We start from the raw sequence: 53,347 nt of genomic DNA on the forward strand, positions 1-53,347 counted from the left end.
TCTCTCCTGTTTTCCCGACTTCTCTATCCTCATCCTCCGTAACTCAAACCAATTCACAACGCCAAGGCTCCAGGAGACGACACAAAGGCTCTGACTATGCCTCTACCTCAGATGAGGAGTACGACTCAAACCAGAGCACTCCTAAACACAAACGCTCCCAACCTTCTTCAGCTTCCCATAGCCCGCGGAATCTTCCGCGGCCTCAGCCGATGGTCGCCCTGCGGCCGAACCCTCGCAGCAGAGATTCTGAAGAGGAGAACAATGACGGAGACTCCTTACACGGTTGGTCCAACCACAGCTCTGAGATCGCACGGTAAGGAACAAGTAAAAAAAATCTGGGTGACGTGCTAATATTATGAATTGATGTGTTACTTTAGCCCAGTGGTTCTCAAACTGGGGCGCGGAGGTATTACAGGTGGGGGCGCGGTGGGATACGCAGCTTTTGTTTTTTTTTCTATAATTTTTTTTTTTCTTGCTCAAGGACACTTCGACATGCAAATTATGGGGAGAACAGGGATCGAACCGGCACCTTGTTGTTTCAGGACGACCACTCTCCACGAGCTCCATGAGAACTTTACATAGTACAAAAGTACACGGACATAACACGTCATTAATAAAAACACTTTCGTGGAAAAGCCGATCTCTGTGAGAACTTCGTGAGGTTGGCTTTTTTGTCTCTCAAAACAGAATACAGATCTAAGCTCAACATTGAGCATAAATTGAGACCGTATCAAGCCTTCAACCCCGTTTTAAAAAGATTTGTAGAGGAAAGCAGCTCATTGCAGCCACTAATAATGACACAACTTGATGGCTCACACATCTCTGCACTCGTTTTGTTTTGCACAGGTTGCACGTTATTGTTATCTTGAAAAGATATTAAGTGAAAAACAGGTTAATTGCAGCCACAATAAGCCATTTTTTGTGGTGGGGCATGAACATTTTTCTTCCAAAGTGGGCCGTGACAAAACAAGTTTGAGAACCACTGCTTTAGCCTAACACTAAATATGTTTTCACACATGCAGCCTGCAGCATTTTCTTTATTGCGTCTTTATTGCGCTTTCCATGAAAGGGCCTAAAGATATCAAGGATTTCACTTTGTGCAGAATAATGTTAATCGTGTAATAATGTAAGACGTGTTCTTTGCCTGCTAGGTTGAGTCAAGACCTGGCTAAAGACCTAGCTATCTTGGCCAGAGAGATCCATGACGTGGCAGGTGATGGGGATCCACACAACCCCGGAGTGGAGAGCAGTGCACCGGTCTCCACAGTGACCGCTCATGAACAGGTACATGAAACATGTTGCAGCTTTATCTAACACACTGAAACATTAAAATCGACTCCATCAGCTGACTAAAACTGAAGAGGACTATTCTCTTTTTTGGTCCTCTTTACCACAAACTGTGCTCTTTCGTTGAAAGAGGTAGTATGTGTTTTTGGTCCATATTCTTATATAGTACATTGTTCTACTTTGGCTATGCACATATGGTGCATTTATATAACATGACATTTAAAATTGTCCTTTTTTAAAAAAAAAAATCAATACATTGTTATACTGTACATTATAGTTTAATCTCCATGCCTTGTTCACCACATCAGTCAAAGGAGACCATCCGTCTCTCTGTCCGTCTTTTACTGTAAAACTTGAATCTGATTGTGTTGCAGCTGGTTCATCGTATTCCAGAGGCTGGATTAAACTACCAAAGGGTCCCACCAAGTTCTACATCTTCCAGGGGTCCCGACCAGAGTGACCACGAACAGAACACCAGGCAGCGAGCTCAGAGCAGAGACGAGGTCTCGCACAAATGCCGCTCCATCTCATTTGTTTTTACACATCTCTGTGACGCTTGCACTGGGGGGGGTCATTATAAATTACTTCTTTTGTTCCTCCAGGTCATTGTGGACAATCTGATGCTGAATCCAGTGTCACAGATCACCATGGCCATCAGAGAAAACACCGAGCAACTTGCTGAAAAGATTAAGTAAGATGTTACTGGGACATCCTTTGTTCCCATGCTTAGTCTGCGTTTGATGAAAAACTATTGATCCTGTCTGTCTGACAACAGGACGCCACTGAGCCAATAATCTTATTAAACTAGAGTAACTCAGTGAGTCAGCACTGACAATATGGGACTGAGATGTAATCTTCTGAACAGATTAGATGCAGATAAAACCGTTGGTGTTTAAATGTTTCCATTGTGAGATGAACCACAGTTTGTTGCTTACAACAATTATTTAACCCAAAGAAACCTACAAGATATTAAAGAAGAAACGTATTTTAGTATTGATTGGATTTAGTTTTGTAACTACAATCATAAGAGAGCCCAGCTCTCAGTTTTACAGAATAAATATATACTAAATACAAACATTGTAGATTGTCCCGTTTTTAAAGGAGAACATTAAGAAGCAAACGTTCTAACAAGTGCATTTGGCCATTATGCACGCAGGGTCCTGTTCCAGGACAGGATGGATATCTGTGAAGAAATCGAGGCCAAGGTTCACTCTGACAATGATGTTCCTGTTATCAAAACCTCCAACAAGGTTGGTGTCTTATGTTTGTCAATATTCAAGTTAAATTAACACTGGTTGACTGTTTTGAGATAAGTTTGACATCTGTATTTCAGGAAATAACAACTATCTTGAAAGAACTCAAGAGGGTTCAACGACAACTTGAGTGTGAGTCAACCTGACCCTGTATAAATGATATAACATAAATAATCTGTTTTGAAGCCAATTAATCAGCTAAAACCCTTTTTCATGTTATTTCCCCTCCAGTCTTTAACACGGTCATGGAGCCCAGTGGGCAGTTTGACAAGTCTAAGGCCTCTGTGGTCTCCTCCTCCTCATCCGAAGTTCGGCCCTCCAGACCTCCCGCCTCACGAGACTGGAGAACGGTCCACTCCGTCTCCAAACGGGGCGGCGGCCCGAGACCCAGTGAGAGCGTCAGGAGAGCCGCTGTGACACCAGACGATCTAAGAGCGGGATATTTGGTTTGAAGCGGGACAAAAAAACACGCCGGTGCTGAAATTCTGCTGTCACTCCACAAACGCAGGTGTCGGACCATTGTGCACACAATGAAAGCAAAAGGGGCGGAAGTGAGACTGTAAAGGGATGTGTACCCTCCCGTACACCCAAACATACACTAATGCACTATGATCAGCACACACACACACACACACACACACACACACACACTCACAGTGAAGCCTACACTAAACGCCTATCGAGTGCGCTCAGTGGGAGGCCTACACATGAGGTGAATTTTGTTTTAAGGAAGTACCAAAATACTTCAATAAACCTCACCTTACACAGGCCTCCAAACTATACTTGATTCTCCGTGTTAGAGGTTGATCTCTTTATTTGCCAATGATTTGACCAACATTGTTGATTTTAGGAGCTCATTGTATTTACTTGGTTTATTTGAAAACCGGCCTGAGAATAATCATCTCAGGAAAATCTACTAATATTATTTATATATATATATACACAGTTCTTTATACCCACAACTAATATTAACATATATATATATATATATATATATATATATATATATATATATATATATAATATATATATATATATATATATATATATATATATATATATATATATATATATATATTAACATATTATAATATATATTAACATATTATAATATGTTAATATATATATATATTAACATATTATAATATGTTAATATTAGTTGTGGGTATAAAGAACTGCAGTCACACCAGCAGATCTTAGTGTTCTTGTGTCAACCCATTGCTCTTCTTTGTGTTTCTATGTTTTTGTCTTTTGTTTGCCACTTTTATCTTTGTGGACAAGATTTATCGCAGAATGTAAAAAAATATTTATTAGGGGTCTTTTGTGAGACCCTGTTACCGAGGCAACATGACTTTGTAAGTAGACTCTAGTGCCAGACCAATTAATGCCATGTTACACAGTTGCTATCAACCAATTTCTTGAGTATTTATTCTGTTAACGTTTCCCATTGTATCGACTCTGTCCAAGCTTCTGTATTTTGTCCAGCTGGAGATGAAAATATTTTTGTGTGGTCTGACTGGTAGGAGGGACTGTTTAGTCACCCGGCAACCACAAACTCAAGTGGCTATGAAACGAGACTTTTTGAGCATTCCTGGTGTCTCTACCTTCTGAACAGTAGGTTTTTATTTGTGTCAACCACACTAAGGGGCTTGAAACTATTCTTTGTTGTGAGCACAGTTCTCTCCGAGATTTGGCCAAAAACGATCATAAAACGGCTGACGGGAATGAGTCTCCTTTATCCCCGTTTGTGTTTAGCTCATCACACCATCGGTAGCACCTCTACCGACATATGCTCAAGAGCACTGTGGTAAGATTATATATTTCCTCTCGAGTCACATGGTCACTTCTGATGGGTCCTCACATGACGGGAGAAGTAATGTCATGTTATCAGTGAAGTTGTAAATCTGACAATCAGTTTGTGACCTTCTGTTCACTATAAAGATATCTACTTCCTACAAATTACCTCTCAATCTTGTCTTTTGCACTAATGTAGTACAACGTTGTCCCCTCACCTTGATATGCTGCAAACTGAAAGTTGTTGCTCTCCTGCGATTGTAAACATTTGATGCTGTTGAGCTTGCAGCAGTAAGACCAGTAACCAGTTCACCAGCAGGCTGCTGTTTCCCCTTCCCCTCTCCAGTTTGTCCATGTGATTGTAACTGGGACGTCCCTATAAGTGCCACAGAGCTGTGTGGGACAGTGGTTGTTTACAAAGTCGAGCTCAATTGAATGTTTGTCCTATTGACATCACTTGCTCAAAGTGTCGCTGCTATTCTTCCTCTGTGGGATAGTATTCCCCCTTTGCTTTACTCCATCTAAGTCAAAGCTACAGCAGGTTTGAGAGCTGAAATGTAATTCTTGTTTGTCAAATTGGTGTCCCCTTTTTTTGATATTCAGTTTATGTTTCCCCTCCCTTTGCCTGTTTATGATTTCGTTGTAATTTTGCTGTCTTGTTAGCTGGTATTTATGTTTGTTTTTCTGTTTAATTTGATAGGCGGTGATTGCAGATTTTTCAAATAAATTGGATTAGTAAAGCTGTTTTTTGTGATTCCTTTTATTCACTTACTCCACTTTTGTTTAGTCCTGAGCAAATGCATGTTTCAAAACGTGAAATGAAAGTAAAAACAGGAACTGTGCTACAATAAACTCGGTAGCAGATGCATCAGTTCAGATCAGTTTGGGGTTGACAGCTAGAGGACGAAGCAAGTTGGGTTTTGAGCTCTTTGTAGTGGAAAAGTATCTGCTTTGTAAGTTGCTTTCGCTTTCAATACTTAGGAAACAGTTGAGATTTAGGGCATTTAAACTGCAACATTTTTAGTTTTTCCATTGTGTGGTCAAAATTGTTTTATGTTTGAGATAAGAATTTCCTGCTTTTAAAGATTAATCGGCGAGGACCATTTGAAAGGAAAAATGCCCTCTACGTACAGCAGGCTTCATGACGGTTATGATTCAGGCAAAGGGGTAAGACTCCATCAAATATTTCACAAGTTATTCCCTCTGGTTTGCCTCCCTGAACTTGTTTTTCTGTCCAACTTCATGTTGTTAGAGGTGGACTGGCTGGGTTAAACTGGCTGTGGTTTTGGTTTGCCTGACGGTCCTCGGGGTCCTGCTTGCCTTCGCGGTGCTGAAAAGACCACCGGCCCCCAAAGAGCACGAGACGCTTCCTCAGGAAGCTGGTGGGAGCAATTCCTCCACGGACCAGTGCAGGTAATTTTATTTTTTTTATTGTATTTATTTAACCAGGAAAAGCCTCATTGAGATTAAACATCTCCTTTACAAGAGTGTCCTGGCCAAGACAGCAGTAGCACGTTAAAACAAAGCTTCAGACATAAAACATAACATAAACATAACATAAAACAGTGACAGAACCTTTTTAGATCACGGCATAAGTCAAAAACAAAAACCAAGACTCAAGTCATCATATCATAGTTCACACAGGTGCACATCCTCAGTCAAAAGCATCTACTAATAATCCCTCTGAAGATGTGTTTTATATTATGTTAAATAGGAGAACATGTACTTATTATTCAGCCATAATTTGCTTCTGTTTAACATAATGTTAAACTGTGGATCAAAGTTTATTTGATACCTGTTAAAGTTTAACATAATTTTATAGCATTATCACCAGGACTTAACTGAACAATAACTTTATTAATAGTAATGATTATTTTTTTAAACCTATGTAATGATGCAACATAGATCTCTATCATACAACAGTAAAATAATGTAATAATCTTCACCCATTAACTTGATTCATAAATAGTTTCTCTGAATTATAACATTCACCTGTTCAGTTTCTAAAGAGTTCCCTCAGCAGATGTCTTTCTCTCTCAGCATGGCGCTGGTGGAGAGCATCCCTCAACAAGTGAAATACAAAGCCAATGTAACTTTTGGGATCCCTCTGGAAAATGTCTGGAAAGATCTCATGTCCATGGCAAAGGACAGCGTGGAAGTGGCCTCTTTCTACTGGTCTTTAACTGGGGAGGACATTGGCGTTAAGTCTCCCTCTGACATGCCTGTGAGTTAATAACTAAAATAGAAAGCGACATGAAAACACACAGACATCAATTATGTGTTTAATATGTTGTTGTTATTGGAAGAGTCCTATCCTACTGTGAGTCTGTCCTCTGCAGGGAAGGGAAATCCTGAAAGAACTTGAAGAACTGCCCTCCAGGAATGTGTCTGTCCGAGTGGTGACCAGTGTTCCCACCGTTCCAACCAACTCCACAGATCTGGAGATCTTAAAACGGAAAGGTTTGGAAGTGACTCCCCTGTTCTTGTTCTCTGCAGCATGTTTTGATGTGTGATGCATTACTTGCGACAACTTCCCTTAATTCACTGCAGTTCCCTCTCTGGCTGTCTGTAGGAGTTCAGGTGAGGAAGGTGGACTTTGGACGCTTGACAAGGGGCGTCCTCCACAGCAAGTTCTGGATAGTTGACAGAAAACATGTGTTTATTGGAAGCGCCAACATGGACTGGAGAGCTCTCACACAGGTAACACCTACAATCTATCATTACAGAGGCTTACAGGTGTGTGTTTTTTACTCCCTAAAGCACATCCAAATTGTTTCATAATTCACTTTTAGGTGAAGGAACTGGGAGTTGTTGTCTACAACTGCTCCAGTCTAGCAAAGGACCTCCATAAGATTTTCCAGTCCTACTGGGAAATGGGACAATCCCACAGCTCCCTCCCACATCCCTGGCCTTCAAAGTATGACACTGCCATCAACAAACAACACCCCCTGCTGGTGAAAACTGATAATGTCTCCAGCAGGCTGTACCTCACAGTGAGTTTCTTAGGTTTCATTTCCTTTTTACAGGCCAGTTATTCTGATGAATAAAGGGCTGTCTCTATTAGTATCTATGTCTCTAAACAGAAGTGGACGTACAGCGTGCGTATTACAGTTTCAGCCACCTCTAAACCTCAAACTGTTACCATGGAAGTCAGCTTGTGTGTATTGAATGTTTTTGTTGGTGTTATTATTGAATGTTTGCGTTTAACCCCAGGGTTCTCCACCATCATTCTGCCCTCTATCGAGGACTCAGGACCTGGAGGCTATTGTCTCCATCATCTCAGAGGCCCAACACTATGTCGATGTAGCCGTCATGGAGTACTTCCCCACCACGCGCTTTGAAAAGCCTCGGAGGTGGCCCTCAAAAGAAACCATTTGCTTCCCATTAACCTATTTTCCTCTTTCGACTTATTTCCTCACTTTACTTTTACTTGAACAGATACTGGCCTTTCATTGATGAAGCCATCAGGACTGCTGCATTCGAGAGAAAGGTGAAGATGCGGATGCTGATCAGCTGTGGACGGGACTCTGATCCAGCCATGCTGCCCTTCCTTAAGTCTCTGGCCTCAATTGACAACCCTCACCAGGATGTTGACATCCAAATAGTGAGACACAACATTAAATACATGGATCTGCTGGGGAAAAACTCTACCGATCTTTGCCTCTGAATTTTCTGTTTTTGTTTGGACATCGTTTGCTTTTCAGAAACTGTACATTGTGCCTGTGGGGAACCAGTCTGATATTCCATATACCAGAGTCAACCACAATAAATACATGGTGACTGATAAAGCAGCCTACATTGGTGAGTGATGGATTGTCTTCAGGATTATTATTCACACACATTTACTGTTGAGATCAAACATGCATGTGTTGGTTAATAATTGACCAGATAATGTTGTGCTGTCCCTTAGGTACCTCCAATTGGTCAGGGGACTACTTTCTGACAACAGCTGGAGTGGGTCTGGTGGTTTCCCAGCATGCTCCTCATCCTGTATGGAAAACCAAGGCCCTGCAGGGTCAGCTGAGGGCCGTCTTTGACAGAGACTGGTCCTCTGAGTTTGCTGTGGACCTTGCTGACCTGGGGCACCACCCAGATTGTGCATTATCAAGATGACAGAAACCTCTTTATAAAAGTGTAAGTGTAAGTAATATAAATCGTATTCTTTAAAGTGAGTGTGCGCTGAAAGTGAGGTTAAAGTTGTATTAATGAAGCTTTGATATCAATGATTTAAAGTACACCAGATGAAATGTAACATGTACTGCAACTGTACCTAGAAATAAGGTTTATTGAGTTATCATTTATGTGGTTGGTTTTTAGTGTTTAGCTGATTGTTGAATGTATGGTTAATGAATTTACTGCGTAATTATTAAATATATATACTTTAAATGTTTTTGATGAATAAATTGTCCTTATGCAGAATTTTTTTGGGAAAGCAATTCATACAAGATTCATAACTGATATTATAAATATTGTCTTCAACTTTAAGAATTGTTTTAGGCCTAGCTGATAGTTAAAATAGTTTGTCATATAAAATATCCTAATTCAAAAGTGAACTCAATCAAATTAGTGAATAAGCTCTTGGATTTGTTGTTTCTTTCAGCAATGCTCTCTGTGACTTATTGTTTACTTTTACAATTATTTGTTTAACTTTTTAAAGCAAAAATATCTGATCTGTGTATATGAACATATATTTTTCAACTGAACTCGAATTAAATAAAAACTGAAACTTCTTTCCATGTTTCTTTTCATTTCATGCTATAACAATCCTGTTGTGATGCAGTTTTGATTTAATATGTTATAAAACACTGATTGAATTTATTTTTGCTTCCACGATTTTAGGAATTATTTGTTTGGAGAGAAAATCAGGTTAATAGAATAGTGTTAAGAACTTTTAAAATATGCAACTTTTGGCACAATGGTATAGTAAACTTAATTCTAAAGCGTCTTCTTATGTCAAAGTTTTGAGCATTATCAACCATGTGGATGCAAGGACATCACCTTCAGTAAGTATGCTGAACTGCTTCAAGTGCGACATTTAGAGAAAGATTTTTGTTATTATATATTACTTTATGTCCATTTCATGTAATAATACAGATTAGATTAGATTGTTTTAGCACTGTTACAAAGTGCTTTTTTAAAACAAAAAATTGAATAAAATGCGAACAGTTTGTTCTCAATAGCTTGAGCGTTCCAATGTCTGGGTCTCTAACAAAAGCAAGGTAGTCAGATGCCCAAAAGTCTGAAGTGAAAGGATAAAATCATGGCTGTCCTATCTCGGACACCAATCTAAAGAACCTTAAGGAATAGCTCGCCTAGATAAGGTGCTGATTAAAGTGTTACTTGACAATCTGAGCAGAAAGGAGGGAACCACAGCTCTATTTCAGGAAGGTTCAAATCTGTTTCCACAAGAGGTATTTACAATATATGACTTTTTTATGACATTTTCAAACATATAACACAATGACCTTTTGTGACATACTACATTTTTCGACATTTTCAGCATTTTTCTTAGGACTTTTACTACTACACCATGATTTTCGTTCAACATAGTATACTATGACTTTTTCGACATACTGTACTACGACTGTGGAGTTTTAACTTTTTCCAACATATACCATGATTTTGTAATGACATTTTTAGACATACTATACTATTACTTCTTGTTTTTAAACACCATACTATAACTTTTTTGACATACTATACTTAGACATTTTGATGACATAATATTATTTTATGGCAAACTATGCTTTGATATTTTATGACTATTTTAAGACAACAATACTACCACATTTCAATTCCGTCCTCGGATTCTTCAGAAACAGGTATAGCTGCTTTCATTTGAATCAAATAGTCATGCCGTGAAAATAGCTAACTTTCAAGACTCAATGCTTCCAGTGGATATACAGTTTTATTTCTATATTTCATGTTTAATCAACCAACAAATTATTGGAAAATATCTATGTAAAAATGTTTCCTTCAACGATGCTCTGTGATTGAGTGATCTTGGCATGTAATCCCCCTCCCGGCCATGCGGGGCGCTGTCGGTGAGCCCGTGTTTCCGCAGTGTGGCGCTGGGCGGGGCTCCGTCTGTGAGACGTAGTACGTGTGCTTTACAGCCTCCACTGTGGTTAGCTAGCAACCAGTAAGCCAACGCTGAAGCTGGAGTTAATATCATGGTGCTGCTTGAGAATGATTCGGTAAGAGCGCATTGTTAAAGATTTGATGTGTCGACGCTGTTGATCGTAAACTATAAATGTCTGTCTTCATTAGTTCAGTTCTCTAGTTAAAAGGCAGCTGACGTCAGTCGCCAAACCGACTCATTAGCCATCGTGCTAACGTTTGGTTGAAGCTAACGTTTGGTTTCGCGTTAAGCTTTAAGCTGGCTAATGTAGTTATTCCACACTATCATTTTAAGACCCTAACGCAGACTTTGGTAACGTAACTATATGTAGAGCTGCTCATTATTTCGTACATGGACACCAAACCTGGACCTAAGTTAGCATTTAGTAACGCATCATCGCGCTAAGTTAGCGTTTCCTTAAGCAGACTAAAGTACCGTCAACCTTAAACAACTAAGCTACGCTAATACGTTTCCAGTCAAGTTAATCACAAATGCAACGTTGTATGTTGACGTTATTTGCCATGTCGTTTCCACAACCTATCACGTCACTCACCTGCCCGGTTATTAGGTGGCGTTACTCTTGGCGTGCTCAAACTAATGCAGTCTGCTAGAAAAGGCTGACATGTTTGAAATATTTACCACTAAGAATTGGAAATACTTTAAATGAAACACTACCACAGCCTTCCGAAATTACCCCGGAAGATACATAGATACATATTTAATTATAGCCTTCATGAAGATTGTTTCTTCTTCTAGAGGTGTTGTTTAAGACTGCACTAGTTTAGGCAAGGTGTCCCTAATACAACTGGGTGTATAATCAGTCAATGTCTGTGGAAAGCATTTCATACATGTTGAATAAGTATTGATCATTGCACAGATTCACCTTTTTGTTTTTGCTCCCGTGTCCAGTTTCTCACAGAGCTCACACGGCTGTTCCAGAAGTGCAGAACATCTGGCAGTGTGGTCATCACGTTAAAGAAGTGTAAGCACCTCTTGAGTTTCATTCACGTTTAACCTGTAAATAATGCTACACGTTTCCCCTTTCATCATGTAAGCCACTAGAATGGGATGTATTTCTCTTTTCCAGATGACGGGAGGACCAAGCCAGCACCCCGAAAGGGCCACACAGAGTCATTTGAACCGGCAGACAACAAATGTCTCATCAGAGCTTCTGAGGGCAAGAAGAAAATTAGCACAGTGGTGAGCTTACTGGGTTACCGATGTGTTAGTTTGATCAAATAGATTTCAGTATTAACAGCTTGTGAAAAACGGCAAAATATCTGACTTAATTTCTTGCTATTTCAGGTCAGCACCAAAGAAGTAATCAAGTTTCAAATGGTATGTTGAGCTAGTTTTTATTTTTATTTTTATTTTTTATTTCAGTGGTATTTCAAAGCTATTTCCCTTGGACACTGTATGCAGATTGTCTTGATTTGGTCTCCTTGATGTTATTAAAGTTATCTTATCTAGAACTGAATCATGAACTTAAACGTCTCTTTGCAGGCCTACTCCAATCTCCTTAGAGCGCACATGGATGGACTTAAGAAGAAAGATAAGAAAAGCAAAAGCAAGAAAACCAAAGCCACCCAATGAGAACCAGACTCTGTAACATAACCATGGGTACCTAAACTGGCCTGTACGATCCTAGGGAACGACAGAGGCCTCCACATGGTCTGTCGCCGCACCCCGCTTTCGACCCATTCACCCGAGGCCTCAGAATCGCTGTTCATCCACCCGGTGACGGCTTTGATATTGTGCCATTGTTTGTATGGTAATGTCTCATCCCTGGCAGTTCGGTGCCATTGGAATTCTGGAACAGAAAACCTGAGGATTTCTCGTACAGGACTAATCAAATCAACTTTACTGAATCTCCACCATTTCTGCTTTGGAACCAGGTCATCAACAGCTGTGTCACCTCTGGAGCCAAATCCACGGAGCCCAATGATTACCTGCCTTTCATAGTATTTAATTGTTAAAAGTCCATATTTATGTTATATTTACAGCTGACCTGTGAGCTGTGCTGCCATGTTTCAATTTGACCTAGTCTCAAGAAGAATTAATTGAAGATTGTATCTTTTTATTTTTGTTTTGTTTATTAATTGAATAAGCAATGCATTTACTGCAGACTTGCCTCAAACACGGAGCTAAATCAGAGCCGATTTCATGTATTTTTTTAAAAACAGTTTTACTTTATTCAACTTGATATTAAAGATGGAAAGTTACTTTATCCAATGATTATGTTTTACCCCCTGAAGCACAATGAATATGAATATTTTTGTTTCATACCAAGCATATAGCCGGCCATCTTAAATTGTTGAACCTGAACAAAAGGTGTAGTTTCAGTTAATGTTGTTAAATGTGAAATTGATTTCTGAATCATGACATGAAATGTTAAAAGTTGATTTTATTGAAAGGCATGTTTATGTTATGAATACAGAGACCACATTTTGTATGTAATTTCTGTTAGTCACAATGGCAAGGCAGGTTTAACTAGCTGGTATATATTGTCAGCCATTTCTATCACGCTCCTAATCTCATGGAAGAGGACTGCAGCAGAAGTTAAATTGAGAAATAAAGTGCTCTGTTGAAAGTCACTGCAAGTTTATTTCTTCCAGTTTGATTTGGTGGCAAACAATGACTGCGTTAAACATGAGTGTTGTAGAAAAGGAGACTGTAAATAAACTATATACATTAACACATTTCTGTGCTGTACTGGTAAAAACAGTCCGACTTGTGATTGAAAGAAGAAGCGCCTCATAGCGCTGTGTTCCTCTTGTCCGGCCTTTCCTTTGGGGAGAGTGCGAGGCGGCGCTGTGTGTCGCTCTCCTCCTGGTATCCCTGCTTCATTAGGCTGGTGACAAACTGGAACAGGGTCTGGATCACAAAAGATACATATTGAACTGGGTCAGGGTCTCCATGGGTGAAGGACATCCGTTCTTTCAACAAGGTATTACATTGTGTGGAGGGGAAGTATGCTTCTGTATGCTGACCGCATTGCTGCATTGTCACCATCGTATGTATGTGTCCTGTGCTAGATTATCCAACCGGGGCCTTAGAAATACTAGTTGGTAGTGAATAGTTTGTGTGAATTAGTGCAATGCAGTGCTATTAAATATTGTTTACACAAATATGCACCAAGGTTGAAGGATATCAAATAGAGAGGATTTGCAGAAGGATATGTGTATATCAATAATAATATTATTTTGTTCTTGATAAAAGCCATTGTGTTCACATATGAAACATTTGAATTACCACTTAAAGAAACGGGGAGAGGAAGGGAAATATTTTTATTGGATTACATTTAAGGCTTCTAGCGGTTATCAGTGTATAATTTACTATATCATTTTACATCAATATGTTATTTGAATAACCTGATGTACATATCATATTGTATATGTGCTATAATTCTTTATGTTTGATGAGTAATAGTGTCTTGTAATCCCAAGTAGGATGAGCCAAATAAAATCAAAACTGACTAAATTAAACCACTAGAGGGCTATAGAGGCCATTATTTGAAGCAGAAAGATGTGCAGAATTGTATACTGGAATTAAATGTAAATGTAATTATAAATATAAAGATATAACATGAAACTAAAAACACACTATTTTTAACAGAAAATTGGCCCATTACCAGAAAGCTCTACACTAAAACTAAGAGAGAGAGAGATGTCTCTATTGTGCACAAACACTGAGTAGCAATAACGCTTTTTGAGCGTCTCTGTATTAATAACACAAGTGATCTTGAAGTGACATAACATGATGTGACAGAGCCCTGTTACAGTTTCACCATGTGCTCATGTTTGGTTCAGTAAATTCCTCACCAGTCAAGCTTGTGTTGCACTGGTTCCTTTCTGACATGTTACATGGCTCACTGGTTGCACACATCAAGCCCATTTCACACAGCGCTTACCCAGAATGGGTCGCTGTGAGGGTCTCTCTCATTCAACACTCATAAAGAGACACACACAGGTCGCTCTTACCTTCCATGCCTCCTCAAGCTCAGCTGTCCACCTCTCCTTCAGGATGGGCTGCACGGCACAGATGAATTCTGCTCCCACGTACTGTAAAGAAGATGATGGGAGATACTTCACTGATATGCTTATGTTACGCCGTGGTAACGAGGGTGATATCCAGTTGGTGTGTCACTCCATTGTTATTATTGCTATTTTCAAGAGTAAGTGTGTCTCCATTTAGCTGTTTTGGGTCAATTCACTCAGCTGCTTCAGTTTAGATTTAGTCTCAGCATAATGGGGAGTCTGATAAAAAAGCTACTGTAGTAGCTAAAATTAGAATATGTGTAGTCCCCTATAATCAAAGCAGCATCACACAAACACACTTCTTAGCACCGTTGGGAACACGTTTCTTACACTGTAGTACTGAGGTGGGGCGCTGTAATGGTAATGGCTTTTCCCCAGCTCCAGAGCCAGAGCTTCCAGTCTCTCCAGCTGGTCCAGTCTAGCCACACTTTTCTCAATAAACGACATAACCCTGAAAGAGATGGAGAAAGAAAAATGACACCCAGCCTGACTGATGCACCGGTTAATGGTGAATTAGCAGTGGACGACTATCGGCTGATACAACACCATAAGTGTTGAAAGACTGCATGATGACATTTTCAGTTTCATAAACTCATATGCCAAGAAAGATAAACACAACTGATTGCATATCATTTAAATCAAGCTCACACTTGATGATGCCAAATTGCACGATACTTTATCCCCCAGACAAAACACCACAGGATCAATTTCCTTTGTTGCTTTTGTAAGTGTGTCTGCCATCACCGCAGAGTGTGTGCGTGACAGTTTTGAAGATGAATACAGAACAGTAGGTTGGAGTTGGTGTCTCTCTCTTCCCTCGGTCTCGCTACCACTATGGACATTTATGTCCCCGAGTGCGGATCAAGGGCCTTTTGGCCTTATCACTGAATTTGAGAGCAGCCGGTTCATGCTGGGATGCCTAACACATTTTGTCTGTGTGCCGCTGCTGCTATGCTTGCTTCTGTACTTTCAGGTCCTCAGGCAATAATTGGCTGCTTTGGCCTTGTGCACATAGAGCAACACTCAGAGGCCTGATGCTCCTTGGAACCAACAGACAAGTGGCTGTAATAGATACTACACGCTCTGTCTGCAGCAGAGTGGTAGCAACATTATATTGATACGTCTACCGGGCATTTTGCCCTGTCACGTATCTTGTGATTTGTGTCTTGCACTGCACTGTGTGCAACATGGTTGTATCATGTATTGTTAAAAAAGACGAGTCCGGTGATATTCTGAATTTTTCCCATGAAAAGACCAAAACCACTATGCATTCATTCCAGTATTGAGTATTGCCAAACCGGATATTTCTCAGTGCTGTGCAGCTAATAAAAAAAAAGGATGAGCCACAATGTTGCAATAGGTGGCATATTCCTGATTATGAACATGGTCATTGTAGTTTTATTTTGGGTCAGTCGCACGTACACCGTCCTGCTGCTGCAAATTCCCAACCAGGGTAATTGTACCCCAGTGGGCACTTCTCCTAAGTGTGTGGCTCTGATGATTTGAAAAAGCGGAAATTGTTTTGGTAAGAGTATACACGTACTAGGTTTACAAATTGGTGAAATGTAACAAGGTTGGCAATCACGGCACAAGAGCACCAAATGTGCTTTCATCTGTGGCTGAAAATATGCTGATATGCTGCTGTGTTCAGTTCTGTGCAGACTGACCGCAGGCCGTGTGCCCTGAGCTCCCGGCTGGTCCGCAACCTCTCCAGGTCCTCCACGTCTCGGAACAGGAAGAAGACATCCTTGCATTCTGGATGGGTCTCAAACAACCTGTAACCAAGACAACAGCAGTGCACATCTCTGTCATATTAACCAATAGAAAACCAACCTATGTTTAGGCCCTTTCCTCGAAAATTGCTTACCCAAACTAAAAAGGGTGCATCTCTGAATCCATTAGGGCTATTTGAATAATGTGGGTGTTATAATAAAAGGTACACATGTGAGATTTTGTTCAGATGTGTAAATATATGTTTATATGTTACTGGTTGAGAGTAAATGAAGATGACACACAGAAAAAATGAAAAGGTTTCAGGTCCGCCTAGAAAAAAAGCACTTTCAGGATCTAACCCAAATCATAGCACAATATGTGAACATTCTCTAACCCAAATCATAGCACAATATGTGAACATTCTCTCTGCAAAGGTTGACTTTGATAAAGTGAAGCAGAACAAAGTTAGAGAGGGTTTAGTACACAAAGAATTCAGGCAAGGGGCACAATTTGCATTGGGGCACATTTGCGCACATTTGTGGCATTGGAATTGTACCAAACCATATATTTCACTTGTATATTACTTATGGTGCTCAATACATCCAAATACAGCAGTTTGGGGCTTTTTTTCATAAAACAAGCTATGATTTACAGTTTTATACAACAATCGCTCAGTCTGCCCCCCCCTAGGTTTTTAAAGTTAATTCCCAGACATAAGCAAACCTCCCCCTGAGTGTCCTAACTAACATGACATAATGCCAAGAGTCACACAACTGTAACCGTCTATTCACAAAGCTGAGGATGAATTTGCAATTTTCAGCTCATCAACTTTCCTTTGGAGGTTTCTGACTCCTCCTCCTTCTCTCACTTTGAATCTAGATCCGATTGTGACTTTCTGATCTTATTGTGTTTCTTCTCGTCATCACTGCCCTCCGCTCATTTTTTTTTTTACACCCAACATCTGCAATCAATAACAGGCCACTGTGGATCAGTGAGTTTGTTAGCCAGGCCAATACTCTCATTTCTCATCTCATTCAATCTCATTACCCAGGAGCCACTGATTTTGAAAGAGTTTTTCTTTTCTTTTGAAACATCTGTCAATTCCCTTGACCAGAGAGTTTATGCTTCCTGCTATCCAATCAGAGAGCCCTCCATCTCCAGCTGAGGTACCTGTGAATAGTCATGCACCAGAACACACAGCTGGAATACACAGCTGGATGTGAATGGGAAGGAAAGGGAAAAAAATACCATTATGGCAGAAAACATGAGCACTTGTGGGTGTGGCAGGTCAAACCGAAGCTTATTCTATTTTCCATTTTTTTCATGGTCTCAACACATTTCTAAACCTAAAATACAGAACAGAGTCCTCATGAATAAATGCATTAGTAGACTGATGAATAGAGTTGGGAGAGGTGGGAGAAAATTGATGGTGCAAAATATGAGCTCTGCACCTTTTGATGAGCAGATAACACCATAGAAGGATAAAATATTGACAAAACAAAATGTCGGTGAGTGTCGACTATACAGGCCCCTGGGTGTGTTTGAATGACCTGACTAAGAAATGTGTGTTTACATATGTCTACTAGTACATCATTTTATATGTGTGCAACTCCATAGTTTGGCTTAATACTTTCAAAGTATAATCTAACTATGTTACAACTGGTAGTGTAGACAATTACACAATGTAAAGCCTGTGCTTGTAGTTGCATTAAATTAGAAATATTCCGGCTCTATTCATTTGAAAGTATTAAGAATGCAGGCTTGATTGAATGCCATAAACTAATTGTGTAATACTACAATGGTTGCACTCCAGTGGCTTGAAAATGTGCTTTCTCACAATGCATACCTCCTGCTCACAAGTTTATTTCCACTGCTTACACAGCATTGTATGCTCTCTTGTGGCGCACATGCAAGTGTACGTTCATCCACAGACAATGCAGCACTACATAGCATAGTGGAATTTTAATTGCTGCTGTTCAGAGGTTGTTACAACTATTTTGCCACTGATGAATAGGTCCCATCTACGTTTTAAGAGTATCTTATTTAGTTTAAATTGTGGTAGCATCCCCTTGCCAAAGAAAAAAGTTTGTTAAATTAAGAGCAAGAACACAATGAAAAATGGGTGATTCTGTTATTTGCTGTTTTGCTGTAACAGTTACTGTTCAGTCGCCCTCGGCTGGCCCTGACCCACAAGTGGCTCATGCATTTCCAGGCTAACACCCTAAGGTCAGTCTCATCAACTGTTAAGGTCACCCAGGGGACACAGGGCATGAATTGGGCTTCTGGCCATGCGCCCCGTAGTCTCTTTATTGTAAAGGCTGTCGCTCTTTATCACCATACACTTTCATTTATTTTACTTGCCTGTCATAGGTCAGAGAAGTTTCTCCGGACGCAGGTCGTCATAATTGATTAAATGCATTTTCCTGATGGCTCAAGCCTTTAATTCAGGGGTGCCCAATACGTCGATCGCGATCTACCAGTCGATCGCGGAGGTAGTGCGGGTAGATCGCATGCCATTTAAAAAATAATAATAATCAAAAAAAATTAAATCGAATGAAAATAATCGTTAGTTGCAGCCCTAGAGTCAGCCTTTTCCCACATGAAAAAGATTAAGTCCAAACACCGTTCCACCATGACTGATGACCATTTGGTCTGCCTGACGCTGACTACCAGCAGCTACTGTCCGGACTATGCAACCCTGCTGGTTCCATGCAGTGAAGTCATCAGAGCAAAATGTAATGACCAAAAATGTACAGAATTGTATTGTGTCATAAGGGTTCATGCAGTTATGCAAGGTACGCCAATATTGTAAATATAAAGTATACTCTGTATATTTATACATTAATAATGCTTTATATATATATATATATATATATATATATATATGCATTATTAATGTAGGTAGATCTTTTTGACTTGGTCATTTTAAAAGTAGCTCGTGAGCCAAAAAAGTGTGGGCACCCCTGCTTTAATTGTATAGCACTATGGCAGGCCTGTGACTGTGTATCATTGTGTAATGTTGTTAAGATGTGATTTGAAGTGATAAGAGGGGAGGAGGGGTATTCTGCTCTGAGCTCTAAATGAACAGCTGTGGGTCAGAAAAACAGAGGGATGTGATGGAGGTGGAGGGGAGCTTGATGTTCACTTTCCATCCTGAAAAGGTCAAGCATCATGTCATCATCAAAGTGGGACAGGACACCTTCTGAGTACCTTTCACTCACAGAGCACACAAAGCGGTCTGAAAAGGTTAAACTGATAAGTTGCTCCTCTGCTTTGCGTTATGATGACCAGGAGTAAGAGCCTTTTAGACACACATGATATGGAAAATGCCATTTGTTGCTGGACCTGTTGCATGTCTTTTGAATGCAAAATCCCCAATAATTAGGCTATATTTATAAAATTCAAATGATCAAAAAGAGAATCAGCGTTTATAAAAGCTATAGTTTGACTTGATGGCAACACTATAATATTCCTGATCCTTTGGCTTTACATTATCTATAGCCTACCCTTCTAATCAGCCAAATAGACTAATTATCTCTTTAATTTTTACTTATTCACATGCAAACATCAGTGCAAAAGTACAGAAGAGGCTTAAGCGTTTTACCTGACGAACATAATAATCCCAACTTTAGCAATATCGTCCCGGATAACTTTCCATGAATCCTTGATCATCTGAATCTGATCCTCGCTGGGACACGCAGCAGCAGCAGCTTCAGCAGCAGCTTCAGCAGCAGCTTCCTCCTCTGTCCTCTCACCAAACTCTGCTTTCGCTGCCAGACCTGATAATGCGCAGCCCATTCTTCATAGACAAAACAAATATGTATTTAAACAATTATATATTTGTGCCAGTCCAGGAAGAAAAAAAACAAGGGTTGATATATTTTGTTCCAGAGTAAATCTGATGTCGCTGGCCTCTGCGTCTCTAAGTGCGTCTTGGACTACACGCCTCTGGTCGCTATATCGGACTGGTGTCAAGTTAGTAATCAGACAGACCAGCTACAAGTTCTGGTCAGTGTTTCAAAATAAAACCCCTCGTTGATGAGAATGGATTACAGGGAGTACTGAGGAGTATTTGCGCTTTTATGTTGAAGGATTGCCCTGTTGATTTCCGGTGTACGTCTCTCTATTCATGGCTGACTTTACGCAGCGTTTGATTTGGGAAGGGAAACAGCGCGCTGGCTCCGCAGGGCGCTCACTAATGAGGCACACAGGATGGACCGTGCAGTCATTTAAAAACAAAAGACGGATGATAACTTCATCAATTAATAAAGACTCATGCAAAAGTGTCCACTTTATACTTAATGAAATACTTCTACCAGCTGTTCCAGACTGATTCTGGTAGCATATTAAGGTTAAGTACAGTGATTACATCTCTCACCTGTCAATGATTAGTAATCAAACATATCAACCCTTGTATTTGGTTGACACTGGCTTTACTTCCTCACGGTTTGTTTGGAGTCATAGAGCTCAATTCTGTATGTGTAAAAATAAGAAGTTGAGTCACAGCCCCTCCTTTTGCCATAAGCTGTGGCATATATGATAAAGAAGAAGAAATACAGAAGGAAATATTTCATACTAAGTCTACTTGTACTAATGTGACTCTTGAAACATGCGATTCTCATGAAATTAGGAAAATAAACAATTAAAGCTGATAAGACAAGATGTATATGTTTTTGAGGACCCAGGGTCTCCAGCCGTTGATTAGATCAATCCTATTTTTAGTCATATGCATCATTCACTTCATGTCTTTTTATCTCACAGATGCAGTTTAGTGGGGCTGCTTGATCTCATTTTAAAAGAATAATGTCAATAATAGACATTCAGACAATAGTCTTAACTCTCATTTTCTAAAAACAGAACGACTGTCTCAGTCTTATATAACATGGAAGCATTCTTCAATCCATTTAACCAGTGGATAGTGGAAGTTGTAGATTCAACTATGCGATGAATGTAATGTATTTGAGATGCATGACAGCGTAAAGAGGGGACCTATTAGAACATCTACCATTTCTGTTTTTATTGAAAATATGGGAAAACTTCAAGTATGAAATAATATATGTTCTGGAATGGAAAAGTAAAAAGGGCTGCTGCGGGTCAGTATTTACACGAGGCCAAACTCTCCCAAAATATACAGTTTCATAAATAATATTAAAGACAATATACAGCTTATTGAGAAAAATAAAGCTCCAGTGATAGTTTGTGAAACATTTTTAGAAGCAGCTACAGTAAACGTGGAAGCAAATTACTGTTGTGAACACATGCATTAAAGTCAACAAATGTATAAAAACTAACTCTTTGGTGTACGGTTAGAGACTTTACCAACAACAGAGATCTCTCGCCAACGACATGCACTTGAGCTCCTTTTTGCTTTCCCCTGAAACTCTAGCTGACAGTTTACATGGTGAAATGAAAATAGTGCTAGTTATAGCAAGAACCCCCAAGAGTGGGTGGGAACCAAATTGATGCAAATAATTATAAAGTACAACGTAATCCTCAATTACATACAGGTCTTTACAAAAACTTGTATTGTACAGTGCAGACAAATACTAATGTACAAATATTGCAATGCGCATTTTTAAAAGACAATATGCTTTCTTATCATGGCAATGACCAATAATATCCCTTTATGTTTCACTGCTGCAGAAATCATCACCTTGTACCTCCTACTAAAAACAATTTGCAGACAACAAGTTGCATTCTTTTGAGGGGGAAAGGGAAACATTGAGAAGCATCATGTAACTGGTTTCCACATGATAGTCCCTGATAAAAGAAATGACATAATTCACAGGTTCATGAGCTCGTGGTTAAGCTCTGGAACTTCTCTCGTAAGCTTTTCACTAGATTATTTTCCGTCATTTTCCCTGAATCCAGGGCAACAGACTTTGTGGTACAGTCTAAGTCCTCCTGGAGAACATTGTCCCTTTCTTTGCCAATTTCTCTTGATTTCAGAGACAGCTGCCTTGTTGGGAAGCAGGTCCGCACAGGTTCCTGAAGGTTCTGTACTTCATGGAGGGGCAGAGACCCAAGCATGTGGTCCAGGGAGCTCCACCTGCACAGCAGGGGCTGGGCCCAGTCCTCTACCACATGGCACCTCTCTGTGTATCCTGTTTCTGTCCTCGGACTGTCTGTCAGAGCTTTGTGAAGGTCAGAGGAGCTATTGTACTTGTGTGAGCACCCATTACACTCGTTGGTACAGCACTCCAGCGTCCCGTTTTGGACGGTGCAGTCACGGGTTACTTTTGAAAAGTGGGGATTGTCTGTGTATTTGGTGCGCAGCTCCTGTACGTCAGGCCAGTGGAAGGTCACCGTCTCCGACGGCGGGCTTTGTGGGCTGGTAACTGTGCTCTGGGAGCTGGGTCCAGAGCTGGGGGTCTGGACCGGGCTTGGAGAAACCTCTTCATGGATGACTGACTGATCGCAAGTGTTCAAGGGCAACCTCAGGTTGGGTTTACCTGCACACATAAAACAAATAAAACAGACATAAAATGCTTTTCTGTTTTCTCCATACATGAGCTCAAGAGGAACATTACTGCAAAAAAAAGCAGTAAGCATCCTATTTACCCTTTTTCCTCAATTGCATCTCCTCACGGACAGCAGGCAAACTCTTGAAGCCCTGTTGAGTTGCTTGTTCTCGGTTCCTCGGCCAGACCATTGGCCTGTTACTTTTGATGCGCTGACTGTACTGACGTGCCAGCTGGAACACCTTGTTCTTCATCTTCCCCATGTCTTGTAGGATCTGGTCCTCATCCAAGCTTGTTCGGAAGTTAATTAGCTTGGGTAGTTGTCCGTGGCTGACGCGGCTCTTGTCTTGAGACGTAGAGTCCTGACAGGATCCCCCCTCTACTGCTGGAGAAGTTGTGGTGGGAGATGAGATGGAGGAGTCATCTGAGGCAGTGCCTTTTTCAGACTCTTCTAAAGTAGGAAGTGGTTGCTTACTGGTTATAACATCTGAAGTGTCTGAGCTGACATCCCATGCTGTTTCTAATCTTGAGTGGTTAACGTTCTCCTCTGTAATTTGCAGGACTTCCTGGCGGTCCTCTTCCATTTCCATGTCTTTCCAAACCTTGAGCATGTCCGATGAGCTTCTGAACTCTTCCTCTGTGGGAGAGGCATCTGTGATGCTCTGAGATCTAGCCTTAGCTTCCACTGGTCTCTGTGGTTCAGTCTTTTGATGAGAGTCAGTGTTTCGACTCTTTTCCAAGCCAGGAAGGTCAAATACTGACCAGGAAGTGGGGCGGTTCCGAGAGAGGCCTTTCCTATGAACTGGGACGGCCTGCTCCTGAGGAATACTGTTTAGCTGTCGGCTCAGGTGCCGGACCAGACCTGCTGGGATATAGGAGAGACTCTCACGGCGCTTGATGCTAAAGTTAGCATCTTGGTTCTCAGCATGCTCGTAGTATCTCCTGATCTTGCGGATGAGGAGGAGATCTTGTTTAGAAAGAATGGACCTGTGTTCCTCTTCAACGAGGGCGTTCAGTGCGGGATCGGGTGCAGACGTTGACAGATCAGCCTCGGAGATCACCTGTGGCTCTGGGGAAGAGCTGGCCAGCATTTGAGTCTGTTGCTCTAAATCCATGCACGCTGAGGGGCTTTTGAAGACGTCATAATCTATTGATGGCGAGGGGCACGCGAGGGACCCCAAGTCCTCTGAAACCAGACTGCTCCGTCTCGAAAGGCTGCTGATGAAGCGCTCAGCTATCACACTTGCTTGGTCCAACACGGAGGACGGTAGGATGCTTTTATTGTCTGAAAGCACCTCTTCGTCTTCTTCTGAGAGCTCCCCATTCGTCAGGCCACTCGTCTCCCCCACTTGGAGAACAGAGGAATCGCTCTCCCCCTCTTCTTCCTCCTCCGCAGTTTCTCTTGAGTTATCCTGAGGTTCTGGTGTGTCTGCTCCTTGTTGCAAAGGTGACGCAGAGGGATGCACATTCGGCTGATGGCTGTTTCTTGCTTGAGGGACACAGTCTAGAGGACACAGCTCCTCCACACTGACCTGCAATATGATAGGAGTGTTTACAAAGTGGGATGTAATGAGTAAAACCGACATTACGATGGCAAGCACTCTCCATTATCCATTAACGTAATGGACCTGGGCAGTTAAATATAAAGCATCCACAATTTATGATGCATGTCTTATTCCTTATGGAGGCCCACTTGAGCTTTATTACAGTGACCAATTTCATGTATGTATGTATGTATGTATGTATGAAACTGGTACAAAATGAAAGAGACATTGTGATTGCATTTGCTGCTTAATTGCGATTTACTCCTTGTTGTCCCATTTCTGTTTCCCTTAGTGAGTTAAACTGTGAGCATTGTGATGTCTGTGACTCGGTTCATAGCGCTGATGTCCCCCTAGTCGGACATTAATCTAAATTGGTTTTCAGGTGTTGCCTGCCTCTTTTGGAGTGCTGGCAATTGCAAAAAAAGTGTAGCTTGGAGCTGTGTGGTGGAGATAAGGTTACGAAGACAAACAACCTGCATTGGGCTCAGATGTTTACAGCTCTTACAGCAGGTAAAAACTGCTCAAAAATACAACGTTGCCTTTCTCAGTGGGAATGCTGACCATAGACCACAGCATTGTCTGTGTGTGGCATTTTAATTTCCAGGACTACATATAAACATCGGGCACTAATATAGCTCCAGGCATGTTTTCAAATACACCGAGAGAAATGCTGTGCTCATAGCAAAGGGCACTTAAAACGGAAATGTCTATTGCAGTATTGAATAAGCCTGCTCTCATTCATCAATAGACTATAACAACAGCAAATAGACAGAGAGCGTGTCATTCAAAATATACAATGGCTAGAAAATATGCTTAACAACAAACTAAGTGCATGAGGATAGATGGGTATTCTTTAGCACAGTGAATAAATGTCAGAATGAGCCTAAGAGACATGTGTGAAAATGAATGGATGGGTGTATGAATCTATACAATGCTTTATTAATAAGTACCTGTGTGGCAAGAGTTTCTTTCACAGCCACGTGTTTTTCCTCCTGCCTGTGAGTTTTTACCTCCTCGGTTGGTGTAGTTTTCAATTCAGCTGTGTCTCCGATCTGATCATCCTGAAAGAGCAAAGCATTAAAGTGAGTATGTATTCTAATTCATCCTGGAGATCACACTGTGAGGCAGCATGCAGCAGAAGACTCCGTCACAGTGGGCAAACATTTCCAAGAGACTTAATGTGTCGTAAGGTCAGCTTTGAAAAATCCACTACAATGGTTATGATAAAAGTCTTTATTGTCGTTATTTGATTATTAATTCATATTCAGAAACAATACTGTCATAACAATTAACGTGAACAAAGACTTGAATATTCAGAGGGGAAATGTGGTGAGGAAATATGATTATCAAAGTGCAAGCCTTTTGCAATTATAATGATCAGTTAATTAGACGGCTACATTAACCTTTGAAGTCAACCCACATTTAACAGGGCGCAGTGGTTCTAATGCAAATTCAGGCATCGTTTCAACAGAAGAATCGTCAGCATCAATCACGTCCCGAAAAAAAACACAATCATGAAACATAGCACGCTGTAACTACACAAATGAGGAAAACATCCATGAGAGGAGAACGGTGCATGCACGGGATGATGGCGTCCAACTCCGAAGCAAAACAATAAAAGCAAAGACATGCACCCGGTTTGACTTTCGCCCATACGTTTTAGAATTCACCGTTAGCAGTTTTGGGAGAACTTCAGTCCATGCACTTCAAAAGAAGGAATTCAACCTGAGGCATTCGATGTGCACAGTGCAAATGGTAGCAGGTGTTAGTTTGTTCTATTTATGAAGAATAAAACAGGGAGAGGTGCGAGAGCCAGCGTGGGATAAAGAGTGGTGGAGAGTATTGGTAAGCCAGTGGAATGGAGCGGGAAATAGGAAACCCGTGGGTGGCAGAAACCCTCACCGTTGTGAAGTGAGTAGAAAGTAAAGCCCTGGCTCTATAGTGCCAGCAGGAGATGGCTGCCAGCATTGAGCTGGCAAAGTCGGCTACCTGGTCGTCTCCCATCAGTATATCTTCCTTGTAACTCTCCCCTTCTTCCTCTTCCTCTTCCTTTGCCTCCTCGGCCTTCTCCAGCTCCAGCACCCCCTCACTGGGTGGAGAGTCCAGTTTCGGGTCACTGTCAGTAGGACTTAGCTGCTCCAGAGAGTCCCTTCTGGGCATTAGATCCTCCACACATGGCCTCTCAGCCTGGGACTCACTTAGACAGGAGGCCAGCGTACTGACACTAGTGGCCGGCTGAAGGGAGCACCTCTCCCCCAGCAGTGCACCCTCACTGTCTGCGTGCTGTAGCGTGAAGTCATAGACATGTGGTTTGTTATTGCAAGGCCAGTGCAGAGGCATGTGATTGCAAGGCTGGAAATGTGACGGAATCATCAATAAAGCCGCTTCAGCTTTAGGTGAGATGTGATTTTTGCAATACGGGGTTTTTGCAAGTCAAAGTATGTTCTGGGAAGATACGGTTTCTACTTTCTCATTTTTGGCTTAAGTTCTTTTGCAATTAGAATAGAAAGTTTGAACTGCTGAGTCCAAACTGGATAAACCATATCTCACCACAACACACTGACCTAAAAACTGCTTTCATACAACAGAGTGAAAAAGCTTATCAAGGTTTAATAAGAAAGACCACATTTGAATTTCAGCACTTACCTTCAAAACAGCTGCACGGGAAACAAAGACAAAGAAGAGGAGGAGACATAAACAAAAGAGAATGTCAACCAACATCTATGAAAAAAAGCATGCACAAGTCAAATATAAAATGACAAAATAACCTAAATACGACATGCATCATGTACAATAATGGTCAGGACACAAGCTCTGCCTACACGAGCATAGATTGGGCGAGGCAGCAGTTAGTCTGGCCCAGACTAAAGGGAGGCCTTGTGATTAGATAAATACCAATCAGAAACATATTCCTCCCAGAGGCTGAAACAGGATATGATGCAATTAGCCAGGATGTGATGACCTACTCCCTCACTGAGATGGAATGGTTGACATGAAAATTGCTTCTTCATTACATTGCTTCGGGAAAATGTATCTGGACTGGGAGCAAAGGAGAACCGGGGACACAAATACAGAGGTTTCTCTTTCATAATGGACAATTAGAATAGATGAGAGAAGGGAGATGGGATCCGAAGGCAAGGCTAAATTTGACTATTGAAAAAAAGCTTGCGTATGACAAAGCCTTACACCAATGTGGCATATAATTAACTTCATTATGAGTGAGGCCAGTGGAGTGGGAGTGGGTCTTTTGATCTGTTTTTGCGGATGTCTTTGAGGGAGAACAAAGCAGCAGTGCAACAGAGATGTAGGCTGCTTGAATTCGTCAGACACTAAACAACCTTGGTTTAGGTTTTGACCAAACTGACCCCCTGCTTATGGCTGCCAAAACCTTATTGAACATCCAGTGACCATCCACAAATAACCCATCAAGGTGAACCAACCTCTTGTGCTCCTTATGATTTGTTTTGCAGGCTCTAAAAAGACAAAAAGGGACAATTCATCTTCAGCAATAATATTCTTTAATACTATTTAAATAAACATGATAAAAAGACACAAATAGATAGACTGAGACGTCTTTTTACCTGATCTCCGTCTCCCATTCCACCCTCCAAGATGGAAGTAATCTACTTGGCAGGACTCTGCTTTCTTCAGCCTCTCAGGACTGTAGTGGTACTTCCCTGGGTCTGAGCAACAGGACACGTCATTACACTCAGCCGCAATGTCAAAAGCAATGTTCTGCTATGGGCTACACCTTCCTAGTTAATGCAACAGCATTTCACATTTTCCACTTAAAATGAACCACCCTCCTCTTTTGTTAGCAGCATCAAAGTAATTGCATTTGTGACACTTACAGATGGAATTGTCCAGGATGGCTTCTTTTGCCTTGGAAGAAAAAATATGACTGTGATTAAATATGAGGCAATTCTTCAATAGCAGAGAAGAATACAACATTTAAAAAAAAGTCCTCTCTGAGGTGCGGCGGCATTTACTTTCTGTGGGACGATGGTGTTGTGGTTCTCAAGAATGAGCCTCTTGATGTGATGGGCCCAGAGACGCTTCTCCTCCACCGACTTGGCCTGAAACAACAAGCACTTGGAGTCATCCAGAAAAGAGTATTTGAGGTTAATAAAGATGCACCAGATAGATACACAGATGCATTCACAATAAAGACAGACTACTGGCAATTAAAAGGTTTTGTTAACACAAAAAGGATCATTATTGTTAAATCAAGGCTAGAGAAACAACAAACAAACACATCAGCATTCTGGGATGTGGCTGCACAATTGATGCAGTAGTATGTGTTCTGTAATTGTGCAGCAGAAGGACAAAAGGTTAACATTTCTGCAGCATAACTGGTGTTCCCAGTTACCATTTACCTGCACTGTATGGGGTTGCTTGGGATGCTTAAAATGGATAACACTGAAGAGCAGGGGATCCTTGGCACTGTCAAGTAGCATTAGGGTGGAGCACTGCAACAACAATGAATGTAGTGATGTATCTGAGGCGTAATCCAATGTAATATCTTCATAAAAATAGCTTTTTAATGATGTAAATCTTATGTCCTTTAACTGGAAATCTGGTCTTCCTGTTGTACACCAGCATCATTCAGATCATCTACATGTTCTTTAGCTATTAAATCACTAATCAATGAAACATACTGAGATGTGGATCTTGTAGACGTAGTGGTCCCCTCTTTTCTTGGTAATGAGGAGCATGTTTTCGAAGAGGAAGAGTGTACGGGTGTTCTTCGCCCGTAGGACATGAAAGGTGCCCTCCAGCACCAGCTCTCCATAGGTGGTCAGGTCAGGACCCTTCCAGTTGATGAGAAGAGACTGGATCTCCTGCAGACACACACACACACACACACACACACACACACACACACACACACACACACAGTCAGGGTCCTCTAGCATGAAATAAAATAAAGGTCAGCCATATGTCAGAGCTCATTTGTAATCCTCATAAACACCAGGAATAGAAACTGGCCAATCAGTCAAGGATTCAAAGTAAGGAAATCCTTTAAAAGCTGTAGCTCTCACTTTAGCACTCAACTAGACTATAGGTCAATTATGACTCATGGACTTGCTTTGGAAAATATCTGCTTGGAAATACTTGGGAGGTAGAAAAAATATGCACGAGATGGAAGCAAATATCTGGAATAAATCAATTAAATCAATTAATTTGGGCCCTCTGGCCATCACAAGAGTTTTTGGACAGGAGAGGTACATGAGAAAAGCAGAAAGTCAGGGTGTAACAGAACTGCTGATCTTGCAAATTGACCTTGACTGAGTAAATGTTTTACTTTCTGTAAGCACTGCTTAGCAATGACATAAATATACCTTTTCAAGGGGATTTTGACATGCATGGTATTTCATTCTGACCTGCACTCTGACAGCATGTTCGTGTTTCCTCTTCATATCGTTGATGTACCAGGCCACGCCGGTCATGGTGTCTATGGCCTCCTGAATGACCTCATAGCCCTCCTCGTCCGAGTCAAAGTGCTTCGCAATTTCCTTTACAAGAGATTAGGGACAGTTACAATTTCTGACAAGGTCAGCCTAGGCCCCTCCCCTAAACAAAGAAAAATGCATGTTCAAATCAATCAGTTTGAGATTTAACTGTTGCTTTTATCTTATAAAATACCAAACATATTAATCACTCTTCGGTTGAACGGTTTACCAGTCACAGTCAACATGTAATAAAAGTGAGTTATAAAATGACACAGGGTTGAGAACTATTCGTGAATATAGTTAATTAAAACAGAACCACAAACATCTACCAAAGCCTGCAGGATGCAATTTGAAGAAAAGTTGTGTTGAAACAAAATGACTACGGAGGACATTCAGTACCTGAAGCAGCAGGTGATACTTCAGGATCCTCTGGACCGGCTTGAGCAGATAGGAGCCCAAAGGGAGGGAGCGCTTCAGGGCGGCCTGCCGATCCCTAAAGAACGCGGCCAAAGTCGTACTCCTCATGCAGTCGGTCAGTGCTGCCACGGAGCTGGAGGACAGAAGAGAACCATATCCATCATGTCAAATGTGTCTCTCAGAGAAAATACTACAGCAAAGATGTAATTAAAACTCATATTTTCTCGCTACTTACTTGGGATAGTTGGTGCAATACTGAGTGTATATTTCAAAGTATTCACTCTGAGGAAACAAAAGTCAGACAAACACATCACTAGTGTTTATTTTTGTGAGAAACTGACGTCGCTGTAAATCAGCATGAGCAAGATGGTTCCTCTCACCTTATCGACAAAGCATCGAGCAATGGCCACAGGGTCATTCTCACACATGTCTAAGGACTGCAGCAGCTCACTGGAATGCAGAACACAACAGAGAGAGAACGCTGAGTGTTGGTGGACTTGCTCAGCGAGGGAATACAAAATAAAAAAAAACAGAATAACCCCAAAGGAAAGAGTGATAATGAGTGGCAAAGTAAATCCATAGAAATACTTGTATTCTTTTTATTTGACCACAGTTATGAAAGATCTCCACTAGATGGCGCCATACACTGTTAAACATGAACTTTGTTGCACGCTCAGATTGAGCATGATATTCTTGATGTGGAATTCTCCATGCCCACAGTCCCCTCAAAAACAAGCTTCATTTAGAGCTCGGGAAACCAAAACATGGGAGTTGTAAGGTATGTTGATGCCTCACAGTGTGCCATCCGCATCACTAAAGGAGCAAACATGAAGGAACTGCACAAACAACCTAAACATCACAAGTGCTCTGCACGAAAGCTGCATAACACAAAATTATGACATTCAAACACAATCCATCACACAGCATTCCATAACTTAGATCAAAGACAATGTGGCTTTACCGAAACTGGCGACAAGCAAATATGTCAACATGTTCATGGTACAATGACAACATCTTGATGTTGAGCTTTCTTTTGAACATATCATTAATATTTGTTCATACCACGTGATTACTTTGTCAATATTTAAGGATGGAAGAGGGTTCAGTGCTACAAAGAATAAAAATCCCTTCATAAAAAAAAGGCCGTTCATCAATTAATGTTCTCGTCAATTGTAAATTATTGACACACCGAGATTACAACAGAAACGTAAGTAACCATTATCAAGACATGCACTATACATACATACGTATAGTACATGGTTTGTCCTTGTTGGTATGTGATCTCTGGATCATGGTGAATAAAACATCAACTTTATATTCTTTTCATTTCCTCAAAGAGAGACTGTAGAAGAATACATATCTTTCTAGCAACAACATCTGGTTTCCCAGGGGCAAGCGCCTGCGAATTGTTACGACTCTGTTTCAAAATTAAGTAAACATGCAGCACCTGCTTGTCGGCGGCTGATAGAAGAATTCCTCCACAATGCTGTGATAAAAGACATCACTAAAACCACTAGAAGGAATCCGCTGATACAAACCATGTCATGCTAACTTGTCAGACTGAAAAACCGCTCCAAAGTTAGACAACATTTTAGCGAGGGTAAATCTGGCGTGGCCATATTCACAGGGGTCCCTTGACCTCTCACCTGAAGACATGTGAATGTGAACGAGTTCTACGAGTCTTCCCTTTACAGACTGCCCGCTTTATACTGATCCCATGCAGTTTGGGCCAAAAAACATGCCCTTTATTTGGGAGGGGGGGGGGGGTATCTAAACATGGTTTCTGCAAACTAGGGTCCCTCTTGGAATTGCATACATTGGATAAGTCTAGAAAGCTGAGACTCTTGTGGATCTAATGAGCCCAATTGTATTCATGTGTGATGAGGTTAGTCCCCCTAGTAGACATTTCACATTGTGAGACCTACTTTTGAAACTTGACCTCACTTTATAAAATGACGTGCTGTGACCTCAAGGATAATCACAGCCTCATGAAACTTTACAACCACAAACTAGAGACAGAGGGTGCTCAGATGATGTATGGCTTTCCTGTGTATATTGACAATAAGGGGGTTTCTGAGCAGGTTTCACAAATAAAGTACTCACCAAAAGTTGACAACAAATCGCAGCATAGATTTTTCTATTGTGTTCCTCAATGTCTTGTGGTCTTAATGTGGTATTTTGGATTGTTCTCGAAATGGTAAAACATTTTTAATTTAGCACCAAAACTGTGTAACAAATGGTATTAATCCTAATCAAGATGGCTGCGACAATTTATGAGACACGGGAATGTCCATCATATACTTCCATCATACTGTTTGATGCCCTTATACACTCAATACTTTCAATACTTGAACGCCACCTAACCAAAACCCAATGTTTACATTAAAAATTACGTATACGTCTTCTATGTGGCATATACAGTTGGCCTGGTATCTCCCCTGTAGATACAATGCCAGATAAAATGAGTCTACGTGAAAGAGGGGCGGCGTAGAAGAGGTTAAAGAAAACAAGGCCTCCCAGTGCAATGTGACAAGAAGAAAAGCCTTATCCCAAGAAAAAGGGCAACACATCTTTGGATCTAAAGTCAGAATCTGTCTTGTACAGCCGGTTAGAATTTCATTAGAGAGCAATAAGAATCAAATCATCTCCATTTGTGGCCCTGAGCTGTACAATAGCCTTGGCCTTACCGGGGGAGGCTCCTCGATGTGAGAAGAGAGAGGAATGTTAATGTGTGTTTTGGCAAGCAGTGTGGTCAGCAATGAGCACTCGCTGACATTAATGTGAAGCACCACTAATTCCCTGGCGTTCTGATATTTGCAAAAGTGTGATTAGTGTAGAGTCAGTGTCCCTCCTTTGTTTCTCTTGCATCCGTTTTGTTTCGGGGAAAGAAATGTGAACAGAGAGTGAAACAAAAACATGCATTCTTAACGTTCTTCCTCAATCTTACAGTAGAATATACTTTTACATACATCTGAAGGTATATGAAAACGGAAGTGAACACAAATGTAGTGATTTAGTGTAGTGATTACCAGGCTTTTGTGCCATTAATGCAAATAAAGTGTCTTTTCAAAGATGTTCCTGTGCTTTTGATTGTTGTGACCATTTTCCATAAGATATACCTAAGCATCAAACAATTGGATCGGGATTATACTTTTGGTTTGTGACTTACCTGTTGAACTCATAGATGTCCTCTATGTTTCCAAACAGAGCGCACACTTGCTCTGGCTGTATGGGAAGGTTGCTCATATCAATAATGTGAGCCAAGTAGTCCTGGAAAAACAATGAAGATAGTTATACATAAAAGATGGAATGTTATGGAAAAGGTCAGTATTTGGTGACACTCAAGTCAAGCGTCATACAGGCATTTTCAAATTCTTCCCAATAGAGGGAGCAGTTATGTCGGAAAAACTATTTTCTCCTTTTGTTCTTGTTATATCCTCTATGAAGTTTTTACATTACATTTGGTTTGACCAACAGATTGCTGCATATGTTGTTGGACTACAGTGTTTGACATACTATCAAAAATATTTTAAGGCGTTTCTGTTTTTAAAAAGCAGGACCACAGTAATTCACAAACAACTGATCTTTAAAGAATCCTTTTAAGGGTTTGTTCCAGTGAGTAGAAGTCAGTGTGACTTGGTGTGAAGAGGTTCTGTGAAACCATGAACATCCGACTCCTCCCGGACCCCAGGAATACTAAAAATATCTAAAAACACAGTAGCCAAATGTGCCAACATCTGGATGATTTACTCTCCCCCTTGATCAATTACACACTCAAGTGGCAAACAAACGACTCTAAACAAGTGGAGGAGTAAGATGGCGGGAGACAAACTCACACATATGCAGCGATTATATAAAGAGCATACCGGTAAACAGCTTGTACACACACCCAGCCTCCCAGACAATGTCACACACACACACACTTAGCAGGCCTGCCGGGCAGCCCAGATTAAGAGTAGAGTCATCACATCGCAGTACTGAATGAACTGCAGCCGGTCATGGATGGAGAATTCCAGTGCAGTGAGAGCAATGCTGCGTTGCAGTCAGCGGGCGTCTCATAGTCTCCTATAGAAAACTCTCCCCCCGTGTTAATACCTCAGACACGTGACCGTTCGTATGGTGTGAGAGATTTAGTGCTATGCATGTAGTCGCTAGTGCTACAGGGCTACTAGCTGTGTTTTATCAAAGAATAAGAAGAGTTACTTTTAATAAATGCACCAATTGTGCACTTTTATGCTCAATCAAAAAACAATAAATAAAGATTTAATACTGTTATGGGTCAAATAAAAAAATCCTATTAAGTGAAGAGTCATGTGCTGAACTAGGTCTTTTCTGAATGCCGTAATCAATGACCACATTCTTGTTTCAACAATGTTGAGTATGACTATTCTGTGTGTGTCCAGCCCAGGTGTTGGGGGTGTATCTAGACATGTGACCAGCTGGGTCAAACAGCTGTTCTCCTGGACAGTTGATCGTGACATTCGAGAGTGAGTGATAGACAAGATCTAAAAGGCAGAGGGGACATAGCTTCAACAGCTGCTCGGGAGTTCAGTGTCAATATCAAGAGGATTCTTTTGAATGAGTTTGCTGAAGAAACAACGGCAACGAGGCAAGAGTTTCACACGTCCGTCAGATTCAAGGCCTGGCGTGAAATGAAAATGAGCTGCATGCAATCAATTTAATGGAAGCCATTCTATAATCTTAAAAAGGACAGAGTGTTCCCACATTGTAGACTATAGAAAAGCCTATCATCATTTCATCTGTGTTATTTCTCCAGTTGGTGCCACGATGGAGGTGTTTGTGTTGGCTGGGAGGCCCTCAGAGCTCCGGCTAGTCTGGAGCTCTGTGACCGGCTGCTGCTCCCGTCAAGTGAAATAGTTAGAAGTCCAAGAAGTGTTTGTCGGGAGCAAGTCCTTACTCGAGCAGCACTCCCTCCAAACAGCAATTGCCAGACACCAGCACAGTCTGAGACAAGGTGAGGAGACGTGCTTGCTGGTTCACGTGTTAAAGACATTACCATAAATTCTGAGGAGACTGTTTGACAGCAGAGCGCTCCTGTTTCTATGCAGGACCCGAGAAAGATTGAGGGCCAGAGAGAGTTGTTTCCAGACTACAAAAGGTAGAAAATGGGATACGACGTAAGTGGTCTGCTGAGTGGTAAAATCCTCCCTGGCTCATTTTTTCATCCTTTCACATCTTTGAGATGAGGTTTCTGCTATCTTTGTCTAAGATCATGAAGCCCATGATTTCTGTCATGAAAGACCTGCACTGTGTCACCAGCTCTGACCGTGTGTTTGAACTCCAGATATGAACGGAGTCCATCAGGATACAGGCTGTAAACTTTCACTGCACTGTAAATATACAGAATGGTTTATATACACAACGCTATGACCAGATCATAAACTGCTACGAAAGGCTTCAATGAACAAAAAAATCTGTAAACAAAGCACACAATTGCCAGATGTGAGGCATGTCAACTAACCGATATTGTTTAGAAAGCAGGAATTCACAATGAATCCTTGTAATGAAGGAAAGAAGCATCGACTGGATGTTTTACTCATGTGTGGCCACAAACAGCTGCTTAAGTTGGAACACAGCTGATAGTCTTTGTTCTCCACAGCAGTTGAGTCCAATTCCCCTATTTTGGCTCCAGGCTGGCCAAACTCAGTAAATCACCTCCAAAGAGGGCTGCAGACATGAAGTCATAGCTGCACATTAATCCAAGTCAAACATGTGCTTTAATTACACAGAATAGTGATGATTTACTCTCAAACTGTCTCACAGTAAACACCAACTGTAGCAGAATATTCAATCTCAGTAAAGTCAGCATAACCGTGACATCCGCTCACCTCCACGATGCTGCGCAGGTCCATGACGTACATGCGCTCCGTCTCAATGATCTCCATGACAACACGGTCCAAATAGGTCAGCTTCGGGTTGGGCGCCATGGCGTGCGTGACGACAGGCGAGGCGGGGATGTACGGTGTCTCTCCTCTTGCCTTCCTGTTGGCGGTGGCGTTGTTGTTCCACTGGTTGCTGATCACCCTGCGCTCCAGCCGTTGCTGCCAGCGGCCCCTGGAACATGTGAGGGTGGGACTCTGGTCCGCTGGCCGCTCTCCAGTGCTTTCAGCTGGGCTCAGCTCAAGGTCGATGTCCTCCTCGCTCTGTATGGGTGGAGTGGTGGAGGAAGGAAGGGCTACGGTGCTTCCGAAGAGGCTGCGACTATCACGGGATGAACCGGACGACAGGGTGGACACCAGGCTCACTGGACGCTCGCCGTCTCCGTCAAATAGCTCCACACATAGCCGGCTGTAGTCTGGGCCCAAGTCATTGTTTGCCCGGTGATGTTCACTGGTGGAGAGGGGCGAGGACAGCTGAGGAGATTCTGGGACAGGTAAGAGACAGAGGGTAGGTGTCAGGATTTGAGATAACATTTAAAAGGCAGTATGGTCAGCCCACTGGGATATACACGTCACTTTGGTATCCTTAAAGAAAACTACAAAACCTTTTTGAGTGTTTTCATAATTAAAAAAAAACACATTTTGGGTTTGATTTCAGTTGAAGGAAACTCAATGCTCTTTTCCAACGATCCAATTAATCATATTTCCTTTTATGCACCTCGCACCTGCCCTGTACACATGGCATCTAAAAATGCCAATGGTAAAAGGTGCAACCACAACTTTACAGTGGTCAAATAATTATAAAATGATATGTTCTGTTGTGTCTATCAGTGTTTCACTAAGACATTAAGTAGTATAATGCGGTTATAAACCAGATGAACTAACTAATGCACTTAGCGATCACTTAAATAACAGCAAGGCTGCGGCTGCATTAAAAACACTGTCTGAGGACAACTTCAGATGCATAGAACTCCTGCGACATTGAACAGACTCCATCTACAAATCAATAAAAGACAGCTCAGAGCTTTGTGTTTTAACTCCCAGACCGAGACACAGAGGAGTGGTTTACAGTAAAAGGCCTCGCTCAAATTGTTACTGACATGGCCTAATTTAAACACTGCATGTTCTATGGAAAACCCAGCCATTTCCTCTTGTTCTCCTGACTGCTGAAGGCTGAGCTGAACCTTGGAAAAACAGAAACGGGGGAAACTGATGGGAAGAGAAGAAAAAAAATACGGAGGAAGGGAACCAGCCGGTTTGTTTGTATGTCTTTAGTGAACTACGTTTGAATATGAGAGACATGGAATCCATATTCAGTTTCACATCCTTTCTGGGCATATGGGGAATTTTCCTCACAACTGTTTGCTAAATATATGAAGTCATGGTGGTGTGAGAATGGAGCACTGTAAAGCCACTGTGCAGAGAGCTCCATTTCCTTAAATATGTGCAGAGCAATGGGGTCAAAACCATTTTGCCTCGCTGAAGAAATGAAGCTTTGTCACGTAATTTGACTTCAGCCTAATAAAAGGAAATCTACGAGGCACAAACCATCATTAAGCAAAACATTAAAAAGGTACTGCCTGGTGGGGATGGAGAGCGTCATTTGGTTTTGATAGCCTACAGATGTAGCCTGAAATACACTCTCTTTCACCAGTGTGGACTAGTTGTAACATTAATATGTTCATCATTAGCGCATCACTGGTCAGCAGCCCATAGCGGATAATACAAACCTGATGTTGAAGGTATTTCATCAATCTGTAAGAGGCTGCAACCAAAATATTTCACGATTAACAAGCATGCTAAATTGATTTATTTTACATATCATGTTCAGTTTTATAGAGAACATACAACCTTTTACATCTCTCCCTGGAATGAAGTATATCAAACAAGAGAAGTATTTCACACGAGAAGGTGGGAAGTGCCCAAAGTTAGTGATTTAGTAAGTCTTGAAAAAAAACTCAACATGCATCTGGATGATGGGCTTCACATGAGGAATCAAAAAGCCTTTCAGTTCATTCAGACGCACGCACCTTTTGGCACCCTCAAGCTTTCCATGAATCAGTACTGAGCTCATGAGAGTCTCCTCCCCCTTGCACAACTTGCTCCACAATCCAGAGTCGTCCCAACAACACAATTCCCATGCAAAACCTCACTGGGAGAAACAGATGAGCTGGCAAGCAGGAACTGACCACGAAATAAACTCTGTTTACAGACTGTGACAAATCACAGGGTTGATGGTGCAAAGGGGGTGAAGCGGTGAGCCATTACACTTACTAGGCCACTACAAATTGCATCGTGGCATCTACTTCCTTTCCCGCTTTCGGTCTTTACATTTGGTTTGGAGCTTTGCCGTGTCTGGCTCGTGAAACCCCCTTCCTCTTCCCTGCTCTTCCTCACAGCAAATAGAGCGTCATGAAGCTGCTGACTGCCATCAATGCCAAGTTAAAGGGAGGGGGATGAACAGCACAAATCAACAACATGTGTCTGCCGCTTCTAGCTATTATATAACTGCTCAGACTCAACTTTATCTCCAACAGTGGTAGTGTAAACTAGCTGACTTATCTTACGACTTGAACACCCACTTGACTCCAGCACCAGCTCAGCTTCAGATACTGACTCTCCAGGCAGGCATTATCTGTGGCTGATACCACAGGTTTCTGGGGAAACAGCAGCACCACTTACTGATTTTACTGAAACAGGCCGTGCAAAGGAATGCAAACGCTCAGTTCAACGTGCTGATCGTAGGTAGGCCGATGCGATGCAGTGCAAAGTGTTTCCATTCTGCCTGTCGCTCGGGACAGATAAAACTCAGAGAAGAATATGCATCCATGTTGCAGTTCTTCATATACTTATCAAAAAGCAATCATTAATGAAAAGCAGAGCCTCTTCAGCATCTGCAAACATTGATCACTAATCTCTGAAAGATCTGTAGCCACAGTGTGCCGCCTTGTTGTCAGCTAGGAGGACTGATAAGTGTCCGATATTTCACAATATATATAGACACATTTTCACTTCAACAAGGCGTGAGTAGGCTGTTTTTACATGTTATTTGTTACCATCATCTTGTATTTTATGATCTATGTATATGTGTATACAGTATGCATGTGTGTGTGTGTGTGTGTGTGTGTCAGCTGTGTCATGGTTTGTTTGTATTCTTTGGCTGCACATGTGTTGATGCATTTGCAGTGTTGACGCCATCGTCTTGATGCTTAACATCAGGAGAATGAATACACGTTACATGATAAATTAAATATTTTGTCACATTCAGGCAATTTTCCCAGCAGCAACTGAGACGGAGCAAAGATAAGCACAGGTATCTGGCTGCTTTGAGACCACATTTGTTAGCATTCAGTTTATTGGAAGGAAAAATGGTTCTTGGAAATAATCCCTTAAAGCCCAAATGCCAACGATGTTTTGGCAATAAGTGCAGGGAAAGGTCTATAAAAAGAAACCACCGTACAAGGGGCAGTGAGCAGCACAAACTAGTTCAAACCATCTGTTTTCTACAAAACTGGCAAGTCAAATATACCATCTGCACACAAACACGTTTGAACATGTTTAAACAATTTGTCTGTCAGCGTTAAATTCATCTCGATAAACAGTGCATTCAGACTATGTAGACAACGGGACAATATTTTGCTATTGGAAGAGTTCTTGTTTCCGTTTGAAGTCGGTGGAGTATTAACTAATCAAGTTTGAGCAGGCTTTGGTTAACTGCAGCTCAATGGTCCGTGTGGAGAGCAAAATCCACCGGCTATCGTCTGGCGAGGATTTTGCTTTACATTGATTTAAAAAGGAGCCTGTGAACTGGCTACTCGTCCCGTCTCCTTTAACTCCAAGTCTAGTCTTGCATCTCAAGGAAACAAAGTCTTGGCCCAATATCAACTGGCAAAAAGGGAACCTCAGAGATATAACCGCTTGTTTATCTGTCGACGGACTGACACCCAATGGGTTAAGAGATCGGTGCTAAATTAGTCTTAACTGTTTCTGTTCTGAACACACAAGTGAAAAATATTGTCTAAAAATAGGAACATGCATAATTTAGCACACTGATCAGAGCAACAACAGCAGCTAAAACATGCACGTAAAAGTGAGCTGTGAAGGTCAGTGCTTCAGGTTTTTAATTAATTGACTGAATAAAAACTTCATGCGAGGGAATGATTGCTTCGTATCTACATAGTTTAAACCATTTTGAAGGATAATTTGAAAGCAGCGTATTTCTATCCATTTACAAAACAAATTCCTACCACTTCTTTCTCAACAGCTCAGTGGACCGACATGTTGAATCCTAACTCACACATAATGGTTGCACAATATTTCCATTACAGTCAAGCCATAGAATTTCACATATACACACGGCAATTTCACAAAGTACACCACCTCAACAAAACACAACACTCTCCTTTGTTTCAGCACCGCATCAGCACAGTTGTTAACTCACAGACATAAACATTAACCAAGTCAAGGCTACAGAGGTAGTATAGTATTTTGACTACATTTCAGGCGGCATCTATGCCTCAATAACTCTCAGCAGTTTTTCAAAGTCCATTTAGCCTCAACAAAGTCACCAGCAAGACTGCAAACTAATAGATTACATTATTTCAGCTGCGTGTGAGTGTGTATGTGTGTGTGTGCGTGAACAGATTACTAATGTTGTTGCTGAGAAAAATGTCGGGAATTCCAGATAAAAACAAACTCCCAACCCCCTCATAGTAACTCTTTGAATTCTAGTTTTCTGTCCGTTAAGCCAAGGTTAACAGACAAAGGTGCGTTGATGCTACAAGCATGACCTTTCCTTCTCTTTTGATCCGAATCCCCATGACAGCAGCTCTGGCGTGTGCTCATGCAACATGCAACCAAATAACCATGTTATGTTAGTGTGGTCGTTTATGTTCAGAAAAAAGTCAAACAAAAGAGCTTACCAGTCCGGCACCCTTGACTTGATAATAAAACCAGTGAGTTTGAGGGGCATGACTGATAAAGAGATGGGCGTCAGTGATGACGGGTGATTTAGGGCGAATGCTTTTGTTTCATCGCTGACAAGCAGACAGCACATTCACTCACCGAGGGGCTCGATGACTAATCAGTCTAGAACTAATAATGCAAAGTCTACACATGCTTCCATTTCAGACTGATCTTATCGTGCCGCTAACAAAGCAGACAGTTCATAAACTTGTCCGCCTCTGACATTATGGTTGTATGAATGACATGCAGTGCCTAATAAGGTGCTGCAGAAGGTGAATAAAAGCATTGAAAAGAATACCTCGGCACCTGGTTATGCGCATGTAGTCTTTTAGAAAAAGTTAATGTGCGACAGAAATTATCTGTATCTGTCTGAAGTTGTTGGTGTGTGGGACACAACGCATTCCTTTATGAAGAAAACTCTCCGGCTTGCGTATGAACTGTCTCAGCATGCTTGAGTAATGGCAGACTTGTCTAAAAAAAAGCAGTCACATACAGTATGTCCTGACCATAGCGTCCACTGACATGATCACATCAGAGCAACACATTTTCCAGCTGAGCATTTTCACCTTCTCTGAGAACACCAAGGCATAAGCTATGCGTCAGAGTTTTGTTGCATAACTCTGTGATGATGATGATGATGACTCAAACGTCATCAGTTCATGCAAACCAGCCTCTATGTAAATTCTACCCAGGACAAGCTATAACTTTCTTTCCTCCAAAGTCTGAAACTGCCCTGCCACTGTACCTAGATAACTTGTGTGTTGCGCAACAGGATGACAGTAAACACATCTTTGTGTAGACAATATCTACTTGACTTACGTTATTAGGAAACAAACTAGAGACAACAAGGTTAATGACATGTCGGCGACGTGTCGGTCTAAAAATCATGGTGCAACAGTATAATAATTATGTCAAGTTGAACTACATGTTTTACATATTTCCACGGAGCAAAACTATATATATATATATATATATATATATATATATATATATATATATATATATATATACACATACTCAGAATATCGTAAATTCCAACACAGCATCCATCCTCGCATACCTAGTGCTAAGATTCATCCACTAAAGCAACTAACCTGAAAGACCAAGGTGTCCTTTTCCAAGTCACCTTCTCCAATCCCGGCCACTCCTGTGACCACACATTCATCGAATGATGAGTGTGTGCACTACACGGTCAAAGAAAAGGTGTCTCAGAGAAATACACACCCATATGATATGACTATTTCAGATGGAATAACTGGAGCTCCAAGTCAAACTAAATTTGCCTACAAGAAAAAAACAAAATAATAACCCAGAGTTTGTGCCAAAGGTCCCTTCTGTGCTGCCATGTCTGACTTGAGGCCTTTTGTTTTCTAACCAAATCAGGAGCAAAGAAACAGGAACAACACAGACTATATATATGTGTTTAGCATGCAAATGCTTATCCTAAAAGAAGCAGGAACAGACTTTATCTCGCCACGGGAAAACTTTTAACCAGATAGCCAAAGCCAGTCAGAGTTGCATCAGTGTTAAGACATTGAAAGCTGCCAGAAAGCCCTGTGGACAGAACATCCCATGGATCAAACAAGCCCTCGCCTGTTCTGTTCGCAATACTTAGCACAGCCGCTCCTGCTTGAGTCATACTGACTCATGTATCAAAAGGGGATGAATCTGAATCCAGCGGACAATGATTCACATCTTGAATCATCTTGAGGTATTTCTCCAAGCTTGATTGTACCTGCAACTTCATGATCAATGATGTGAAATGTTGGTCATTTCAGTGTTCAGTTCCATCTGGGAAGAGCATTCCTTGTTTCCTGTCTTGGCAGCTTCATACATTACTCCACGCCTCTCCCTTTTTGACAAATGCTGGTAACCTACACCAATATATGTCTCAATAGTTAGTTTACAACTTTTCTTGCAACATACATTCATCTTGCTCAACAAAAATACAAAACATAGTCACGTCTGCTAGTAACAACAGAGTAATAACCGTTTTGGGCAGATTTATACTGGCCATGAAGAAAACGTGAAACAAGGAGAACAATCCTTGTTGCTAATTGGCTGATTTGTATGTCCAACAACTTCTTCAAACTGGCTCTTGAGGCGACTGCTAATCTGCTCACTCTGTCAGAGCCAAGTGCACAGTGTGCGACCCTGTTTCCCCTCGGCGGATAAAGAGGGCATCGTGGTTTGGAATACATCTATAGAGCCCTTCCGCCCCTCAAGATCCACTCTGTACTTCCATCTTCAACACCCCTCCACAACTCCTCCCCCGGTGGCTGTTGGGAGACAGGGAGGTCGTCTTACACTGATCCCCTTGGGAAAAACTCCTCCCCACCTGGAAACAGTGAATGGCTGCCCCTCGGGAGGGCAGGAGGACCAAGCACACAGGGTGCCTCCGAGGATTAGTCCCCGAGTCTTCACAGACCATTATCAAACAGCATGAGTCCGAGCCCTGCCGATTAGACAGTGAGGCCGATGGCCTGGGTTAATTTCTTTTCCCGAGGAGGAAAGACTTTTCCTTATTTAAACAGTCATTTATATGTACAAGATGGTTTGATTCAAAGAGCTTTTAATGCCGTGTTAATAATTAGCTTGAAGGTCGGTAAATAAACCGCAGTGAAGTACACACACGGAAACTGAACCTGCATTCCACACAGACTGTCAAGGTCAAAACGTTATGTTGGGAAGTTTTAGGGGAATTCTGGTGTTTAAAAGTGAAACTAACTGCGCTTGGTGTAGTCTAATAAATTCACTCATTGACAGAGCAAAGTTCTGTACGTAAAACATGTACTTTTACGTCAGACAACCAAAAGGTATAGCGAAATACTAAGAAAAGCGAGGAAAAAAAAGTAAGATAAACGTTGATATGCTTGTGGATTCGACCTTTTAACATACACCAATATAAAACAGGATGGAACGAAATCCCTTCACCAGCACTAAAGAGTGACATGTTTCAGCAAGACGTCCCAAAAAGGACACAAGTCCTCAAAAAGCTCAGATTTAATCCTGTAAAACTCGCCTGCGCTGGACCCCGGATCTTGAAGGATCCAGCTGTGCCAGCTGACCTCAGTGCATAGGCATGTGATGATCCACTTAGGAAGCTCCTCCATCAACAAGCCCCCCTCCCCTTCCCCTTTAAGAGCCCTTCAGGCACTCGCACACAGCCAGCCTTGGATCCATTCAAAACTTACATTTCCTCTGGACAACACTCACCATCTGGGCCCTGAGGTGTGAGTCCATTGTAAACTTTACCACCAATTTGACAGCCTACAACCAAACTGCTGTCGCGCTAGCGCCTTTCTGCAGAGTCAACGCAGGCTGGTGGCCGGACAGCTGTGTGAAGTGTGGTGAGGGTCGGGGAGGAACACCTCATTGAATTGACATCAAGCTGTTTATTACATGCATCATAATTAAGGGTGTGATGCTGTCTCTCCGGTGGTTACACCTCAACACTTACTGCACACAGCAGCTAAAATCCAGTTTGCTCTGGCACTTACTTCTTTGTCTGCTGTGTGCTTTATAAAACGGATATGGCTTTGTTGTGCAATAATAAATGACATGAAACCGCATTAATTACGTGTAACCCGTTTGCAAGAACATGCAATTAACATTGCTAAACCATTAATGTGTTTAGCGTCACATCTGCGGTATCACTTGTCAACTGAATTAAGTTTAAGTTAGTTTAATAGAGAATTATTGTATCGATTCAAATGCCTTTCTACGAGGCCATCGAACAGGAACACCCAAAGCAGAGAGCTTGCAACTAAGGTGGGTAATCCACCGGAAGACCTCTATAGGAGGAATGCCATTGTAGGAGGCTGTATAACAATTTACATTGAAATACATTCTTTTGTCAGGATTGCGAGGAATCTGGGAGGAACAATTCAATTAAATGCATTGAATATAGAATCTTCTAACAATAGCAGCTATGTTACGTAATGACTTGCTACACTAGAAAGTTGTTGCACACACACACACACACACACACACACACACACACACACACACACACACACACACACACACACACACACACACACACACACACACACACACACACACACACACACACGATAAGGGGTTTCAGTGAGTGCCAGAGCATGACTTCAAACACTAGAACCGGATTTAGCTGCTGGCTAACCTGAGGCTGTGATTAACAGGCAATTAAGCAGGGAACGAGTTCCCGTCCAGGAGCTCCACTGACCCGCCCACTCAAAGACGCAGCCATCCCTGCCATCATACATCTATATCCACAACCCTATGCCCACTGGTTTGGAAAAGCCGCAGTGAATGGAGATGATCCGTCCGTCCCCCAGAATCCCTTTAAAGCTGTACATTCTGCTCACACAGCTACATTCCTGTCTGGGGTTAAGTAGGTCAGAGGGAACTCTTATCTTTGAAAGGGATGCTTCATGCTGCCTCAGGTCTGTTGATGCCTTGATGCCGTTGGATTGACATGTGCTGATGACAGCTTAGCTTAGGTGGAAGTTATGAGAGGTGTTTTTTTTTTTTTTATTCGTTCAATTCTTCAAAAGGGAATTCAAAGTGCAGACTAACAACACACCTAATATAATGCAGAGCGCCATCCAAAGGCTGGTGGTGAAAGCTTCTTTTCACTTCAAAACTCTTTGACGCTATATGGCATTGGAGCTTGATAGGCACCACAAATCTTTTATTGTTTAGCTTGACCAGACCGGGAGGCTTCCTCTCACCATGTGCATTCCTCCTGCCTGTTAACCACATCCACTCAGCACCTCACAGAGATAACACACTACCAGCAGCCCTGCCCCTCAATTACCATCCATCCATTCACAGCAGGGGAGGGGGGAGATCAGTCTCACTTTAACTCCAACTAAATCAGTCTGGAAATGTTTAAACTGTAAGTTGCTGTTCTGTCATCCCAAAGTGATTTCTTCCAGGATATCAGAGCCGTGTGAACGTGCAGTCGGTGCAGAGTGGCCTTTTGAGGAAACAGAGACAAACATTTTCATGAGGGCGGCACACGTCTCCCCAAGCCAAAAGCCTCCTCTGGCCAAAGCTCAACCAACGGGACAGGAAAAAGGGATCCATTGACACACTGGTATTCTTCAGCCAAAGTGGAAGCCTAGCGCAAAATGAGTTCAGTAGAGAAGAGCGGAGGCGTTGGGGGGTTGAGGAACAGAGCAGGCAACCAGATACAAAGAGGCCCTGTGTCAATGCAGTGGCTCTGCGACTGAATATAATGAACACTAAAATAATATGTAATTTGAGTGGTCCCCGGCATACAAGGTCAGCACCGCTGGCTCGACCGACCATCTTGGCTGTCGGAGATTCTGACACATTCGGGGTTGATGTGCGAGTGCGCCGGGGTTTCGGCCGTATGAGAGCGGTGGGCCGAGCTCCACACAAAGAGCCTCTCTGCCCGTCTGGACTGTAGGAGGGGAGTTCACGGCTCGCTCAGCTCAAGCCTCTACATTTCCTCTATTTCTCCATTTACAGCATTTTTCCATGTGACTCTGCTGTACTTCTGTGTTGTGTTTGTACACTGATATCCGATTAGGAATTACCCGACTTGTATGAAAAATCCCTGTTAAAAGACTGGTCAATTCATAGGCAGCAATTACAGGAGTCCTACTCAGTATAATTGCATTGATCTCACCTTCCCCCATTGGGTCCTGGTGGAGAGCCGAATGGGACCCCTCTGGCATGGCACTCAGGCCTCTGGAGCTGACAAAACAAAACGTGAAGGGTCAAACAGGCTTACAGTACGCATCACATGGCAAGGTTTTTCACATTGAAGAGCACCCTAGTGTTTCTCTACTTTATGTTTGTCTTCCTGAGTTTGTATTCTTTTGCCATGCTCTGCGTTGGCTCATGGTGACTACTTGCTAACACAGTGGAAACTTTTTTTGATCACGTTTGTCTGGGTCCAATTGAAACTATAAGTAAATGATTACTAGAAACATTTTTGTCTTTTTCTTAATTTCTCGTGCAGATTATAATCTAATTGACATTTGTACATTGATTACATGCATTTTATAATGTATATTTTCTTCAAGGTGTCAAAATACAGTACAGAATTTTCAAACTATAACGCAAATTACTGCACACATTAACACTATAATACAATGAGTACAGTACAGTATATAAAACATAGTTCACTGAAATTCAAATTATAAGCAGACTATAGCCTGAAACAGTATAATTGGCTTCTACGCCATAGCTTGACAATGGTTTCAAGTCTAAATATTTAACTGGCTTGAAAATAAACTGCAGGCTATCAATAGCTAACTGTTATCACCAGTGTCATAATACAGTGCCAAGGGAGCAAAGTAAAAACAAAAAGTTCTCATATTTTGTAATGTATGAAAAGACCCCAACGGAACATTGTAAGCGGACTAATTGATTATTATTTAAATAGCAATGATTGTGTCCCAAGCTTTTTGATCCTTATAAGCAGTTGAACACTGAAACCATGATCGCCATAAGCGGTTTCCTGCAAAGTATGTATGCAAAGTGGCAGCAGTGACATGAGCTCATGCTAATCAGTAGGAAAAGGGCCAGAGGGCTTGACAACAGTCTAACTTAACAAGAATGGACACACGCAAGAGCTTCAGCAGCTACCAAGCAAATGGTAAAGTGAGCTAGCTATATATATATATATATAGTCACTAGTATAAATATGAATGTCCAATGCATAACTTTACTGAAAGAATAGACAGAGGAGCCCAACAAAAACAAGCACATTTAATAAAAACTTGCTTGTATACATTTGTTTCACGAGTGCTACAAATCAATCCATGGCACATGAAAACAAGTCTCTCATTACCAGAGTAACGGCCCGGTGAGTGTACAGGTTCAGGCTGCGGTGCCGTTACTGATGCGGTGTTTCAGAGCCACTGTGCTGCCGGTTTCTCACATCACTGCCTCTCTGGCTCCTCACAACAAATTAACATGAAAGACTGCGCATGAGAACTTCTCTCGCTGTGATTCCTAGTGAGCCTCCGGCCTTTTAAACATTACATTCTTCGGGCCAGCTAGATCAGAGGAGCAGGAATTCTTCAGGGATTAGTATGGGCATTGTTCATGGTGCGTTTGCTGGCCACTGTGCCGAGCTGACAGCCGGGCCAGCCAAGACCACAGCCAGGAGGTTCGCCAATTAAGATGTGCAGGAATGCAAGGAGGAAAGTCACAGAGCTGGATCCACACATTAGGATCACTGCTTCACTGTAGGGTCCCTGCAGCTGCAGCCTGGATTCAAGTAGAGCTTGTTAACCAGGAAAGAAAGTCAGCAGCCATAACAATATTCTTCTTATTTTGTTCATCCTACAGCAAAGCACAAACAAATAATCGTATCCACCGAAACTAAATGAATGCAGGTTCTTCTTTGGACTGCTAACTAATTTCTATGGTTTCATGATACATTTTCAAAGAAGGTTCCCTACATTTTCAATCTTTTGCACTTAAAGATGCAACAAGATTATTGATTTCAAAGAGAGAGCAAACCAATGGTGTGAGATAGACAGACGTATGCTCAGTCAATGCAGCTCTGCAACAACAACATCCTCAACCAGCCGTTGGCGAATTGATTTTCAAGTGGTGAGCGAGTTTGTTTAGCCTGGAGAAGTAGTATTCATGTCGAGGGTTTTGAACTTGTTTCAGTGAACTCAAAAAAAAAATCCTCTGTTAATCCTACCTACTATGACCTCTGAGCTAACCCCGCTTTATGACCAGACCAAAACTAATCTGTGTTTGGTCAATGAGAGGCAAGCCTCGGAATAATGGCCTCAAAAACCAAGACATGCTGTACACGTCTGGGTCTAAAAATGTTTTTCTAAAGTCTTATCAAAGGCTGTTGATGGGTGTTGAAAATGGTTTGGGTAGAGGGAGTGAAAATCCCGAGCAGGATACGATAAAGCAGTGTAACACCACATCTTAACACATCTGGACAGAATTCAACAAATCGTAACTCATTAACTTTAACCCGCTGTTTGCTGACATACAGCAATTCCAAATCCTTGTTTTTCTAGAGAGGGGACACCGCTAGATTTAAAATCCTAAAGAAAACACTACCAACAGGCGAACATTCATACCAAGCTGACCACCTGTCCTTGAAATAGCTACCATTTCCCTCAAATGGAGAGCGTTTGGTTCCCACAGCTGATGACTGCGTTACCCGCAGCATGAACTGCCCGCATGGGAATCTGCAACTTGCCCCTTAATTGAAGGCAGATGCTAAAAGAGTCAATCTGAGGGTTATTAAAAGAAAGACCTGCAATGGATCACTTCTTCAGATGGGCTGATAAACATCCTTGTTACTCTAATCGTCAGGCTTGACACTGATCCAGGCAGTGAAAGCCTGAATTCCTTTCTTTAAAACACAGCAAACAGATAATTAAAAAGGGGGGCAGATGCTGGCCAAGATACAACACTCATGCAAAAAAAAGAGAACATTCAAACTGAGACATCTCCACGAATGTGTTAAATGCCTCACGCTGAGATAATATGCACAGACAAACATGCCTTGACCCTAGGCCTAACATGTTAAAAGGAAAATAGTCCTTGGGGGGGATGATGACTATCTGGCGTATTTTTCATCATTGGCAGCCTGTCAAGGTTACGAGAGAAGTGAAACCACTGCAGCAAAGGGGAAACCAGACGTATGCACCGGGGGAGACATGCCACTTTCTCTGTCTCTTCAGGAAGGGTTATATGGGGCACAGACAAGTCAGTGAGGAAGTGACAGCAAATATGGACTGTGTTTACATTCAAATCTGAAAAAAGCAAAGAAAAAAAAAAGCACTCCCATCCACCAGCTGCCCTCCTGCCAACTGTTGACGCTCACAACTGATAACATTGCAGTTTCGATCCATGCATCTGAATCCGAAAATGGAAATTAAAATCAGCCTTCTGTGCAACCTGTGCAGCCTTCTCATGCGGACCGAGTTGATGGGAGGAGAAGAGCTAAAAATAGTCCAGAGAATTCCGGCCCCGCTTCGCTCTCACGTTGCATTCACCGTCCGCCCCAACTGGGCCCACGGGAATCTGGAAGTATGACATAAGCCCCCTGGGATGCCGTCAGTCAGACACAGTGGTGCGGGTTTCTTTAAGACGCCATCACTCAGGACGGATGTTTACGTTCAGAACGAATAAAACTCAACCTGGCAGGGCAAGGCAGATGTTTCAGGGTCCTACAGGCTGATTGAAATAGAGGGTCCTTATTATTTCAGCATTGGTGCTATGTTTATCTTGCAAGACCTCTCTCTCACCCTCTAACCCCGGCAGAAAATACCCCCCTGACAAACAGCCGTGCTGTTGTTGCCCTCTTTCCCACATTACTCCCCTGACACACAGGCCTGAAGAGACCAACAGCTTTTCATTCACTGGGGAAAACAATAAACCCTTACGGTCTCTCTTCACCTCAATCAAATCCACAGCGTTCACAAAAGAGCTGCCCTAACGCGTGACTTCCCCCCAGACACACAACATATGAACCACTTACTTTAGCGCGCTGCATTTTTGAGCATGCTGCTTAGATGTGGCGATAAGTGATCCATCCCAACGAACACTTGTGAGGAGTTTTGCCCATATGGTACACTTACAACCCGGGCCAAAATAGCCCTCAATGGGAGAATAATTATTCCCCGCTGGGCTGAAAAAGGAGAAATAGCCGTTTTCAGCACCCAGTCAATGACCTATGACCACACAGAATACATACCTGGCAAATGCAGCTGGAAAGTGCCATCTTAAGTGGCAAATGGCAAGTGATGACTTCCCGATCTTTGAATTTATAAATGGGAGACAACCACACGGTAAGTAGTCGTCCATAATGTCCTGCAGTGTTTGGAGGGGAGAGTAGAGGACTGATGGGTCAAGTCTTCAAATAGAATTGGAGTGTACCCCTGCATTTAAAGGTGCATTACACCACATCTGCTGGCTAACGGCTCGCTCGTGCCTTTGTGGGGGCTTGTCAAGATCGTAATAACAAAAACATAGTGTCTGGCCTTCCTCGAGTGTCTGGAATGTTAAATCACTTATGGCACAGACTCTTCACTTTCAAACAAACACAAAGTTGTCAGGTCTTGTTTAACTCTCACGACGTAATCCTAGCTGAAACTTGCAAAAGCTGGAACTTTATGGTCCTATGAGATTTAAATCTATCCTAAGCAGCATTAAATCAGCTCTCAACCACTAAATGACAAAGGAGATGACTAATGAAAAGCTCAAAAGCAGATTTTTGAAAGCTACAAGGTCTCCATAGATGAAACTTCTGCAGCTCTGGCGATTTTACACAGCTTCAGCACACCACGACTAGGGAAGAAGGAAGAAAGGGCCAACTCTGAGATCCAAGACACACTTGGGCAGTTTCCTGTCTGGACCACCTGGAAGAGAGCGATGTTCATCGCATTGAGGCAACATTTATCTCAAATTATGTTGAGACGTTATTGTCTAAAAGGTCAAGTGAGGTCACAGGAGAAGAAGAAGACGGAACTTTTCACTGGCAACTGATTGATTTTGTCCCATTCTTCTATAAACAGCTGGTGGCGAGAGTCATTGAGCTATGAATAGCCTGCATTTGAAACCACACTGTGTCTCACTGGGGTGCTCATTAGAAAAAAAACAATTAGGATTGTTGGGGCACCAAAGGAGGAGGGGATGGGATGCAAAGAAAGAGGAAATGACAAATGATTCAACGGCCGCATGGAGGGTATTTTGTCTCACAAGTTAAATCTGACATCAATGCTTCAGTGGTAAGGAAAAAAAAAGTCACCAGCAGCTGATCAAAGTTCACTCAACTGAGAGTGTCCTGTTGCAAAGGCAAACACTACTTATCTGACTGAAACTCCTGCCCATTCCAGGGCTTACAGTATATCTTGGAGGTTGTGAAATTACATGAAGCAAAGAAATGCACCTACAATCTGTCTGCAACACCTCCAGGTCAAAGGCAGAGGAGTTCATCATCAGGAATGTGTTGAAGTACTTATGTTGAACTCAAAACGATCTCCTGGCGGAATTCATACAGATGTTTTGTGACTTACACTCTCTGTGGCTGTTGAATTCGTTTGTTTAGCTGTAATGGAGCAATGATAAGATGGTCAACTCATCCCTTTGTTTCTATTTCTAACGAACAGATCAACACGCGCCGGACAACGCCAACCCAATGTCCAGCCCATAAAAACACACAATCAATATCGACAGAATAAAAACAGAAGGTCACATGTATGTATTGTCACGTGTAGCTTAACTGGCGTCATAGCTAACGTTGAGTTTGCGAAGATTTTGGTCAAAGTTGTTCAAAAGCAGTTCACGTACCTGATTCGCCAACTTCTTTTCCTCCCGACGACTATTGTCCTCGAAAAAAAAAAAAAAAAACGTTTCTCTGCAAATCCTTGGCGTAGATCTTGAAGTTTCTCTGACAGTTGTTGTTTTATTCTCACATGTTAAAATCCGCTCAGACGCACACGTCCCAGCGCAGGTCACCCGCTTGTACTGCGCCCTCCACCAAACACTGCTGCATCTTTGAAGAACGGCCAAGAACTGATGCTGCGTTCAGGATCTGTCGGAAATATCGCAACTGGTAGTAAACGTCCAACACCGGACAAGGATGAGAATACCCCCTGGTTCTGGATGTTCTCAAATGCAAATGGTGAAAACTAAAGTATGTTATTGCTGCATGTGAATTAAAAATACCGGTCACTGAAAAACGTGGATGCATTTTGTTGTTATTTTTGTTGTGGTTAAGAGAATAAACAAAAGTGCAGAAATTAAACACTTCGCACATACTATACAGTCCTGATTATGTATACACTTATTTTTGGGAAGGCTTGTTTTAAGATGAGCGAGAAAACTATCAATGAAACGTAACCTGTTTTAAGAGTCTGTAATTTACGAGGAGTTCTTGAATGGAACAAAGGACCGCCTGTTTTTGACAGGCCAGTGTCTGTTTGGTGAGTGTCAGAGGTATTCCCACATCTTAACATCTGGCCCGCATAGTTTGGTGATTTTGTTCGGTATGAGACAGTTTTAAAATGTTTTAAACAGAATGTTTCCCCTTTAAGGTTTCTTGACCTCCACTCGTGGGAGAATATGTTTCCAATCCAATGACAGGCTTGTGAAAGGACATCACAAATTGTAACTCTGCCAATTACATTTATGACGGTCAGGTCAGTTGACGGGGGGGCTCACAAAGGATGGATTCAGTGAATCAATTGGGTGGGTGCTAATTTATGTGTGGATGATTAAATAGAGAGGGGCGCGTTTGCTTTGCACATCCCCCTCTCTGCCCCGTGCAGGCTGTGAAGAAAGCAATATGCTGGACGACTTCACTGAAAGAGTCAACACAATGTGAAAATGCAGCTCTTGTTGTCATTTATAGGCTACAGTCTTATAGAATGAACTCGCTCCAGTAGTCATACGAAT

General features: G+C 41.9%; 5 protein-coding genes across 5 annotated transcripts in view; 3 read left to right on the forward strand and 2 right to left on the reverse strand.

The window, feature by feature from the left end:
• Positions 1 to 3,483, forward strand: part of cep170ba (centrosomal protein 170Ba) — a gene marked incomplete at its 5' end in the record, with an annotated part of 16,265 nt that extends 12,782 nt beyond the window's left edge. The window contains 7 exons of the mRNA XM_079216817.1: positions 67 to 313; positions 1,152 to 1,284; positions 1,662 to 1,790; positions 1,890 to 1,978; positions 2,444 to 2,537; positions 2,621 to 2,672; positions 2,772 to 3,483. Coding sequence (XP_079072943.1) covers positions 67 to 313; positions 1,152 to 1,284; positions 1,662 to 1,790; positions 1,890 to 1,978; positions 2,444 to 2,537; positions 2,621 to 2,672; positions 2,772 to 2,992 — 965 coding nt within the window. The 3' untranslated portion in view covers positions 2,993 to 3,483. The remainder of the gene's footprint in view (positions 1 to 66; positions 314 to 1,151; positions 1,285 to 1,661; positions 1,791 to 1,889; positions 1,979 to 2,443; positions 2,538 to 2,620; positions 2,673 to 2,771) is intronic.
• A 1,967-nt stretch (positions 3,484 to 5,450) lies between these two features.
• On the forward strand, positions 5,451 to 9,065 carry pld4 (phospholipase D family member 4; the record flags this gene model as incomplete). The annotated part of the gene is made up of 10 exons (XM_079216966.1): positions 5,451 to 5,501; positions 5,587 to 5,747; positions 6,375 to 6,558; positions 6,674 to 6,802; positions 6,915 to 7,034; positions 7,127 to 7,327; positions 7,548 to 7,687; positions 7,773 to 7,938; positions 8,039 to 8,135; positions 8,245 to 9,065. 10 exons carry the CDS (start codon positions 5,451 to 5,453, stop codon positions 8,445 to 8,447), a joined length of 1,452 nt encoding a protein of 483 aa, XP_079073092.1. The 3' UTR covers positions 8,448 to 9,065.
• A 1,398-nt stretch (positions 9,066 to 10,463) lies between these two features.
• On the forward strand, positions 10,464 to 13,146 carry srp14 (signal recognition particle 14). Its single transcript, XM_079216970.1, has 5 exons — positions 10,464 to 10,531; positions 11,365 to 11,437; positions 11,543 to 11,655; positions 11,761 to 11,793; positions 11,959 to 13,146. The coding sequence occupies exons 1-5, from the start codon at positions 10,508 to 10,510 to the stop codon at positions 12,046 to 12,048; spliced, it is 333 nt and encodes a 110-aa protein (XP_079073096.1). The 5' UTR covers positions 10,464 to 10,507; the 3' UTR covers positions 12,049 to 13,146.
• Positions 13,147 to 13,209: 63 nt separating this feature from the next.
• On the reverse strand, positions 13,210 to 20,003 carry xgb (x globin; the record flags this gene model as incomplete). The annotated part of the gene is made up of 5 exons (XM_079216968.1): positions 13,210 to 13,329; positions 14,436 to 14,516; positions 14,823 to 14,943; positions 16,160 to 16,267; positions 19,810 to 20,003. The coding sequence occupies 5 exons, from the start codon at positions 20,001 to 20,003 to the stop codon at positions 13,210 to 13,212; spliced, it is 624 nt and encodes a 207-aa protein (XP_079073094.1).
• A 1,210-nt stretch (positions 20,004 to 21,213) lies between these two features.
• LOC306735491 (pleckstrin homology domain-containing family G member 3-like) lies at positions 21,214 to 46,650 on the reverse strand. Its single transcript, XM_079216963.1, has 17 exons — positions 46,587 to 46,650; positions 35,930 to 36,465; positions 33,250 to 33,350; positions 30,461 to 30,530; positions 30,316 to 30,362; positions 30,063 to 30,213; positions 29,595 to 29,726; positions 28,869 to 29,051; positions 28,587 to 28,679; positions 28,200 to 28,286; positions 28,062 to 28,092; positions 27,792 to 27,893; positions 27,647 to 27,683; positions 26,113 to 26,500; positions 25,161 to 25,271; positions 22,767 to 24,198; positions 21,214 to 22,657 (listed from the first exon to the last, which is right to left on the reverse strand). Exons 1-17 carry the CDS (start codon positions 46,633 to 46,635, stop codon positions 21,996 to 21,998), a joined length of 4,212 nt encoding a protein of 1,403 aa, XP_079073089.1. The 5' UTR covers positions 46,636 to 46,650; the 3' UTR covers positions 21,214 to 21,995.
• Between the last annotated feature and the right edge of the window lie 6,697 nt (positions 46,651 to 53,347).

Source organism: Taurulus bubalis, assembly GCF_910589615.1.
Source record: "Taurulus bubalis genome assembly, chromosome: 4".
NCBI lineage: Eukaryota > Metazoa > Chordata > Actinopteri > Perciformes > Cottidae > Taurulus > Taurulus bubalis.

Excerpts from the sequence above, each read along its gene's own strand:
- srp14 (XM_079216970.1), top strand. The coding sequence starts at position 10,508 with ATGGTGCTGCTTGAGAATGATTCG. Across the intron at positions 11,438-11,542 it reads GGTCATCACGTTAAAGAAGT|ATGACGGGAGGACCAAGCCA; the intron begins GTAAGCACCTCT and ends TCTCTTTTCCAG. Across the intron at positions 11,656-11,760 it reads AGAAGAAAATTAGCACAGTG|GTCAGCACCAAAGAAGTAAT; the intron begins GTGAGCTTACTG and ends TTGCTATTTCAG.
- LOC306735491 (XM_079216963.1), bottom strand. The coding sequence starts at position 46,635 with ATGCCAGAGGGGTCCCATTCGGCTCTCCACCAGGACCCAATGGGGGAA. Across the intron at positions 29,727-30,062 it reads AGTATCACCTGCTGCTTCAG|GAAATTGCGAAGCACTTTGA; the intron begins GTACTGAATGTC and ends TCTCTTGTAAAG. Across the intron at positions 28,093-28,199 it reads ACACCATCGTCCCACAGAAA|GCAAAAGAAGCCATCCTGGA; the intron begins GTAAATGCCGCC and ends TTTTCTTCCAAG.